The following is a 72,089-nucleotide window of genomic DNA, read 5'->3' as shown; positions in this document are numbered from 1 at the left end:
CACGGCCGACCTGATGGCGGCGCTGTGCGGCCCCAAGGACGACTCTGCGGTGAGGGAGGAGGCGGCCGTGCTGGCTGCGAGAGGGTAGTGGACAGAACGAGCACAGGGGGGCGGCAGTGAGACGCGGCGGCTCGGTGCGCGTGCGTGCAAAACGTGCACTCTGGGCGCGCCCAGAGCACGCGCACCAGGTGTTCGGCAAAATGCCTGTGCATGCTAGGAGGCTTGGGTGGGGCTGGGGCTTACCAGGTCTAGGCTAGGGTGTGCAAGAGGCTTAGTGGACATGGTGGTTAGGCAAAACAAGTAGGTACAGAATGCAAACTAACTTTCATGCCAAATCTGGCCATGCACACAAAGTGTTTGACAAAATGCTAGAGGCATCTAGGCAATTCTTGGAGTGGCCGAAATCTCCAGATCCTAGTCTCTTTAGATGATAAATAAGGTTGCGAGGTTAGTTTGTCAAAACTAGAAACTTGCTAGTGCAAATATTTGAGAAAACCAAATCTGGTCAGAAGGGAAAGGATAAGGTTTCATGGACCAAAAATACTCCCATGGGGCCACTCTCCTGGACTTAAGGGTTTGGTAAGGTGTACTACAAGCAGGAGAAAGCTCATGGTCACTAGAGCACAAATAATTAGGGATGCAGTAGAAAACACCCAACTGGGCCAGAATGAAAAAGAGGTTGTTTCACTCAAATTTTTCAAAGGACATAACTGGATTTTTGCATAAAGTTGAATAATATACTCCTATTAACATCCCATAATTTTGGTGGGAGTTTTAAAGAAATATTTAAATAGGTTGTAGTGCAAAATTGCCCACTGGACCAGATTTGAAAACTTGGTGTAGAGCTCAAAATCTCCAATGAACAGAAGATATTTTTGCATAAAAGTGATTTAAAAATATCACATGACATCTCCAAATTTTGGTTGGAATTTTAAATAAAATTATCAAATGGTTGTAGTTCAAATAGAGCTCCAAAACTAATGAAAAGTCATTTTAAGGAATAAAGTTCAGAGAGCAATAATTATGCAAATAAATCCACTGCTAATAAAAAAAGTTTTATTAGAGAGGGTAAATAAGTCCAATAATGATTGAAAAGTTTTCCCTTGGGGTAAAAACTCCATAATAAAAAAGAAAAGAATGGCTCTGAAATCAAAAGGAAATCCAGAAAAATAAAAGTTTAAGTTTCCTGGCAAAATTTTAATTAATAAAACAAGGTTAAAATTTTGGGGTGTCACAAGTTCCTATGTCTAATGATAGAGCCTCTACTCAAGTAACTTTGGGATCTGAACCCAAAGAACCAGTTGTGGCTGAGAAAAAGAGGAAATCGAGGGTCAAGAAGACCATTGCCAGAGTTGTTGGGAAGCCCTCCATGATGAGATATGATGATGAAGAGGAAGAGGATGCTGCACCAGCACCCAAAGCTCAGAAACTCATGGGAGATGCAATCAGATCAGGGGTTGCTCCATCTAAGCCCAAAGCTGCTCCCAAGGCTGCTGCTCCAGCTCAAAAGCCTAAACCCAAGAGGAACACGAGAAGTATTCCAGCTGCAGAAAAGAACAAGGCCCCAGTGCCTGAGACTGCTAATGAAGAAGATGATGAAGCCCAAGTGCTAAGGAAGCTCAAGCCTAAGATCCCAGACCATAGTGATGCCCATCCAGCAGTTGAAGATATGCACATCAGAAAGGATGCTGGACTGAGATTGTGGAGACAGTCTGATCCATATGCTGTCAGGAGGAGAACTACTGTTGACTACAGGTTTCACTCTAAGGAACAACAAGACTTTTACGAGACAATTTTGCTTGACAAGAAGCCTATTGTCTGTGACATGAGATGGATTGACTGGGAGTACATCAAGGAGAATGAAGATCACTATCCAGGTGTATATGACAGCTTCAAAGCATGTGGAGTTGATACATTTGTTGGCCAGAAGCTCACCAAGTGGAATGATGAGCTGATCATGCAATTTTACTCCACTGCCCACTTCTACCCAGACGGGAAGATCATCTGGATGTCAGAAGGTACTAGGTACCAATCCTCTGTGGAAGAATAGGCTCAGTTGATCAATGCCCCAGAAGAAAATGAAGATGACTTGGATGTTTATGCTGAGAAGAAGAAAGACCATAACACTATGGCTAGCATGTACAGAGAGATCCCAGATGATGCTTTGGAGACTCATAAGTTTGGATCTGTCCACTTCTTGTTGTCTGGTTTGCCTACCATCAACTGGATTCTAAGGCACACATTGCTACCCAAGTCAAGTGATCACAAGATGATCAGAGGACATGCTATAAATTTGCTACATTTGTTTGATGTGCCTCAAAAGTTCAAGGTGATGAGTCTGATTGTGGAAACAATCAAGAGGACTCCAGCTGATCAGAAGAGATCTTGTGGGTATGCCCCACAAATTCAGGAGCTCATCAACTCCAAGATGGGCACAGGCAAATATCTATTGGATAAGGAGCACCTGCCCATCTACCCTGAATTTGAAGACAACACTGTTGTCATGAATGAGAATGAACCATCATCAGCTCAAGCACATGAGAATAGAGAGAAGGCAAGGGCAGAGAAAGATGCAAAGATGCCAACAGCTGAAGAAGCATCTCAGGTATTCTTGAAGAGCAAAAAGATCAGTTTGGATATCTAATTGCCTCCACCTTGAGGATTGAGAAGGGCTTGGCCACCCTGACTCAAAACCAGGAAAGTTTGGAGAGGATCATTGAGCAGAAATTCTATGATCTTGGTGTCAAGGTAACTGAGATCCAGTCAGTAGTTGAGCAACTTCAGGAGGAAGTGGAGGAGAAGAAGGGAAAGTCTACTACCAATGTTTTTGCTAGAGTGCCCAAAGGATAGAGATCTACTGCAATGCCAGTCACAGATACTAGAGCTACAGCATCTGCACCAGCTGCTACAGCTTCAGTACCACCATCTCCAGCAGCCACTCCACCAGCTCCAACCACATCTACCGACGGTTTCATCCTTGGAGTCATCTCTACGCCACCTCATGAAGACCAAGCCTGAGAGTCGTTTAGCACTATGCATTCTTTGAACTTTTTGGTAACTTATTGCCAAAGGGGGAGAAAATGTATAGATCCTAGGCTTCGAGAGAGAGTGTTGCTTTTTATTTCTCTTGTTTTGGTTGAACTTCTTGATTGTGTGCTTGTGAGCTACTTGTTTACTTATTTGATCATGTGTTTGATCATATGCTACCCTTAATTCTTGTTGGATGATATTATCTCTTATATCCTGATATGGTCATTCACTTGCTTGGTGATGAGTGCATGCTTTTAACTTCTATCATTTTGAGCACTCCACCAAGATGTATGTGACATGAAAGAGTAACCCATGATCCTAACACATTGTGCATTTGTAGTCCAAAGCAAATTTTGAAATAATGCACAAATTTAGGGGGAGCTCTTGCTTATCACATACTTCTCAAAGCGACGATGTTTTTCAATCTTGTTATCATTTGTCGAAGCTTTGATCTATATGTTGTCATCAATTACCAAAAAGGGGGAGACTGAAAGTGCAACTATCCCTGGGTGGTTTTGGTAATTCCTAACAGCATATAGCTCACTGAGCTAATGCTATTTCAAGATAAATATTTTAGGAAAGCTCAATGTTTGGCATGGCATGGATGAGAAACGTGGATCCCTCAAAATGCTAAGGACAAAAGGATTGGCTCAAGCTCAAAGCACAAGACTCTACATTTTTCATTTTAGTGATCCAAGATCACATTGAGTCCATAGGAAAAGCCAATACTATCAAGAGGGGATGAGGTGTTGCTAAATGAGTTTCTTGCTCAAAGTGCTTAGTGATATGCTCCAAAGCCCTCAACTACTTTCTCACATCCACATATGTCCCAAACCAAAAGTCAAACTCGTCCTCACCGAAACCTTCTATCCGGCGCCACCGAGTTCAGTTGGCATAGCCACTGCCACAAACCCTAGTCTTTTCGGTCTCACCGATAGGGATCTCAGTCTCACCGAGATGGGATTGTAATCTCTCTATTTCCCTTCGTAACGTTTTGGTCAAACCAAGACGAGCGATCGGTCCCATCGAGATTGCAATGCAAACTCTCTGTTTCCCTTTTGTAATGTTTCGGTCCAACCGAGATGAGCGAATCGGTCCCACCGAGTTTGCCTGACCAACTCTCTGTTTGTCTATTACCAAAATCGCTCTCACCGAGTTTGTGTAATTGGTCTCACCGAGATTACGTTATTCCCTAACCCTAACGATATCGGTCCCACCGAGTTAACATGTTGGTCCCACCGAAATGCCTAATGGTCACATTATGAACTAAATCGATCTGACCGAGTTTCACGATTCGGTCCCACCGAGTTTGGTGAATTGTGTGTAACTGCTAGATTTTGTGTGGAGGCTATATATACCCCTCCACCCACTCTTCATTCATGGAGAGAGCCATCAGAACATGCCTACACTTCCAACATACATTTTCTGAGAGAGAACCACCTACACTTGTGTTGAGGTCAAGATATTCCATTCCTACCACATAAATCTTGATCTCTAGCCTTCCCCAAGTTGCTTTCCACTCAGATCTTCTTTCCACCAAATTCAAATCCTATGAGAGAGAGTTGAGTGTTGGGGAGACTATCATTTGAAGCACAAGAGCAAGCAGTTCATCATCAACACACCATTTGTTACTTCTTGGAGAGTGGTGTCTCCTAGATTGGCTAGGTGCCACTTGGGAACCTCTGTCAAGATTGTGGAGTTGAACCAAGGAGTTTGTAAGGGCAAGGAGATCACCTACTTCGTGAAGATCTACCCCAAGTGAGGCAAGTCCTTCATGGGCGACGACCATGGTGGGATAGACAGGGTTGCTTCTTCGTGGACCCTTCGTGGGTGGAGCCCTCTGTGGACTCGCGCAACCGTTACCCTTCGTGGGTTGAAGTCTCCATCAACGTGGATGTACGATAGCACCACCTATCGGAACCACGGATAAAAAATCTCCGTGTCAACATTGCGCTTGCTTCCTCAAACTCCTCCCTTTGCCTTCATATGCAATTGTTTTACATTCCACTGCTTACTCTTAGAATTGCATGTGTAGGCTGATTGCTTGACTTGTGCTAAGTTGCTAAAATCTGTCAAGAACTAAAATTGGGAAAAGGCTAGATTTTTATTTGGTCAAGTAGTCTAATCACCCCCCCCCCCTCTAGACATACTTTTGATCCTACAGATGGAATCAAGAAAAACTGAAATTGTAAATAAAACTAATATGACCGCCAAGATTGGGATGCACACTATTGTGTTATTCATAGCAAACTAACCAAAAAAATGTAGATAATATAGTGATTGCTCACACGTCCGATAGAAGCATGAAAAAATTAACCAAAATTCTTAGATAGTTAGTGATCAATTACAAGTAGGATAAAAGCATAACATGAATAAGAGAATCAATATTAGAGGAGTCAATATGTAGGTAAAATGAGTTTATGTTGCCGGTTGGGAGGGGGGCGAATCTTGTAGTCTTCCTCGCATGTTGGCTTCTTTGGAAACCGATATGATGCTACATTACGGTGGACCAGAGAAGTTGGGTTCTGATCTTAGTGTACCTGATTGGGGACAACGATAATGTTGGGAGCTCACTTGTGCATGTGGTGGATATTGTCGTGGTCTTAGTGAAACTCACGACCTTAGTGGGAATAGGAGGTTCATGGCGTAGAGAACCAGGGCGGCATGGCAGTGCGTGCTTGGCTATAGGGATTATTCATGGGGCAGGCGAGATGGGGAAGATGGTCGGGCGGGTTTGGGTAGGTAAACTTAATGCAGGATAACTAACAAGGGATCATCGCTGGAACGTGGCGGCATAACTGGTGGCCTAGTTTGGAAACAATGCGATGGATTTTGGAAGCAATATGACCCGTGAGATAAAAAATGCATCGACTCCCATTCATACATACTTCTTTTGGATCAACGTGTGCGCGCGAGGGGGGGGGGAGTCCCTCCACCTGAATATATTTCTCAAGTTGCGACATAGTACATGGCTGCTTACAATGGTAAAACACAGAATCACTTGTATCTAGAAGAGAGGTGTACCTGCCACAAGGAGACAATCACCTTTTCACAAGGCCTAGGGATGCGGTGAGACCAAAGATTAATGTCATCTACAATTTTCCTAATAGTCGTGTTATAACTTATAAACTCTCCTCGAAATGTCGTGCCATTCCTTGCATCCCAAATCTTCTAGAGAATAGTGAACATTATGAAAGGCCATACTTTTTAGTCCAGACCGGTTGGAGTGATGCAGTCCCAGAGGCACGTGATAAAGGTACGTGGGTTGACCCCTAGTTCTTGCCATATCCTTGCTGAGAGGGGCAAGAGAGGAAAATATGTTTCAAGTCTTCAACATCATAGTTGCAGCATGATAAGTCAACATTATTGATGATGTTCTTGAAGGCAAGGTTAGCATTGACTTTAGCCTGTTCGTGATTAGTAACCATGCAAAGATCCAAACTTTGTTAGGAGCTATGTTGTGCCAAATAGATATGTAAAATGGGTATTCATTGTGTCCTTGAAAGAGAAGATCATATGTCGTTTTGTGGAGAAATTCTTCCCACGAATGAGAAAGCATGATTCTCGCTCCGTAGGCGGCAAGAAATCCTGCAACATAGATGATAACATAACAAACTCTTGCGAGGCTGAAAAGGTTGGGCGGTTTCGTAGATTATATTGTAGACCAAATCGTAAGATATTTTCTATCCTGACCAAAGGAGCAATTGAGTGTGAGGAAAGGTAGGGAAATGCTATATATAGTGGTTTGGGAGTAGCCAAGTGTCATACCAAAAATAAGTCAAAGATCCATTATTGCTGAGTGCAAAGGAAATTTTTTGTAGGTCGGGCATGTGATAGTTTATGGTTTTGTACAACATTTTTTGGTGGGATTTTGGAGCGAAGGCATCGTAGTATTGTAGATTAATACAGTCAAGACATGGTTTGGTGGAAGGGAGTAGGGCTTTGACAACAAATTTTATACACACATATCTATTCTCCTGATGTAAATATTTTAGATCCACACCACCCAATTTTTCCGGTTTACAAACGTTATTCCAAGCAACCAAGCATTGAGATCGAGTAGAAGTCTCTTCGGCGGCCCAAAGGGCCAGAAAGCATCTAAAGATTTAGGTACCTTTTTTGGAAATAGAAAGACTTTCATGAAATACATGGTGAGGGCATCTATGACAGAGGGAAGTAGAACTAAGTGATCACCTTTTGAAACTAATTTTGTGTGCCAACCAAGGAGATTTGTGGCGACGTTCTAGGATTGGAAGGACATGTTGGAGGGTAGCCGAGTAGGTGAAAGTGGCAGTCCTAAATAGACCTATGGCAAGGAGGAGATATTAGTTCCCAAGATAGGAGCAATGGCGGAAGATGTGCCTAGTGTGACGTTAATTGGTATTTTTTTGACAAATGTATTCTAAGTTTATAAGGTTTGAATTTGAAATATCTAATACACACTACACTTTGACACGGAGTGGGCATATTTTAAGATCATGGTTCTCGAACAACATGGAGGGGCCATCACCATGATGTATTTGATCTTTGATCTCTCGTGACACATTGGTGACTCTGGTAAAACATGTTGGTATAAGTGCACACTTTCTCATGGGGTGTAATGAAAACAACTTCAATGTTTCGAGGAAGCTAACTACAAAAAAGCTAAGCACATATGCATTGGGGACTTTAGTTGCTAAACTCTTTCATGCACTTAGCACTCCATCTGAGCACGTGTGCATTGGAAGGGGCCTAAAAAACCGGGCTCTTGCTTGTGGCAGTCGTGTTGTTCAAGATCAGAGAAATGTAAGAAGTAAAATAAGTGGTATCTTCATGGGAGCAAACTTCACTTGAGACTAACAAATGCAAAGTAAAAGTTACTAATCCAGTTTATGATAATACCTGTAGTTTTTCTAAATACTTATAATATTTATTAAATGTATGTAAGAAATTACATCTACACTTTATTGATCCGGGTGATACCCTAGCTAATAATTAAATAATATAATTTGGGACCATGATTGAGCAACACCATGGAAGGGTCAATATCAATAGAGGCAAAAGTCTAGTACTTTCTCCGTACTGGTATGTTACTCAGAGGGGCTGTTGCACATCGACCAAGTATCAACGAGAGTAACACAATTCATCGTTAACCAGGATATGTTATCATATGAATGGAAAAGTTATAGAAAAGGAGATGTCATATATCTCAAATACTGTAGGAAATGAGGGCCATTTGGTTCATAGGATAGGACTTCGCTCATTAGGTTCAAGTTATTATTTTAAAAATGTGAATAATAGAAACCAATATGTATAGCAATAATAATCATTCTGACAAACCAAAGTGCAGGATGATTACTAGGACAAGGACAACCATCCCTACAAACATGCACAAAATTATTTTGCTAGTATATACACTACTTAGAATTGAAGTTATAGCTGACCTCAAGTAGTATTCAACAAATTCTCTCGTTGCTAGCTTACCTTTGGGGTGTGATGCACGTGGATGTGGGAGGTTTCTGCGTCGGCTTACCAGCAAAAAACATGTACATGGGAAACTAGTAGCTGCATCACGATGTAACAAACCTCCCACATGATCATCCAGTGAAACCGCTGATAGACCTCAAGTAATCCACATAATAGATACAATCTACAAGTGTCAACCCTAGTATGCCTTGTGCCATTTCTTAAGCCGGATAGACAATAGGTATCATCCGCCTATATTCTCAACTACATTAATTGGTAAAACTCTCGGATGTATTGACTGGCATTCTTGCTACACCAACAATGAGCACACCAAACCATAGAAATATCATCCTATGCCATCAATATCGTGTGCACTTGAGATGCTCAATCGACTATCTTGAGAGGTGACAATGCACACCTTCTCAATGATGATCAGTTTGTTCGTAATCGCAAAACAACATAGCTACTCCTGTAGGAGTTGCTGGATTCCCCAAAGAGGAAAGGTGATGTAGCACGACAACAAATAGTATTTCCCTCAGTTAAGAACCAATGTTTACCCAGTAGGGGGCACCAATCTAACAACGTTAGCAGTACCCAGACACAATTTTTTTCTTACACCCAATAGTAGAAGGAGGTTGTCAATCCACTTGGTCTTGCTAGTTACAAGGTTAAAAGCAAATAGTGATAGGGCAAAGCGGCAAGAAATTAAAAGAGAAAATTGTAGGAGTTTTTATATTGATGAAAAATAGAACCCGGGGCCATATGTTCACTAGTGGCATCTCTATCGAAAGCATGTAGTGGCATGGTAGACAAACTACTGTTGAGCAATTGACAGAATGACACAAATTATAACTATGATCATTAATGGCATAATCTCACATAGGCGTTATGTCAGTGATAAGTAGAACGTAATCCAATTGCATCTACTAATATTACTCCATCCCAAGACCGCTATCAATCATGCATCTCAAAGTATTAAGTTCACAAGAAATAGAGTAACACAATAAGGAAGATGACACAATGTAGACAGAAGAAAACCTAGCAATAAGACTTACCTCATCGTTTTTTCCTTAGTAGCAACAATACAATATGTTCCTTCATCTCTTTTGTCACTGGAAAAGATCACTACAAGATTGAAACCACTACTATGCACCGCTCCCTCTGAAGAACTACTCATCTTTCTTGGCCAAAGAAGAAACATAGATCGGAAAGCATACATAGCTATAAAATAACACATAAAAGAGGCTTCAAAAGAATCAATACAAATCAATGAACAATCTGATCATGAATCCACAATTCAATGGATCCCAATAAACACACCACACGAATGACATCGGATTGATCTCCAGAGAGATAATCATATTGAAGATCATGATCATGATAGAGAGAGAGAGCCATCTAGCTACTACTATGGACCCATAGGTTCGAAAAGAAATACTCACACATCATCACGGAGGGTTGGAGGCAACAAGGTTGATGAAGATGGCCTCCCTCATGATCCATCCCTTCGGTAGAGTGCGAGAACAAGGCTCTAGATGGGATCACTCAAAACAAAAGGCTTGTAGCGGTGATAAAATTGTTTCGGATTTTGTTCCAAGGGTTTCAAAATATATGTGAATTTATAGGCAAATATTAGGACAAGCGGCCCCGACGTGCCCTACCCCCCCCCCCCCCAGGGCGTGCCTCCTGGCTTGTGGCCTCCCCATGGGTCTTCTAGCCTCCCCCCAAAGCATCTAGAGTCTCTTATGTTCCAGAAAAAATCATCAAATAGTTTCACTGTGTTTGGACCTTTGTAGGTATCGATTATTTGTAAAACTAAAAACATGCAAAAAAAATCAGAACTGGCATTGGGCACTAAATTAATAGGTTAGTCTAGAAAAAATAATATAAAATAATATAGAAAGCATACAAAAGTGAGATACATTAGCATTTTACAATAAAAATTAGAGATACATTGAAGACATATCAAACATTTTCCTCTTTGAGAGCTTCATCGACACATTGAGCTGAAACTTGAAGTGTTTGTATTGCATGGGTACTACATAAGGATGTATATGATCTCTCCTAACATGATGGTATCTCTGGATAACATTTTGGTAGAAGTGGACACCTTCTGAGGCAATTTCATGAACAACAACTTATATGTTTCATGGTAACAATTAAACCCCATGTTGTTGCCATCAGAGCAATCATAGCTTGCGCTATGGCATGTAGTGATAAAAGAAGTAAGGGCAGCTGAAAGAAGTGTTTCCTACTTGCAAGGTAACTTCAAGTGAAAATAAGAAGTAGAAGTTAGTCCACTTAATGATGGTACAAATATCTTTTTGTAAATAGAAGTAGCAATGCATGTGCATGTCATCTCTTTCTCGATCTATTTTGCAAGGGTATGTAAGAAAAACCATATCTACATTTCACTTATCGATTGTCACCTTCATGATCATGGTTTGAGCAAGAACAAGGATGAGCTAGCATCACAAGGCGCAAAAAACTAGCATTGTATGAAGTTTTGTTGCAAACTTGATCACATCAAACTAGTATTATGTAGATGTAAAGAGGTGGTGGTGGTGAATGGGGGGGGGGGGGGGCATTGCCCCCCTTGACAATAATGAAGCTTCATAATGACTGAGGAGAGCGACGCGAGGCACCATAGACGCCTTGAGCTCTTTCATGGCGTCATCGAAAGGGGCCGAGTGCACCGACAAAAAAGATCGGACCTCATCTTGCAAGTAGCCGGGTTTGACACTAAGCAACACCGACATGGACTTGATGGAGTCGTAATAGTTAGAAATGAAGTCGAAGATTTCGTGGAGGTATGAGTGTATTTCATTATCGTTGAGTGTGTGGAAGGCTGACAACTCACCAAAGGCGGTAATGGGTTAGCGTCTGAGTTGCCTATGAACGGGACTGATGATGAAGCATGGTTGTTGGCGATCGACAGGAGGAAGAAATGGAGCTAGCGCGTTACTAGCCAGATTTGTTTGGTACTCAACACAAATTCCTCTCGATTATATTATGAACTATAGAGTACCCCGTCCACGCCAAAATTAAAGTATAGTATATTCATGGGTGGCCAGAGCTGGATCAATGGGTTGAGCCAAGGTCGACGGGGATATGGGCCAAGGAAAATAATACATTCTGTGCAGTTGTGAGAATAGGGAAAGGGGTTTTCGTTTTAGGAAATCGCAATATACTCAAGTTTAACAAAAAATATATAATGACTTCTATGATTTTATAAATTACCGTGGGTTGGTTTTGAATACTATAGATGTATACAATGTTGCCTACTGCATTTAGTGGATAATTTACTATGCGTGAACATGTAGGAAATTTCTTTAATGAATAATACTGCAAATAAAAGATAGCCATGTAGCATGCTACTGGTCACGAACTCAATATCAAGTTCATAAATTTATCTTGTCTAGACCAAATAACACTTTTTGCACCTTTAAAAATTGCCGTGACACTTCTTAATTGATGTAAAGCATTTTTCAAATTTCAACACCCCTACTTTCACATTTGTTAGGCCTTTTGACGCTACTTATGTCACATTTCACTGCCTATGTTTATATTGGCAAAGAGACAAGTATTACCACAAAAAGCAAAAAACTAGGGGTTAATGATTGGCATTTTCAAAAAATAGGGCAAGCAGTGTCAGAATAAGTGTTTTAGCTGGTAAAAATATCATTTAGTCTTTTCCATACTTAACGAGGGAATTTCTAGAGTGTCTATAATCATGGCAATAATAATTAAAAAGATAATTTCTAGCATGGCCGCAAGTCTTATGACACTAGTTTCCATTCGTTATGTTCTCTTACTTTTTTTGTTTCTATTTTGAAATATTCTAAATACATACGGTTTGAAAATCAACTGACAAATTATTTTAAAAATATTAACTGCCCATTGATTTTTTAGTGCAATATAAAAAGTTTTTGCGCATATTTTTAAAATAACCGCATCATTCAAAAAACAATGTTCACGTTTCCAAAAATATTCATAAAATTTCCAAAAATATATATTAAATGATGTAAATAGATTTTCTCATATTTGGAACTTTTTGGCATTAAAAAAGTTATTTGTGAAGTTTCCAAAAGCTTCACACGTTTTTGAAAACATGTCCATGACACTTCACAGAAAGTTAATATAATCTAAAAAATGTTAGCTTGTACAAGAAAATGTTTTATACTATTCAATAAAATTTCGTGTTATTTAAAAAATATTCACGGGTTCAAAAAATAAGTTCATGTCATTTATAAAATGTTGAAATATAATTAAAAAATGTTTTTTTAGTATAAAGAAAATGTTTCATACCATTAAAAACTCATATTTGTAAGAAAATTTCAAAAATGTAGTTGAAAAATGTTCATCATGCATTTGGAAAAAGTTCAACATGTATCAAAAAATGTACCAGTGTATGACTTGTTTTGGAAAAAACATACATATATTAAAAAAGAAGAAAGAAAATAAAGAGATAAAAGGAGACAAGAAAAGTTCCTGAACTGGTCAATACGGATCTATAGAACCTTACCAAAACCGGTTTGAAGTGACGTCCCACTAACACGTGAACGCTACTAGCGTTGGGGGCGAGGCCATGCTATATCTCGTGTTGTGAACCCTGGCGCTCATAGGTTGTTATCAGCAAATCCTTTAGCATGGCGCAACGAGTAGCACCATGCTAATAGGCCAGCAACGAGTAGCACCATGCTAATAGCCGGCTCAAAAGGGGCTCTGCTTTGTCTTGCGTCATGCGATACAAAGCTAGGTCTCGTTGAAGCACCATGCTAATAGGCCAGCCCAGTGCGCAGGAGGTCATTGCCTTGTTTTTCTTTCTTTCTTATTCATGATTTCTATTTTTACTTTTTGATTTAATTTCGTACTTTTGTTTACACTTCCAAATATTCTAAACATATATATTACAAAAATACAATTTATATAATGTTTTAAATTTTATAATAATATATTTCCAAAATGTTAAGTGAGTATAGAAAAAATGTTGACCATGTATACAATCTTTTTTATAAAACATATTCAATCTATGCAAAAAAAGTTGATCATGTATTTAAAAAATGTGAATCAAGTATTTGAAAAATAGTGTTAAACAAGTATTCAAAACATGTTAATGAAGTATTTGAAATAAGTTAAAATGTGTATTAAAAAATGTTGACCATGTACACAAAAAAGTTAGTCTTTTATTGTACTCACTCCGTCCTAAAATACTTGTCATCAAAATAAACAAAAAGGGATGTATCTAGAACTAAAATACATCTAGATACATCCCTTTTTATTTATTTTGATGACAAGTATTTCCTGACGGAGGGAGTACTAAGTAAAATGTTATACATGTATTTAAAAAAATTCAAGCAAACAATTGAAAAATGCTAAATGTGTATATATAAAATGTTGACTTTGCATGAAAAAAATATTAATCTTGTATTGTATTCCAAAAATGCTGAACAAGTATTTGAAATTTTTTAGTCAAGCATTTGAAAAATGCTAAATGTGCATAGAAAGAATGTTGATCTCGTATGCAAAAATGTTAGTGTCGTATTTTATTCAAAAAATGTTAAACTTGTTTTAAAAATGTTAATAGAATATTTGATAATATTAAATGTCTAAATACAAAGTGTTGACCATCTATAAATATGGGAATCTTGTAATTGATCAAGAATTTTAATTTTTTTAAATGTGTGTTGAAAAATGTTTACCAGGTATTAAAAAATGTTGATATTGTATTTGAAATATGTTAAACAATTATTAGATATATACCAAAAATACGAATAGAAAAACAATGAGAACCGAGAGAAAGAACTCGATGAGAAACGCTAAGGAAACAAAGAAAACCATAGAAAAAAGGAAAAAGGCCAATGAAAACTGTTAAAAAACAAAGGAAACTGATGTAAAAATAGTGAAAAACCAGAAAGAAACAAAGGAAATTGAAGAACAAAATAAAATAAAAGAGAAACCCAATAAAATGAGACAAAAGAAACAGCAAAAACCTGTGAAAAAATAAAGAAGAAGAAAAGAACCAAAAGATCCAGTGGAGAAAACTGGCTCTCTTACCACGTACATAATAGTAGCTTAGTTGCTAGGAGCCGTGCGCAAACTCCAGGAGACCTGGGATCGGTCCCTGGTGTCTACCTTTTTTCCTATTTTCTCTCTTTTATGTGTCCTATAACGAGTCGACCTGTTAATGTGAACGCTTCAGCGAGAGCTTGTTCCATCTCGCGTGAAGCAAGATATAGCTTTCGCGGCCCAAAAGGAGGATTCCTTCAGGAGACATACTTTGACTGGGCCATGGTTGGGTTAAACTGTTGCGGAACATCTTAAATCATAAACCGATACAAATGGCGTCTACCCGGTTTAGAGAAAAGCCATATTTTGTTGGAGAAACTATTTGTAAGACTTTTAGTATACAATAGTTTTCGTTGTAGGATTAAAACATATAGTTTATCTATCGTCTATTTTCCAGGTAATTTCAAATAAAAAATTATATTGATTCCGACCTGATGTTTTTTTTCTGCATGGCAACTATGAGATGCATTTAATTATTCATGAAAGTTCATGTGTTTTTCTATGGAGAAGCTAAACTACTTCCGATACATACTCATGTGTTCTCAGTTCTTGTAGGACTCCACATGCCACATAATCCATATCTTATAATATTCTCATTCATGCATTTTTAGAATCACATAAACCAAAGAGTACCTTATAATATTCTCATTCATGCATTTATCCAAATGTCCTACTTTGCATATGATTCGAAACAAATATTTTCTTTCTTTCTGCTGGACCTCATAATTTTGTGTTTGTTTCTTTGTTTGTGTAACAATTGTGACATCCACCTAGTCTTTAGAAAAGTTTATACATTTTCTTAGATTCGGCTGAACAATTTTATATCTACAATTCACATTTTTTTTATTACATGTGCCAACATGCCATGATATCTAAATCTAAGCATCATATAGATTTGCATGATTCTAAATGGGTAGAAATAGGAAATAGAAATAGATGTGCATAAAAACAGATAACTAGAAAACACATGAATTTTATAAACTTGAGTGTCTAAGTCACGGGAATATGAAAACCACAATGTTCTTAATAAAAACTCTTATTAGTATTTTATTGCGCTACCAATGAGATTTGTCTCATTCTTCTTGCATTGGATTTCAAGTGTAATGTAAAATTCTGTGTTTTGCCTATGAAACTGGGACAAAAGGAAAAACTTTAGCATTGACCATTTGCTCTAGTTTTTGAACTAAATGATGAATATTTCGTGTTCTAGCTCGAACTTATTGCTCCAATTTCTTGTTCCGTGTTCTTAAGAACCTCAAAGCAAAGAACAAAAAATAGGGCTCCTCGATTCGTAGGAATTTCACAGGCTATATAGAGTTTGGATCTTTTGGATTTTGTATATTGGTTCATCTGATTTATAGAATTGACATCCTTACAATTTTCTGTGCGTATTCATTTTGCACTCTGTTTGGAGGAAAATTCCCACTCACTCTAACATTCGCTACGATAACTTTGTTTACCTTTTAATGTAAAAAAAACTGTGTTTAGCTTTATCATGTGGTGTAAGAAAATTTAAATGCAAATCACATATTTTTGTATAATCCCATATTATTGTGGCTCAAGAGGACATGGTTAAATGATGTGTTATTTTGATTCACATATCTTCAGAATTTCGTGAGCTAAAAGTGCCCCTTAAACCATGATGAGAAAGAAAAGAAGAAATCCCCCAAAACTCCATGCTTATAGTGGAGGGGAAACCCTTCCGAGTCACCAAACATATGAGATAATCGACAAGTGGTGACCGAGTTGGAACACGCTACAATGGCACAACTGACAAGCGGCTCCTACGACACACTTGCGCTTTGTAATAGCGCATGGATCATCAAATACAGAACACGTCGCATGCGCTTATGAATAGTACACCAGAGGTGATCAAGTGGATATATGATGCAGTGCCACCAGAAGGAGAGTTGCAAATGGATGTACCATTTGAAGGTTAGCGTTCTGGTCGATATGAACGTCTATGGTAAATTCTGTTATACTATCGACGAACTCACCTTTTTGATGGAGCTACAATCCCTGAGCGGATTAACTACATACCTAAAAGAGCCTTGAGGTGGACAATATGGTTTTGTGTATTATGATGACGTAGAGCGCGGGATCAACCTCTTTTAAAAAAAATGTCGATGGGACGATGGCAGATAACATTTCTTGTTCGATACAACCCCCTAAACACATTGACGGGCCGGATATGATCATACCCCTTCTTAAGACAGGGTAGGATGGTCATTTTAAAAAATATGTTGCCCCGACCGTACACAGCCGCGAGCAGTAAACTGGGCCGGCCAACAGCGAACGATTTCTATAGTGGTTTTGTAGTGAAAAGGTGGAAAATCTTGAAATAAATTGCATGCGGTGGGAATAGAACACAAGACATTCCACAATCACAAAATGAGCCAGCTACCATGACTAATTAACAACGTAGAGTTTTAGGAACTATGACAAGCGGCATATTAGTACATTTTTTTTGAAATTTGGACATGATTTTCTTTAAATGCGAACATTTTTCATAATTGTAAACAAAATTTTGAAAATGCAAACAAATTTACCGAAATGGGGAACACATTTTTAAACTCTGAACAAATTTAAAAAATGAGATTTTTTAATTCTACTTTTTTTCTTCTGAAAACACAATTTTTTTGAATGTCTGAACTATTTGAATATTCGGTCATTTTCTGATTTTTCGAATTTTTTGGAAAAATACGAATAAATAAATAAATATGTTGTATTTTTTGAACGTCGCAGTTTTGAAACAGAAAAAAGAAACAAAAAAACGATTCATGAATCTTCTTAAACGTTCCCAAACCGGTAAATTTAATGGCCCATGTTTAGTCGTATTGGTTGGGTCTCTGCGAAACAACAACTGTTTGACGTCAAATAGAGTTGTCCCCCAACGGGCGCCCGATTGGATCGCTGTCGTCGCCCGCCTAAACAGTTTGTTTTTCTAGTTTTTCTTTCTTTCTTTTTTTTCGTTAATCCAATACTTTTCATTTTTGAACTTATTATAATTTTTGAAACTTGTTCAAAAATTTGAAAATGTTTAGAATACCCTAAAATGTTTCTTTTCAAAAAAATTCAAAATTTAAACAACATTCTGGAATTTCAAATATGTTCATGTTTTTGAATATTTTGTTCACAAATTTAAGTTATGTTTTGTTTCCAAAAAAATTGATAATTTTTGAAAATAGCAAGTTGTTTCCAATTCGTGCTCAAAATTTTCGTCAATTGTTGGGAATTTGTTACCAATTTTGGAAAGCTGTTCAAACTTGTAAAATTTTCATACATAATTTGAAATTTCAAAATTGTTGACAAATTTCAAGAAATGATTAGTGCATAACAAAATCATGTGAGGCATTCAAATTAGGAAAAACAGAAGCATTCAAATTAGGAAAAACTACATGCTCACGGATGCACTCGTCTGGTCTAGTCTTGCGCACTTCTCTACATCATGCCAGGTTTGAATGACATCCGACACTGCTCGTATGTGGTGACGCGTCCGACCATTTATTGGCCCTTTCACTGAGAAAACTAAAAAAATGCAAAATCTGTCGAAAATTCAAAATACTTGGTATGGTGTGTTGAATTGGCCATATAAGCTCATGGAATAAATTTGGGTCATGTGACGGATGCCTAAAAAAACATGGTCTCAAACGGACCCTTCTTGCCTACCCGAACACTTTGGAACAAGTTCAAGGCCTAAAAAAATTCACAATTTGGAAAAAAAATTCATGAATTTGGGATTTTTTTCATAAAACTTGCTAAATTTCATGACATATGAAAAAGTTCAGCAATTTGTAAAAAAGTTCATGTAATTTGATTTTTTTGCAAATCTGAAAAAAGTTCACGAGCTAAAATTCATGCATTTGAAAAAAGTTCACGGCTAACATATTTATGAATTTGAAAAAAGTTCGCCGGTTGGAAAAAGTTCAAGGATTCAGAAAAAAGTTCACGACATTTGAAAAGAGTTCACAAAATTTGAGAAAAGTTCAATAATTTGAAAAAAGGTCACGAACTAAAAGTGCATGCATTTCTAGAAAGTTCACGGCTAATAAATTCATGAATTTAAAAATGTTTCACGAATTTGGAAAATAGTTCATGAGAATTGAAAAATGTTCACGACATTTGGAAAAGTTCACCTAATTTGATAAAAGTTCATGAATTTGAGAAACAATAATATTCACGAGCTAAATGTTCATGCATTCTAAAAATAGGTCGTGGCTCAAATATCATGAATTCGCGAAAAAAGGTCATGGATTTGAAATATCTTCTTGAATTCAGAAAAAAGTTCATGGATTTAAGATAAGTTCACGAATCTGGAAAAGTTCATGAAAATTGCAAAACGTTCACAAAATGTGTGAATTAGGAAAATAAATTAAAAAAAATAAAAAGAAACGAAAAAACCTGGAAAAGCCCGGCCAAACAGTAAAAAAATAACAGGCTGTGAATGCGTTGCTTTTTTTTCCTATCATTATACACTGACAACACAAAAAGGAAATATGGAAGGCAGTGGACACAACTAGTAAGCTGGATGAGTTGGTTAGTTCCACGTTTAAACTAAACCAACACGGAGGTAGTTCGAGTCCCCTTTTTTTTGAAATTTAAAAGAACGAGAAAAAGTAAGTGGGCCGAGCCCATGAAGGTGAGGGTGTGTGCGCCAGGTGGAAATGGGCCAGCCCAGTCGGTCGGCCTGTGATATTTGAAAGGTTCATATTGCCCTTCATATATTTAAATGGGGGGGAGGGGGCTACTTGACAAATATTTAACGGAATAGATAAATTCCGAACGTTCGATTTTTAAGCATGTCATCCCGAACTTTTTTCATGACAACTTTAGTTAAGGTGATTTGACAAACATGGCAGTTTTTGATAAAAAAACCGAAATGGAACAAAATTGCCATGTGTTAACAACTAAAGTTGCCACCTCGCAGCAATTAAAGTTGCCATCAAAAAATGTTTGGGATGACATGCTTAAATTCTGAACGTTCGGGACTTATTGAGGTACATATTTAATTATAGACAAAGAAAAAAAAGATAAACCCAACTACGCGTGTTCTGCGGTTGATCAACCTGCCGACACATGCATGTTCGTGCGTATGTGATGATTAACGTTTACATGTTCATTTTCCTAGACGGCGGAAAAAGAATTCAGATCAATGCAGAATATACACACATTTTTTAATATGGTCGATCACCATGTTAGAAAAAAACATGGTCGATCACCTAGCCCCGATAGTTCCTTCCAACAGAAAACCCTCGCACACAAAAAACAAAAGAATAGGTTGACCATCTTATATAAATCGAATAGTGTACATCCAGAATTTCAGACAATCTTGATCGAGCAATGCACACAATCATCTTTATTATATTATTCAACAAAGATTGACAAAAATAAATACATAAATAAACTGAAAGCCATCTTCCTAATAATCTATGTCGCTACCCCTAATAGCTAATTGATGATGTGAACTGGCCACGCATCAACACACATCATATAATCCGGCGGCCTCACCAAGCCGTCCCATGGCGAGTCGAGATCATCAACCGGTCTAGCAGATCCTTATCGCGCACCGCATGCGTACACTTCAGAATCCGTTGCTGCCATTTTCCGTCATCCCAATGTTAGGAGCAATCCATGCATTGGACTTGCCAGGCCTTACTGATGTCAAAGCAACCACGACGCCATACCGTGCCACCGCCCGCGCTCTCCATGAAGCCGCATCCATCACTGCGACTCCTCTGCACCATGCTGCCGAGACCCGCCGTTGTCGACCCGGTATATATGACGCCACTCCACCTCCAACCCAACACATGCCCCAATCAATTCCTCCGCCGGCAACACCACTATCCAAGCTCCCCCAACAACATGACACTCCTCGATAAAAGGCATCAAGGACTCCACAGATGACGCCTCCAAGGGGGTAGTGATGTAGAGGACAATACCACCACCCAATCCGCATGGCCCGATCTAAGGTTTTCACCAGGAGTCATAAGACATGAGGTCAGTATGTGCGACATATCGACGACGACACCTCAAAGGAGGAAGCCGGCATTCGTGGACGTCATTCCCGCTGGCACTAACAAGCTCAATGCTTGGTTTTCTCCCAGATTTGTGCAACCCACCTCCACTATATTCTAGGCAACCGGGATTCCGATAGAAGACACTGCCAGCCAACCAGCACCACCGAGCACACAATTGGGAGGAACCGAGTTGAACAGAGGGACTGAGGAGGCCCGCATCGTCGCTCACCAAATCTCGTATAAAGGAGGAACACCACCAGCTTCCGCCATCCTCCGCCGCTCGAATCAAGTTCAACAGGAAACCCCACCGCCACCTTAAAGATCAAGGCGCCCAGACGCTGAACCTCCGAAAACCGCTCACTGCTCCACCATCACGCGCATGGACACGGGAAAATGAAGCCATGCCACCCTGCTCCTACGTGCCGCCCATAGACAACAGTTGATGCTCCTGTGGACGAGATCCGGGAGGATGAAACTGCCGACCAAGGACCACACCGAACCGCTGTCCCCGGCGCCGTTCGAACTTTGCCGGTGGGTGCCTTAGGCAGCGCCGAGGGTAGGTGGCGGCGGGGTTATGTTTGCGCCCCCGAGTCACCAGAGCAGGCGGCACACAGGGGGGGTACCATTTCGATCAATCGTTCTTTTTAAGCCCTCTCGATAAAGAGGTTCAGTCCAATCAAGATTCAGTGCAATGAGAAGTAATTGCTGAAAACCACCACTTATGAGATTAGGGTAACCGATTGGTACCACTTTTGAGACAACTCACAATACATCACCATTTTCGAGGCTAATTAGTAATAAAAAGCACTGATGCTCGTTTGAGATCGTGAAGGCAATGCATCCCAGTTGTTAGGCTGAGTTGGCCAGCCAATGAGAACAGGCGGATGAGGGACCCATGTGTTAGCCTCACATCTCCCCACTTTTTTTCTTCCTCCTCCTCGTCTCTCTCTCCGTATCCCATGCCACTGCATGCTCGTCTAGACTATCGACGGTCGCCATATTGCTCGTGCTCACAACATCGAGGTCCCACGAGGTCGTGCTATAGATGGCCAGGGTGGGTCATGGTAGGTCCGTTCACGAGATGATGATGTCGGGTGCTATCGAGGCATGCATGACCTGCAATCCCCACACCTCCCCTCACGCTCCCGCACCCCCATACCTCGCCTCACGCTCCCACAACCCCCACACCCCACTGCGTCCATCACCTGCCCTAACCGCTCACCACAATGGCTCGACACGTAAAACCATTAGAGAGGGAAGTATGAGGAGATCGCGGAGGAAGACATGACTAGTGCCATGAAGGAGAAGTCGGAGGCACTACTGAGGCCTACTCCTCCTAGCTTTGCACACACGCGTGCGCCTGCTCGATATGCCGTGGACGCTGATTGATGCATCTCCGATGTATCTATAATTTTTGTTTGTTTCATGCTATTAGCATACCACTTTTACATATTGTTTGACAACAATCTATATTTTTTTATTTGTACTAACCTATTAACCCAGTACCAAAGGCCAGTTCCTATTTTATAAGGTTTTTTGGGGGGGTTTAGGTAAAAAATTACGGAGCTGCAATGCCCTGAATTTCTTTTGTCAGAATTATCAAGTTTTTGGCACAAGAATCAATGCAAGATGAGGCCCATGGGCCCCATAAGGGTAGGCCGCACGGGTACCCCATGGCCGCGCCATGAGGGCTTGTGGGGGATCTGTAAGTCGGATGGAGCTCTCCTTAGGATGCAAGAAAGGTATATTTTTTATGAAAATATCATGTTAAAATTTCACCCCAATCAGAGTTAAGAAACTCCGGTTATTTAAGAAATGGTGTTCGTCTAGAAAATAGTACCAAAACAGAGAAGAAAAGCTAGAGAAGAAGAGGAGGAGAGATCCAATCTAGAGGGGCTAGAGGGGGGAGTGTTGGAAATATGCCCTAGAGGCAATAATAAAAGGATTATTATTATATTTCTTTGTTCATGATAGTTGTCTTTTATTCATGCTATAATTGTATTATCCGGAAATCGTAATACACGTGTGAATACTTAGACCACGACATGTCCCTAGTGAGCCTCTAGTTGACTAGCTCGTTGATCAACAGATAGTCATGTTTTCCTGACTATGGACAATGGATGTTGTTGATAACGGGATCACATCATTAGGAGAATGATGTGATGGACAAGACCCAATCCTAAGCATAGCACAAGATCGTGTAGTTCGTTTTGCTAGAGCTTTTCCTATGTCAAGTATCTCTTCCTTAGACCATGAGATCGTGTAACTCCCGGATACTGTAGGAGTGCTTTGGGTGTACCAAACGTCACAACGTAACTGGGTGACTATAAAGGTACACTACAGGTATCTCCGAAAGTGTCTGTTGGGTTGACACGGATCGAGACTGGGATTTGTCACTCCGCATAACGGAGAGGTATCACTGGGCCCACTTGGTAGTGCATCATCATAATGAGCTCAAAGTGACCAAGTGTCTGGTCATAGGATCATGCATTATGGTACGAGTAAAGTGACTTGCCGGCAACGAGATTGAACAAGGTATTGGGATACAGACGATCGAATCTCGGGCAAGTAACATACCGTCTGACAAAGGGAATAGTATACGGGGTTGCTTGAATCCTCGACATCGTGGTTCATCCGATGAGATCATCGAGGAGTATGTGGGAGCCAACATGGGTATCCACATCCCGCTGTTTGTTATTGACCGGAGAGCCGTCTCGGTCATGTCTGCATGTCTCTCGAACCCGTAGGGTCTACACACTTAAGGTTCGGTGACGCTAGGGTTGTATGAATATGAGTATGCAGCAGACCGAATGTTGTTCGGAGTCCCGGATGAGATCCCGGACGTCACGAGGAGTTCCGAAATGGTCTGGAGGTAAAGATTTGTATATAGGAAGTGTTGTTTTGGCCATCGGGAAAGTTTTGGGGTTACCCGGTATTGTACCGGGACCACCGGAAGGGTCCCGGGGGTCCACCGGGTGGGGCCACCTATCCCGGAGGGCCCCGTGGGCTGAAGTGGGAGGGGAACCAGCCCCTAGTGGGCTGGTGCGCCCCCCCTTGGGCCCCCCCTGCGCCTAGGGTTGGAAACCCTAGGGTTGGGGGGCGCACCACTTGCCTTGGGGGGCACTCCACCCCCCTGGCCGCCGCCCCTTGGGAGATTCCCATCTCCAGGGCCGGCGCCCCCCCAGGGGGCCTATATAAAGGAGGGGGGGAGGGAGGGCAGCCGCACCCTGAGTCTTGGCGCCTCCCTCCCCCTGCTACACCACTTCCTCCTCCCGTAGTTGCTTGGCGAAGCCCTGCCGGAGTCCTGCTGCATCCACCACCACGCCGTCGTGCTGCTGGATCTTCATCAACCTCTCCTTCCCCCTTGTTAGATCAAGACGGAGGAGACGTCACGCTGACCGTACGTGTGTTTAACGGGGAGGTGCCATCCGTTCGGCGCTAGGATCTCCGGTGATAGGATCACGACGAGAACGACTACCTCAACCCCGTTCTCTTGAACGCTTCCGCACGCGATCTACAAGGGTATGTAGATGCATCTCTCTCTCTCGTTGCTAGATGAACTCATAGATGGATCTTGGTGAACGTAGGAAATTTTTTATTTTATGCAACGTTCCCTAACAGTGGCATCATGAGCTAGGTCTATGTGTAGTTCTCTATTGCACGAGTAGAACACAAATCTGTTGTGGGCGTAGATCTTGTCAACTTGCTTGCCACTACTAGTCTTTTCTTGCTTCAGCGGTATTGTGGGATGAAGCGGCCCAGACCGACCTTACACGTACGCTTACGTGAGACAGGTTCCACCGACTGACATGCACTAGTTGCATAAGGTGGCTAGCGGGTGTCTGTCTCTCCTACTTTAGTTGGAGCGGATTCGATGAAAAGGGTCCTTATGAAGGGTAAATAGAAGTTGACAAAATCACGTTGTGGTTATTCGTAGGTAAGAAAACGTTCTTGCTAGAACCCAATTGCAGCCACGTAAAAGATGCAACAACAATTAGAGGACGTCTAACTTGTTTTTGCAGCAATTGTCATGTGATGTGATATGGCCAGAAGTTGTGATGAATGATGAATGATATATTGTGATGTATGAGATCATGTTCTTGTAATAGGAATCACGACTTGCATGTCGATGAGTATGACAACCGACAGGAGCCATAGGAGTTGTCTTAATTATTGTATGACTTGCGTGTCAGTGATTTAATGCCATGTAATTACTTTACTTTATTGCTAAGCCGTTAGCTATAGTAGTAGAAGTAATAGTTGGCGAGCAACTTCATGGAGGCACGATGATGGAGATCATGATGATGGAGATCATGATGATGGAGATCATGGTGTCATGCCGGTGACGAAGATGATCATGGAGCCCCGAAGATGGAGATCGAAGGAGCTATATGATATTGGCCATATCATGTCACTACTTTATATAATTGCATGTGATGTTTATTATGTTTTATGCATCTTGTTTACTTAGAACGGTGGTAGTAAATAAGATGATCCCTTATAAAAATTTCAAGAAAGTGTTCCCCTTAACTGTGCACCATTGCTAAAGTTCGTCGTTTCAAAGCACCACGTGATGATCGGGTGTGATAGATCCTTACGTTCACATACAACGGGTGTAAGACAGTTTTGCACATGTAAAACACTTAGGGTTAACTTGACGAGCCTAGCATGTACAGACATGGCCTCGGAACACAAGAGACCGAAAGGTCGAACATGAGTCGTATGGAAGATACGATCAACATGGAGATGTTCACCGATGATGACTAGTCCGTCTCACGTGATGATCGGACACGGCCTAGTCGACTCGGATCCTGTAACACTTAGATGACTAGAGGGATGTCAATCTGAGTGGGAGTTCATTAAATAATTTGATTAGATGAACTTAATTATCATGAACTTAGTCTAAAATCTTTGCAAAATATGTCTTGTACATCAAATGGCCAACTCTCATGTCAACATGAACTTCAACGCGTTCCTAGAGAAAACCAAGCTGAAAGATGATGGCAGCAACTATTCGGACTGGGTCCGGAACCTGAGGATCATCCTCATAGCAGCCAAGAAAGCATATGTCCTAGAAGGACCGCTAGGTGAAGCACCCATCCCAGAGAACCAAGACGTTATGAATGCTTGGCAGTCACGTGCTGATGATTACTCCCTCGTTCAGTGCGGCATGCTTTACAGCTTAGAACCGGGGCTCCAAAAGCATTTTGAGCAACACGGAGCATATGAGATGTTCGAGGAGCCGAAAATGATTTTTCAAGCTCATGCCCGGGTCGAGAGATATGAAGTCTCCGACAAATTCCATAGTTGTAAGATGGAGGAAAACAGTTCTGTCAGTGAGAACATACTCAAAATGTCTGGGTTGCACAACCGCCTGTCCCAGCTGGAGATCAACCTCCCGGATGAGGCGGTCATTGACAGAATCCTTCAGTCGCTCCCACCGAGCTACAAGAGCTTTGTGATGAACTACAATATGCAGGGGATGGTGAAGACCATTCCTAAAGTATTTTCAATGCTGAAGTCAGCAGAGGTTGAAATCAAGAAAGAACATCAAGTGTTGATGGTCAATAAGACCACTAAGTTCAAGAAGGGCAAGGGTAAGAAGAACTTCAAGAAGGACGGCAAAGATGTTGCCGCGCCCGGTAAGCCAGTTGCCGGGAAGAAGTCAAAGAATGGACCCAAGCCTGAGACTGAGTGCTTTTATTGCAAAGGGAAGGGTCACTAGAAGCGGAACTGCCCCAAATACTTAGTGGACAAGAAGGCCAGCAACACTAAATGTATATGTGATATACATGTAATTGATGTGTACCTTACCAGTACTCGTAGTAACTCCTGGGTATTTGATACCGGTGCCGTTGCTCACATTTATAACTCACAACAGGAGCTGCGGAATAAGCGGAGACTGGCGAAGGACGAGGTGACGATGCGCGTCGGGAATGGTTCCAAGGTCGATGTGATCGCCGTTGGCACGCTACCTCTACATTTACCCACGGGATTAGTTATGAACCTCAATAATTGTTATTTAGTGCCAAGTTTGAGCATGAACATTGTATCTGGATCTCGTTTAATACGAGATGGCTACTCATTTAAATCCGAGAATAATGGTTGTTCTATTTATATGAGAGATGTGTTTTATGGTCATGCCCCGATGGTCAATGGTTTATTCTTAATGAATCTCGAACGTAATGTTACACATATTCATAGTGTGAATACCAAAAGATGTAAAGTTGATAACGATAGTCCCACATACTTGTGGCACTGCCGCCTTGGTCACATTGGTGTCAAGCGCATGAAGAAGCTCCATGCTGATGGACTTTTAGAGTCTCTCGATTATGAATCATTTGACACATGCGAACCATGCCTCATGGGAAAAATGACCAAGACTCCGTTCTCCGGAACAATGGAGCGAGCAACCAACTCATTGGAAATCATACATACTGATGTGTCTGGTCCAATGAGCATTGAGGCTCGCGGAGGATATCGTTATGTTCTCACTCTCACTGATGACTTAAGTAGATATGGGTATGTCTACTTGATGAAACACAAGTCTGAGACCTTTGAAAAGTTCAAGGAATTTCAGAATGAAGTAGAGAATCAACATGACCGAAAGATAAAATTCTTACGATCGGATCGTGGAGGAGAATATTTAAGTCACGAATTTGGTACACACTTAAGGAAATGTGGAATCGTTTCACAACTCACGCCGCCTGGAACACCTCAGCGTAATGGTGTGTCCGAACGTCGTAATCGCACTCTATTAGATATGGTGCGATCTATGATGTCTCTTACCGATTTACCGCTATCATTTTGGGGATACGCTCTAGAGACAGCTACATTCACTTTAAATAGGGCACTGTCTAAATCCGTTGAGACGACACCGTATGAATTATGGTTTGGGAAGAAACCTAAGCTATCGTTTCTAAAAGTTTGGGGATGCGATGCTTATGTCAAGAAACTTCAACCTGAAAAGCTTGAACCCAAGTCGGAAAAATGCGTCTTCATAGGATACCCTAAGGAAACCATTGGGTATACCTTCTACCTTAGATCCGAAGGCAAGATCTTTGTTGCCAAGAACGGATCCTTTCTGGAAAAAGAGTTTCTCTAGAAAGGAGTAAGTGGGAGGAAAGTAGAACTCGATGAAGTACTACCTCTTGAACCGGAAAGTAGTGCAGCTCAGGAAAATGTTCCTGTGGTGCCTACACCGACTGGAGAGGAAATTAATGATGATGATCAAGGTACTTCGGATCAAGTTGCTACTGAACTTCGTAGGTCCACGAGGACACGTTCCACACCAGAGTGGTATGGCAACCCTGTCCTGGAAATCATGTTGTTAGACAACGGTAAACCTTCGAACTATGAAGAAGCGATGGCAGGCCCAGATTCCAACAAATGGCTAGAAGCCATGCAATCCGAGATAGAATCCATGTATGAAAACAAAGTATGGACTTTGACTGACTTGCCCGATGATCGGCGAGCGATAGAAAACAAATGGATCTTTAAGAAGAAGACGGACGCGGATGGTAATGTCACCATCTATAAATCTCGACTTGTTGCTAAGGGTTATCGACAAGTTCAAGGGGTTGACTACGATGAGACTTTCTCTCCTGTAGCGAAGCTTAAGTCCGTCCGAATCATGTTAGCAATTGCCGCATACTATGATTATGAGATATGGCAGATGGACGTCAAAACGGCATTCCTTAACGGTTATCTTAAGGAAGAGCTGTATATGATGCAGCCGGAAGGTTTTGTCGATCCTAAGAATGCTAACAAAGTATGCAAGCTCCAGCGATCCATTTATGGGCTGGTGCAAGCATCTCGGAGTTGGAACATTCGCTTTGATGAGATGATCAAAGCGTTTGGGTTTATGTAGACTTATGGAGAAGCCTGCGTTTACAAGAAAGTGAGTGGGAGCTCTGTAGCATTTCTCATATTATATGTAGATGACATACTTTTGATGGGAAATGATATAGAATTCTTGGACAACATTCACTACTGGAATCTGGCACTTTGCCATCTGCCATCCACTAGCAGATGGCAAAGAATTGACTGATGGCAACCATGTTCTTTGTCGTCTGTCAGTTCTTTGCCATCTGTTTTTTATAAGCAGATGGCAAAGACGTTCTTTGCCATCAGCTGGCAGATGGCAAAGACCTGGCTGATGGCAAATTCCCTGTTTCCAGTAGTGATTAAGGCCTACTTGAATAAGTGTTTTTCAATGAAGGACCTTGGAGAAGCTGCTTACATATTAGGCATCAAGATCTATAGGGATAGATCGAGACGCCTCATAGGTCTTTCACAAAGCACATACCTTGATAAGATTTTGAAGAAGTTCAAAATGGATCAGTCCAAGAAAGGGTTCTTGCCTGTATTGCAAGGTGTGAGATTGAGCTCGGCTCAATGCCCGACCACGACAAAAGATAAAGAAGAGATGAGTGTCATCCCCTATGCCTCAGCCATAGGATCTATTATGTATGCCATGCTGTGTACCAGACCAGATGTAAACCTTGCCGTAAGTTTGGTGGGTAGGTACCAAAGTAATCCCGGCAAGGAACACTGGACAACGGTCAAGAATATCCTAAAGTACCTGAAAAGGACAAAGGACATGTTTCTCGTTTATGGAGGTGACGAAGAGCTCGTCGTAAAGGGTTACGTCGACGCTAGCTTTGACACAGATCTGGATGACTCTAAGTCACAAACCGGATATGTGTATATGTTGAATCGTGGAGCAGTAAGCTGGTGCAGTTGCAAGTAGAGCGTCGTGGCGGGATCTACATGTGAAGCGGAGTACATGGCAGCCTCGGAGGCAGCGCATGAAGCAATATGGATGAAGGAGTTCATCACCAACCTAGGAGTCATACCCAATGCGTCGGGGCCAATCACTCTCTTCTGTGACAAACACTGGAGCTATTGCCCTTGCCAAGGAGCCCAGGTTTCACAAGAAGACCAGGCACATCAAGCGTCGTTTCAACTCCATCCATGAAAATGTTCAAGATGGAGACATAGATATTTGCAAAGTACACACGGATCTGAATGTCGCAGATCCGTTAACTAAACCTCTTCCGCGAGCAAAACATGATCAACACCAGAACTCTATGGGTGTTCGATACATCACAATGTAACTAGATTATTGACTCTAATGCAAGTGGGAGACTATTGGAAATATGCCCTAGAGGCAATAATAAAAGGATTATTATTATATTTCTTTGTTCATGATAGTTGTCTTTTATTCATGCTATAATTGTATTATCCGGAAATCATAATACACGTGTGAATAGTTAGACCACGACATGTCCCTAGTGAGCCTCTAGTTGACTAGCTCGTTGATCAACAGATAGTCATGGTTTCCTGACTATGGACAATGGATGTCGATGATAACGGGATCACATCATTAGGAGAATGATGTGATGGACAAGACCCAATCCTAAGCATAGCACAAGATCGTGTAGTTCGTTTTGCTAGAGCTTTTCCTATGTCAAGTATCTCTTCCTTAGACCATGAGATCGTGTAACTCCCGGATACCGTAGGAGTGCTTTGGGTGTACCAAACGTCACAACTTAACTGGATGACTATAAAGGTACACTACATGTATCTCCAAAAGTGTCTGTTGGGTTGACACGGATAGAGACTGGGATTTGTCACTCCGCATAACGGAGAGGTATCACTGGGCCCACTCGGTAGTGCATCATCATAATGAGCTCAAAGTGACCAAGTGTCTGGTCACGGGATCATGCATTACGGTACGAGTAAAGTGACTTGCTGGCAACGAGATTGAACGAGGTATTGGGATACCGACGATCGAATCTCGGACAAGTAACATACCGTCTGACAAAGGGAATAGTATACGGGGTTGCTTGAATCCTCGACATCGTGATTCATCCGATGAGATCATCGAGGAGTATGTGGGAGCCAATATGGGTATCCAGATCCCGCTGTTGGTTATTGACCAGAGAGCCGTCTCGGTCATGTCTGCATGTCTCCCGAACCCGTAGGGTCTACACACTTAAGGTTCGGTGACGCTAGGGTTGTATGAATATGAGTATGCAGCAGATCAAATGTTGTTCGGAGTCCCGTATGAGATCCCGGACGTCACGAGGAGTTCCGGAATGGTCCGGAGGTAAAGAATTGTATATAGGAAGTGCTGTTTCGGCCATCGGGAAAGTTTCGGGGTCACCCGGTATTGTACCGGGACCACCGGAAGGGTCCCGGGGGTCCATCGGGTGGGAACACCTATCCCGGAGGGCCCCGTGCGCTGAAGTGGGAGGTGAACCAGCCCCTAGTGGGCTGGTGCGCCCCCCCTTGCCCCCCCCCCGCGCCTAGGGTTGGAAACCCTAGGGTGGGGGCGCATCACTTGCCTTGGGGGGCACTCCACCCCCCCTGGCCGCCGCCCCTTGGGAGATTCCCATCTCCAGGGCCGGCGCCCCCCAGGGGGCTTATATAAAGGAGGGGGGAGGGAGGGCAGCCGCACCCTGAGTCTTGGCGCCTCCCTCCCCCTGCTACACCACTTCCTCCTCCCGCAGTTGCTTGGCGAAGCCCTGCCGGAGCCCTGCTGCATCCACCACCACACCGTCATGCTGCTGGATCTTCATCAACCTCTCCTTCCCCCTTGCTGGATCAAGACGGAGGAGACGTCACGCTGACCGTACGTGTGTTGAACGCGGAGGTGCCATCCGTTCGGCGCTAGGATCTCTAGTGATAGGATCACGACGAGAACGACTACCTCAACCCCGTTCTCTTGAACGCTTCCGCACACGATCTACAAGGGTATGTAGATGCATCTCTCTCTCTCGTTGCTAGATGAACTCATAGATGGATCTTGGTGAACATAGGAAATTTTTTATTTTATGCAACGTTCCCCAACAGGGAGGACCCTTCTCCCATCTAGGGGGAAGGCCAAGCAAGGGGAAGAAGGAGGAGGCCTCTCCCCCCTCTCTCCCGGTTGCACCGGAGCACCGCTGGGGGAACCATCGTCACGACGACCATCTCCATCAACACCGCTGTCTTCCTCAACACCTCAATCACCTTCCTCCCTATATAATCAACGGTCCACTCTCCCGCAACCCGTTATAATCCCTTACTTGAACATGGTCTTTGGTGCTATGAATTATTATCCAATGATTTGTGTCATTGTATTGTGTTTGAGTAGATCACTTTTGTCCTATGGATTGATTGGTGATCATGATTGCTTTGATTTTCATGTTTTATTTTGTTGTTGTACTTTGGTGCCCATTATATATATGATCGTACACTATACCTATTATAATATAGAGTGTTGCAATATGTGATTAATTTGCTTATGATGAGTTGCGGGAGTGATAGAAGCCTAAACACTAGTTGGTGAGTTGTTGCATATGGGATGAAGGGGGACCAAGTTTATCTTAATGATATGATTGGGTTTAGCTTAACAGCCTCGTTAGTAGTTGCAGATGCTTGCTAATAGTTCCAATCATAAGTGCATAAAATCTGGAGTAAGGGATGACATGCTAGCAGAGGCCTCTCCCACACATGAGACAACAATGGCGATGATCAGTCTTGCTATCAATTGACTAGGAGCAATTCACACATCCTACCACCACTTTTCCACACTCGCTATATTTAATTTATTGTTCTTTTTTAAAATAACACTTAACTTTTATTTTCACATTCTTTATTATCTTGCAAACCTATCCTATTACACACATAGAGTAGTTTTATTTCTTGTTCTAGGAAAGAAACATTAAGTGTGTGTAGAGTTATATCGGTGGTCGATAGAACTTGAGGGAATAGTAATTCTACATTTGCCTTCCCATTGAGTTTTACACTCTTATTTATTGAAAAGGCTACAACCGATTTCCTACACTTGTGGGTTATCACCGACCACGACCTTATCAAGGTCGATGACGATGGTCTGCCAGACGCCTGACATACCTCGTTCCCCCGTCCTCCAATGCTTCCGCTTAATTGGGGTCAATCAAGCACAACACAATAATAGGGCCCTAATACTTCCACTTTGCATCATTATTTTTTATTATAATTTATCTTATTTCAGTGATATATTTCACATTATGGTGCAATTCTAATGTTTCTCTCTTAAAATGCAAGTTATAGAAAGGGAGGGAGATTATCGGCAGCTGAAATTCTAGACCTAAAATAGTAACAGAAGAGAAAGCAATTCTCCAGAGCTAAAAATGGAGCGTGAATTTTTGGAGAATTATTTCGAAATACATGAAGGATATTGAAACGAAGAAGTACCAGAGAGGGCACCAACCACCCACATGGACAGGTGGCGCGACCTACCCCCCTGGCCATGCCCCTTCTCCATGTGGACCCCTGGAGGTTCTTCTCCCGATGCCCTTTCGCCATAAAAACCTATTTACACTAGAAAAAATGACATAATTTGTTTGTGACTTCCCGACGCCGCCTGCAAGACAAAATTTGGGTGGAGCATTTTTGCTCTCCGACGGAGCGATTTTGTCGGGAAATTTTTCCTCTGGGAGAGGGAAATCGAAGCCTTCTTCACCATCAACGCTCCATTCATCATGAGGATCATCATCTCCGTCAACATCTTCATCAGCACCATCTCATCTCCAAATCCTAGTTCATCTCTTGTGCTCAATCTTTGTATCAATCCTCGGATTGGTACCCGGGGGTGCTAGTAGTGTTGATTATATCTTGTAGTTGATGCTTGTTGGTTTAATTGGTGGAAGATTATTATCTTCAGATTGCTAATCTTATATTTGTAACCACAAATCATTATCAATATGATGAGTTGTGAGTAGTTCCATTAGTTCTTGAGGACATGAGATAAATCTTGTTACTCATGTGAAGTTGATGATCGTTCAATGTTTTGATATTATGTTATATTGTTCTTCCTCTAGTGTCATGTGAACGTCAATTACATGACATTCGCCATCTTTGGTCCTTGGGGAATGCATTGCGAAATTAGTTTGTGGGTCATGGTTTGCGGGAGTGATAGAAACCTAAACCCTGATTTGTGAATTATTTCATAAGGGGCTATTTTGGATCCAACTCTTTAATGCTATGGTTAGATTTGTCTTAATTACCTCTTGTAGCCGCAGATGCTTGCACAGAGAGTATAATTATAAGTAGGTATTTGTTCAAGTTAGGACAGTACCTTAGCTTCGGTTTACCCACATAACACTTATCAAGGTCGATGAATCATGGTGAATGTAACTTGGCGATATTCCCATGGGTCCTTGTGAGCGTTTTAATCCCTATAAGAAGTATCACCGGCTTGTCTTTAGCACAATTAAGGATTGGACCACTTGCTGCATCTTGTTGCCTTGTTACTTGTTACCTTATTATAAATTATCTTGCTATCAAACTATCTATCAAAACTATCTTACCGTATTTGCAGTGAAATCCTTGCTGAAAACTGCCTATCAATTCCTTCTGCTCCTTGTTGGGTTTGATGCTCTTATTTATGAAAAGGACTATGATTGATCCACTATACTTGTGGGTCATCAGGCCCTCCTTGTCGAAAATGCATCGGCGAGGCTACACACTCTGGCTCGTGCATGTCTTCCTGGCCGCATATTTCTTGACCGACGAGGCCACTCTGTACCCGATGACATGGCTGCGCCCTGTGACATCATCACAACTATGCCTTCTTCCGCACCAAACCCAGCCACCGCGCCAATCCCAGACTTCCGCATGGTGTTCGGCTCCTACAAGTTTGCCTGCTCCCGTGACGGCTATAAGGAGCAGAAGCCCACCTCAAGCCCAACAACACCGCCGCGAGGCTCTCCCGTGCCACCGCCATTGTACCCATGCTAGACAGCAGGATCGCCTGCAACGCCACAGGCTTGTCGCCACGCGCCCGGAAGCTGCTAGAGAAAATGCCCAATTGGAAGAAGATAAACATTCAGCCATTGACAAGTAGGACACACCTCTCATTTGTTACCTCAGCTGGTAAAAGTATTTTTGTTTGGTCTTTGTCACATCAGTCTAACAGGTGGGCCATACCTGACGGATTCGCTGTTTTCACGAGCTCAAACGGCCATCATTGCTTTGATTAGCCTAAGAAATAGTGGTTCGCCGTGAGTTATCTCAAGAGCGGCACCAATCTGTTATCCTGACCTCAACTGTAATGATTTTGATTAACTACCTCGTCCAGTGATAAAGAGCGGAGAAAAGAATAACATGATAAACACAAAGTACTACGCTCGACCGGCACTAAACGTTGGTGACGTATGATTAATGCGCACATGTTTATTTTCTTTGTTTGTCGGCCAAAAGAAGAATATTCAGACATGAACATTGAATAGTTGGTGTATGTTCAAGGGTCGACCAACGGTGTTCCTTCCAATGGAAAACGACATATACTCCCTCCGTTCCAAAATAGATGACCCAACTTTATACTAAAGTTAGTACAAAGTTGAGTCATCTATTTTGAAACGGAGGGAGTATATAACAAAATAGTAGTATGAAGAACCATCGTCGATCTAAAAAACACATCATTTTTTTTTTGCGGAATAAAAACACATCATTTTTGGGACGGAGGGAGTATGAAGAACCATAGTCGATCCAAAAAAGACATCGTCTATCAGAGCTTCATATAAAAAATTGAGAAGTATGTTGTATATTATACCAACATCCAGAGAACCTGTTGCTTGCAAATTTTTTCTCTAATAGTAATAAATAAACCGGCCGCCAAGGCCAGGCATGCATTGTATTACTGGTTCAACTCATCTCAAAATATACAGTTTCTTCATGGACGTACGCCGATAGCCAGCGACCATTCGTCAACCATGATGTGGCATTTGCGATCGTTCTGGCCGCTAGTTTCTGCAATGGGAGATGGCAAATTGCAAAACTGCTATGGCAGTTTGTTTAAATCGCGGGAGTTTCAGTTGTACAGTAAAAAACTGCCACCGTCCGACGGCTCTGGCGGCGAACGTTCACCATAGCTTATTCCGTTCTTTAATTATATCACCATTGGCACTGTGCTACGTACCGTTGAACCCAGCGATGATTGATCAATTAATCGATGAGACCAAGCGGCAGCAGGTGTTAGTTGGAATCCAATCCACATAAACAACGTGAGATCACCGGCAAGAAGCCGCCGTCCATGCAACCGCGTCGTGAACCCCCGGTGCCATTTGCCTATAAGAATAAGAAGCAAACCCACTCCAGCTGCATCTTCCATTGCTTCCTGCCCATCCTTCCATCACTTTCTTCTTCTGCTCGAGAGATCACACGCTCGGTTTATTCGTTAGCAGGTTCGTTCGGTGAAATCGATGTCGTCCGCCGCCTCATTGCAGTCGACGATGCGGCCGGCAGCACCAGGACTTGGGCGCCAGCTGCACGGGTCGCCGTCGCCGCCCTGCCACGGTCCGGTGCTGCGACCGAGGAGTCCGCGGGCGGTGCCGATGGCGACGGTGCGCTGCGGCGCGTTCCGCCGGGACCACTACGGGGGCGCGCTGGCGGACGAGGGCATGGCGGTGCTCCGGCGGAGGATCCGCGAGGCGCGGATGGCCGAGACCAACTACGAGGCGCCGCCGGGGTGGGCGGCCTGGGAGAAGCGCTACTACCGGGCGTATGTCTCCGATGTGTCCACGCTCGCCGGCGCTCTGCAGTTGCTGGCCATGGACACCAGGCCGGGCGTCGCGGCTGCTGTTGCCGCGCTGGTGCTCGCCGGATTGCCGGTGTCCGCCGTCTTCGCGCTGCACCTCCTCGGGCAGGCGGCGGGATCCGTTTTGCACCTTGTTTCTTGACGGACTAGCATTCATTCGCCGGCAGTGTGTGCTGTCTGTGTCTATAGATAATTAGATACACAGTTTTTAGAAAAGGAATTAGATACACAGTGCAATGGAGATATGTAATTCTTTTGGTTTTAGCCGGAGTATATATGAAGAGCAATACGTATTTTTCTTTTCTTGTTGCACTGTGGTTTCAGCGATCCAATAAAGTCAACGAGATAACTTGTCAAGTTGGTGGCTTCAAAGTCCTAAAAAAAAAATAGTTGGTGGCTTCAACGACCCAAACTCAATTATTTTTAGAAAGGACGCGATTGGCCGGCTTTACAAATGAAGCACTTAAATTTTACAACACCTTGGAGACGGTCGACCCAAAGTCTAATGGCTTGTGAAATGTGATAATAACACCAGTTACACCATAAGATTGCCTTGTGTCATTTCGGGGTTGAAGATCAAGAACCTATTAGAACTTAGAAGATGAACCTAACCCGCGTCACTCCGCTTGTACGTGCAACTCACGGGAAACCTAATGCGCTACGAGCCGGCACGGGGAGGGCTCGCGGTTAACGCGCAGTGTGGTTGGCTGGTGGTGATCGTTCAAACGACTACTCATCATCACACACAATGGTAACCTGGGCTGCACGCGCTCGGGTGTAGGGCGGCAGGAAGATATTAAGTGATAACAAGGCTTAGGTGTTACCATGATACGGGCTGCCGAGAGCCGTTGGATCTCAGATCTGATGGCTACCGAAAGCTCTTGAACATTTTGTAAAAAAATCATCTGAGAGTCTTGAAATTGCGCACATGTACAATCGCTCTTTAGATGCCGTGAAATCTTAGATCCAACTGCCAAGAAGTCCGTATCACGGTATCACCTGAAATTTTCCCATAGGGCGGCGCCACAATCCGCGTTGGGCCTGCTCGTCAATGCTTGGTCCCATGTGTGTGGGCAGCTCCCCGGTGGTTGATCTGGTCTGCATGCCTGGATACGTGCAAGGTCTCGGGTTGCACAAATGTGGGCGACACTAGGCGACAACCCGCAGTCCATGGACATCGGTGAGTGCGGTCCACAATGGAGGTGGTGATCCTGTCGTAGGATCAGGAGCGAAGGCTCCCAATCGGCTAGGGCTTGGTTCGTGCGCAAAGAGGTTTTGAATGGTTTGAGTATCTACTGATGAACTTCGAGCAAATAAAAGTAGGACGGTGCATCAAACCCTTATATATGAGAGGGGTATTTCACTCTTTCCCCAGGATTCCCTGCCCCTTCACGTGCAGATTCCTGACAACATCACCACATCAATATAATGGTACTATAATCAACTGATTTAATTATCTAATTAATTTATCTTTTCCATAGCCACACATTTTCACTTTTACATTAGATATATTTGAAAAACCTAACCATAAGCCTTTAGAAAGACATATTTCAGATATTTCAAAAATTTAATTCCAACCATTTCAAAACACGGATTTTAATTCTTCAATCACATATTTCACTTATTTTAAAAACAATTTCACTTATTATAAAAAAACTAATTTCACTCGTTTCAACAATTTAATTTCAACATTTTGTAAAAATGATTTAAATCTTCTAAAATTATATTTCAATTATTTTAAAAAAGAATTTCACTCATTTCAAAAACCCTATTTCAAAATTTTCTAAGTGATTTTAGTGAAATTAATTTTTTTAAATAGTGATTTTTCCAAGACCGATTTCAGGCATTAAAAGAAACTGATTTCAACAATTTCTATTTGTTATAAAGTGATTTTAGTGATTCCAAATTCATATTTCAGAAAAGATTGAGACCGATTAGATCAGAGTGACATAAGTTTTTTAAAAACTTTATAAAGTAATCTCGGCGATTCCAGTTTCATATTTCACAAACATCAGTGAAACTGGGTATTTCAACAAAGTGAACAGTTTCACAAATTCAAATTATTTCACATGGTACCAAAAGAAAAATGATTTCAAAACTGGTTATTTCAACTATTTCATAGATTGAAATACCAACTTCACCAATTGTAATAGGTTATTTCAATTATTTCATAGGTTGAAGTACCAATTCACAAATTGTAATAACCAGTTCCATAGATTGACATAACATTTTCACACACTGCAAAACAAATTCCACCACATTCAGTTTCACAAATTGTAATCACATATTCCACATGTCATAAGCATCACTTTATGTTATTTTCATCAATTTCACAAATTTCACTGAATCACGCATTCACAAGTCACAAATTTCACAAATAACACGCCACTCAAATGAGTTTCACATATATTGCACATATCAGTCCCACACATCACCAAAATGAGTTTCCTCAAATATCATCTTCACAAATACAAATCTCATGGACCATTTAATCAATTCCACATACCATAATCCACAAATCTCCCAAGCCACGGAGGTTACGTATGTTTTACATGACAGATCGAAAAAGGATGAAAAGTGCTTAACAATCTTTGAACAATTATGTACTATGTGGATATGATTGAGGGTGGTGGTGCATGTCGATTTTCCTTCATCGGAGAGCTGTGGTCTGTGGAGATCCCGGGGAAGAGTCAGTGACAGTGCTCGGCGCTGGAGTAATCGTCCATGTGGATCTAGTGTCTCCCCATGAAAGAGAGTTGGATGTGGGAGAGAGACAACGACATGGATGGGTGGATATTTCTCTCTCATGGGGATCCATCTCGTATTGTTGTTCATGTAGACCTCCTATTCTAGAAACAAAGGCGGAAATGAAATTGCGTGGGGTCCACCCGCACCAATCTAGATGCACTCATGGACAATGGATTTCTCATTGCTACGTACCCCTTCCATTATATTTACTTATTTCTTGGTTCGTGGTGTGGGAGGATGATAGAGCGGCGGATCCTAGAAGATGAGGTTGGGGTGTGGACTGGGCAACAACCTCAATGTTTCTTGTTATTAGATGCAAGTGTTTGTAAAAAATCACATCTACATTTTTCTGATCATAAAAGTCTTAGCAAATATATTTTGAGGCCATGGTTGAGCAACAACAAGGAGGGGCCAACATCAAAACATGCACACATTTAGTATCCTAGAAAGATTGTTCGGAAACTCGATTGGGGGGGCTTACCTTTGGGTGTGTTGGTCGTGAATGTGGGCAGTTGCTATATTGACTCACTGGAAAAAAAAACTTGTGCAAGTGCAAGTTGTAGCTGCATCACGGCATTGCAAGTATCACACATGGTCACCTAGTGAAATTGTTGATAGACCTCAAGTCCTCGAGACAATAGACAAAATTTGCACGTGTAAACCTTGGTATGCAGTGCGCCAGACCATAGGCCATGTAGACAGTTGGTATGATCCTCAATCTCCTCAATTGCAGTGGCGAAATCTCGGACGCATGGATCGCATGTTTGTTGAACAAGTAATAAGTGCACCCTAATATTTTGTGCACATGAGATGCCTGATTAATATCTTGTCATAAAGTTTAAGATTGCACACCCTGTCAATGATGATCACTTATTTATGTGCCCACAGACAACTATGCCTCTTGGAGAGTACGCATGTGCTGTGAGCCGGAAGTGTTCGGATCACCTCGGCACAACACTAGGGCGTATGTGATCTCTCCTGCCACCATGGTGTCTGTGGCGAATATTCTGGTGGAAGTCAGCTTTTGAAGCAATGTCATGGACGTCAACTTCAATATTTCATGTGCGCTGGGCTTTCTTCAACTTGAGGTTCAACTTATGATTGAAGTTGAGGCCGCTTCCCTTGTTACAGTATTTACAGAGGATACAATCCTCTGCAAACCAAAATTTCCATTCTAGTGTCTATTAAGTGTCATTTCTATTCCCATGTTTCAAGAATCCCGTGAATCAAAATTTCCCCTTAAACCTCCATACATATACCACGTACTTGCGGTTATATAACGTTGGGTGGATATCGTCTGGCTAAATGGCGCGTGAATTATACACACAACGCGTCGCACTTATTCACACCACGTGATCGATCATCGTCAGAGGTGATCAAGTGGATATGAGAGCTGCAAATGGATGACTCGATTGATAGCAGCTGGTCGATATAGACGTCTCTGCTTGCCGGTGCTATATATATATATATCCCCTGGTAGCATTAGACTTTCTGAGAGCTCGTTTTGGACCTAGGACTAATTGGTGGATGGACAATTAAATAACCTAGAAAAGAGCCTCAAGGTAGCTAGGCGTTGAGACGGTGACAGATAATCAGAGAAAGAAAAATGATAAACCCGCGGCCAGCACATGTTCTCGTAATGTATGCGATGATTAATTAATGTGCACGTGTCTATTAATATCTTCGCCCGCTGAAAAAAGAATTCAAGCCGATCCAGAATGCATAGCATCTTCCTTGCAACAGAAAACATGTTAGGTATATATAGACGTCTCTGATGTGTTATCCTATTATGGTAGGTAGAAGCATTATACTCTCCCTCTGTATCAAAATGCAAGATGTTTCTGATTTTGCATAGGGCATAAAAAACGTCTTGGTACATTTTGTTACAAAGAGAGTACTTTGCAATGCACGGATGAATGAACTAATTGGCCTTTTTCTAGTAGGATACTTGGATGAATTATGATTTAATTAAATTCAAGGCACTATTGTACTTGTAGCCATTGTAGGACACTTGGATGAACTATCATTTAATTATACTCGAAGTACTCTCTACCTCTGTCCTGGTTTATTAGTCTCACTCCTATTTAGGGTCACATTTTGACCATGATTTTAATTAATAAAGTATAAGTTACACATAGCAAAATTAATATTGTCAAAAACTATGTTCAAATACGAATTCAATGATATATTTTCCTGTGACATGTATTAACATTTCGTTAGTTAAATCTATGGTCAAAATTTGATATAAAAGACGAAGAGACCAATAAACTACAACAGAGAAAATGACAGAGTAGTTGGACCCAAGTGCTATTGGTGACGTATGCGATGATTATGATCATCTGCGCATGTTTTCTTAGTCGACGAAATTTAGAATTCGGTTCGTTGCAAGAAAAATTCGTGTATTTAGCATGCCCTGGCCAGCTGCGTTCCTTCCATCAGAAAGAGATAAAGCAAAAAGAAATCAATCTTACTCTATATAAAGTCAGGAACTCATTGTGGAAGACCAGCGTCCTAGATCATACAAAATTAATTTATTAAGTATATATACCCATCCAGAGAACATGTTGCTTGGACTTTTTTCTTAAAATTATTAGCCCGCCGCCCAGTGCCCATGCTACCGAGGCACTACCAGTTCAACTCATATCAAAATGATATATACTCTTTTAAATTATCGAGGCCCTACCAGTTCAACTCAACGATGATTGATCAATTAATCGATGAAACTGAGAGGCGGTAGGCAGGCAGGTGTTAGTTGGAATCCTTCGTGGTTGCCGTGTTGTTGCTTAAGGAGCTAGCTAGGTGATTACCGCTCCATCCATCGTCAGCTGGACCCTAACCACAATTAACAACGAGATTCCAAATCACCGGCCAAAACCCGCCAAGGATAACCGTCCATGAAACCGCGTGAACTCTCTCCACCACTACCTATAAGAGGCAACACACACTCGATCGAGCCGCATCTCCCGCCATTATTCAGCATTCACCTCCATTGCTTCCTGCTCCTAGCTCCCTCCGTCGCTTTCTTGCTGTCTCATCTTCTTGTCTCAGCCGATTCGATTCCATCGATGTCGTCTGCCCTCTCGTTACCGGCGACGGTGCGGCCGGCATCCACCGGGCCTGGGCGCCAGCTTTACGGGTCGCCGCAGCGCCACGGTCCGGTGCTCCGACCGAGGAGGCCGCAGGCCGTTCCGTGCCACGGTCTGCTGGCGCTGCAGCGGAGGACGAGGCGCTGCGGCGCTTCCGGGCAGGACCACTACGGGGGCGCGCTGGTGGACGAGGGCATGGCGGTGCTCCGGCGGAGGATCCGGGAGGCGCGGATGGCGGAGACAAACTACGAGGCGCCGGCGGGATGGGCGGACTGGGAGAAGCGCTACTACCCGGCCTACGTCTCCGACGTGTCCGCGCTCGCCGGAGCACTGCAGCTGCTGGCCATGGGCACCAAGCCTGGCGTCGCTGCGGCCGTTGCCGCCATGCTGCTCGCCGGAGTACCGATCTCCGCTCTAGCAGTCCTGCACCTCCTCGGCCAGGCGGCGGGATCCATTCTGCACCATGTGTCTTGATTGATTCATCATTCATTCGTACGCAGTGTGTGCTCTATGTGTCTCTATAGTTTCTATACTACTATATAGTGTGCGAATTTTGAATGTTTGAATTCAGGCATTGAAATGCGTTTCTGGCCGTTCATTGGGCTCCATCTGACGGTTTATAACACATGGATTCGCTGCTACAGTGCCATTCAGTGTTATCTGGGTCGTTCCAGAAATATCGATCGATTAGCGCCGAGCAGGGAAACAGTCACGGTGCTCGCATGGCCTGGAGTTGTACAAATTGTTTTATAATATTACTACCTATGCTGACACCCGTAGAGCTACATGGCCTGTGTGGTCAGATAAACAAATCTGGCAGGAGGTGAAAAAGTAGACGAGTAAAATGTAAACAAATAAAACCAGGTGCAGCGCCCACATTCGTACTTCCTTTTTAGCGTGCACATACGATACATGGCCTCAGTGCCGCATTCTGGGTGGAAGGTTGTAATAAATACTACAGTGAGACATAGCAATAGGTAGGGTAGGCATTACCTAAACCTAGCTATATATGTGTACCCGCTTTTTCAAAATATATTTTAAATATGTTTGAAAGTGACAAAAAGTACAAAACAAAATTTCATGCGTATATTTTCACAAAATATGTGCGGAAAACAAAATTCTATGAATAATTGCCTTTTTATTTGGCCTCTGTACAAAAGATCAATTTTAGTGCTTCTATATAGCGTTTCACAACATATTTTTTTGTCTTTTTTGCACGTGCAAAAAAAGTTGTTTAATTCTTCCGTGGACCTTTCTATTCGCATGTGGAACATGGTGGGAGATTAATGCGTGCAGCTTTTTTCAGATTTTTTTGTCATTTACAAATGTGTTTTTCAAAGTGAATTCATATGTACTTTTTTTAGAATGTGTTTTTCGAAGTGAACTAATATGTATTTTTCAGAATTTTTTGTCATTCAGAAATATATTTCTTGAAGAGGGCTCATCTATTTAATTTCCGCAATAGGTACCCCAATTTTTGTGCAAATTACCTATTCATGTGATAGTGATTGCGTAAGAACATGAGAGGCCTTCTTATGCTAATTCCGAGTACATGCACATGAACATTTGTTTCATTTCTCGGTCATTTTCATGACTTATTTTCGCCAAAATCACTCTACAACGTAAAAGACGCGCATAGCGCGTGCATGCATACTAGTATACATAGACAATGGAAAGGAGATACCTATTTGTCTTTTCTTTTTTTGCAGTGTGTGGTACCACTTTTTTTTAGACGATGTTTGACGCATTATTGGCCCCTACGATGCTGGGCTGGAGGACACGAGTGGGCTGAACCCGAGGTACCATGGCTTTCAGGCACTACGAGCAATATATATATCGGAAATAGCTAGTTAGAGGGTATTCCTCACAAACGTCACTACACCTTCTATGATTGTGACAAGTGACATACTGCATGTGCGTCATTTGTGGCAATTTAGGAATTTTGTTCATTTTCGTAGGTTCATTTTAAACGTTTAATCTGTTGAACCATGTGTTCAAATCATGAACCTTTTTCACTATTTAGTTTCTCGTGTCGTGATCTTCGAAACTATATCTCATATTTTCTCCAAAAAAAAACTATATCTGATGTTAATAAGTTTTGATGACTTTTTTTACAACAGAAAAAAAGAAATTAGAAAAAAAAGAAAACTTTTTTTCTTACGAAAAACTGAAGAAAAGAAATACATAAAACAAAAGCCATTGTGCTTATCACTTTTTTTAGGAAGCACAGACTGTGCTTCTCACGGAAGTATAGATTGTGCCTTTTCATCTTTGGGAAACACATTACTAGGGGAATTGGTTCAGATATATTTTAATTTTTTAAGCTAAAGATATATTTTAATTGATAATATCTTATGGAATATGGATGTTTAAATCAATAATATGTAGACAAAATTGAAAATACATGCAAGTCATTGTATTGTACTCTCTCCGTCCCATAATATAAGAGTGTTTTTTACGCTAGTGTAGTGTCAAAAACGCTCTTATATTATGGAATGGAGGGAGTATTATTTTATAGGTGTAAACTATTTATTGAATATACCAAATATAATACTGGGGTGCATGCTGAGTTGTGGAGGTCATCCCTCATTTTTTTCCTTTAGTGGCTACTGTGGTTGTGCCAGAGAGAGACATGTGACGGGCGTTGGGGTCAAACTCAGATGATTCTTCGATCTTCTTTGTATTTCTACTTCTTGGCTGGTGATCAATGTGCAAAGGCTAAAGTCATGCCTTTTTATTTCAGTTTTGGCAGGTCGGTATGTACGTGACTTGTATTATAATCACTATGAAAAAAAAACAGATGAAATAAGGCCAATCGTTCCTGGCCTGTTGGGCCATTATTTTCAGGTTGTCTATCTGTGGTTGCAATACGTCATTAGACCTCTAAGGTCATTTCTTGCCCGCTGTGAAACTTAACACGTCCTTGCCTCTGGCATGGCGCTATTGGACCGGCCCAACACTGTAGTTGTCGTGCGAGTTTTATTTCTATATGTTTTCCTTTTTATGGGGTTTGCACTGTTTGCATAGGTTTTCTTCTGTTTATTTTTGGTTCCTTAGTTTTATTTTTCTTTGATTTCCATGGTTTCTCCTTTTTTTCAACACATGTCTACTTTTTTCATGCATATTGTACACTTTCCATAAAAATATGGAACATTTTCTATACACATTTCATATATTTCAAATTCATCATTTATATTATTTCAAATATATGTTTGGATGTCTACACATATTGTACATTTTTTGTATACATCAGAATCTTTATTTATGTACATATTTTTGGACATTTTTATTAATAGGTGTTAAACATTTTTCCAATATTTATTGAAACATTTTTCTGAATAGTAAGATGTTTTTATAGCTAAAAAACAATTTCGTAAATTTTACAAGTTTTTTTTTAAATCATGGACATATTATTTGAAACATGTGAATATTTTTAAATTTCAACATGCATTTTTTAATGGTATGTTTTTTAGTTCCACTAAAAATTCTTACATTGTGTAAGCATTTTTTTAAATGCCACGTACAATTTTTTTTAAGTGCGTGAACATTATTTTCAACTGGACGATGAGCTCGGAGCAGATTGGGAGTGGAAGGCGAGCTAGGAGCGTATTGGGAGTGGTGGCACGGATGGGAGGGAGAGGGTGAAAATAGGAGTGGTTAGGGTTGAGGATCGCCGTTTGGCTTAAATAGACGGATTTGGCCCCTCAGCCGGCGTGCTGGAGCGGTAGCATGAATGCGTCCTCACCGGACTGATGGGTTTCGATGTGTCACGGTGGGCCTGCGATACGTTTCAAATTTATGTATAAATTTTTATTGTTTCATGCCATATTTATATTAAATTAGCATACTTTTGGCATCAATTTAAAATTATTTTTTATTATTTTTCTGAACTAATCTTTTAATCCATTGTCAGTGCCAGCTACTATTTTATGTTGTTTTTGGATATGGCGGAGCGGCAGGTGTTGTGAGTTGGAGGCGTAGGCATGAGAGATGGTGTGTCCGGTCGTCGCTAGGAGTGCGTCGATGGGTGCGACAGGAGCGGAGGGCCATTGGTGAATGGTACGTGAGGTCGAGTGAGGAGCGACATGCAATGGGAGAGAGCCGGGCAGGCGCGGGGCACCAGCGCAGGTTTATGGGTGGCGGAGTTAGAATGGGGAGACGGTGCACTTGGAGGTCTTTTTCACCTTACTGGAGGCAGTTTAATTTGAAGGTGGAGCTACGGTGGTGGGAGAGGCGTGACGCATGATTTTTTGGCTAATGTGTTTTTATAAGGCATAATTAAGGTGCAATAATTCCCACTTCAGGTGTTGTGAAGGTGATTAAAATTAATTAGTAATATGTGGATGTGTGACCGAGATCCAATGTTTCTGCCTCAACTCACTCGTTTAATAGTAGTGGAGATGAAGAAAAGTGGGTTAAACAGGTGCATTGGAGATAGACTACATGCTAGCTCACAATAACAGTTTAACCAATACTGATTTCCACACAAAATGGGTATATAAATGTATCACTAAATGGCTAATAGTCAATGGAGAGAGGGAAGTGTATGAAGTAGCAGTTTTAGGGAATCCAACTTTCCACATAATCTCTTGAGTCTTAATTTTTTTTTATGGAGAGTCTTAATTACTTTTAAGGGCTGCCTTTTCGACATGAATGTTTCTAAGAAAAAGAAAAGGTGACCATCAGAAAAGAAAATAAATCCCTTGACTATAAGCAGGCACCAGAATTTTCCTTATTTCTCAATGGATTGAGCAATAGTCACACCTGGAAGGCTGGAAAGCCTAGAGATGGGCTTAAGAGGGTGACAACAAATTGTTTTTCATAACTTTGCCAATATTACTTAGCCAAAATGTTTACAATGATCTTGAACCGCCCACATCGCACATGACGGAACAACAGACCCAAATAACGGCGCAATAGCCTTTATGCAAACCATACTGTTCTCCGAAAACTGCATTATAGTATGATTGTTCTTAATTCATTCTTCTTTTGAATAATTTCTGTTTTTGCATTTGTTTTACTTTGTTGAGTTCTTTTAATTTATGTTATCATTTATTACTAAAAAAATAAAAATAATGGATCTGAAAAAGAAATTCAATCCCTTGGCTATTTGCCTACCGCAGGATTTTTCTTATTTCTTGCTCGATTGAGGAATAATAGTCACACAGAAAAGCCTAGAGCCGAGTTTAAGATAGTGACCACAAATTGCCTTTTCATTAACCCGACCAATATTGCTTAGCCATAATATTTACAGTGGCCTTGAATCACCCACGTTGCGGGACTGGACAACCCCATATAACAAACCATCAGCTTTTACATTGAAACCATACAGTCACTGAAGATAGTGACAACAAGTTAAGTAGACACGGCCTTGCATATAAGCCAGCCAAAAATGCCTAGAGTCGTTGCCACTTAGTTTTGAGATTCCTATTGGAAAATGAGCGTAATCGTAACCAAGTCTAGGCCGTTGCTGGTCCGCCCGTCGACGGAGCAGTCGACGCCGACGACGCCCCACCACATCAAAGTCTCCTCCTTCGACAAGGCTCTCGCCTTCTCCGCGTTCTCGTCGTTCCACGTCTTCGACGGCGCCATCCACGAGCCCGCCGAGACCATAAAGAGGGCGCTGTCTCGAGCTCTGGACCACTTCCGGCTCATCGCCGGCCGCGTCGTCGTGGGAGACGACGACGGCGAGCTCAGCATCGCATGCACCGGCGAGGGCGTGGAGTTCGTGGCCACGACGGCCAACTGCGCCTTGGTGGACGTCAAGCTCTTCGACCCGCCGTTCGCGGCGCTGCTTAAAGACCTCGCCGTCGAATACCCGGAGGCCAGCTGCCGCGTGACCGACCCCTTGCTGCTCATGCAGGTGACCGAGTTCTCCTGCGGCGCGTTCGTCCTCGGTGTCACGTGGAACCACGTCGTCGCCGACGGCACGGGGATCGCGCTGCTCCTGCGGGCAGTGGGCGAGCTCGCGCGCGGGTTGGCTCGGCCGTCCGTCTCCCTGGTCACCTGCGCCGACGAGCTCATGCCGGACTTCCCGCCGTTGGCCGCCGCTATAGTGAAGACCATGCTTGGCCAGCTGGAGCCAAAGGATTACCCCTACCTCGACATCACCGTGCCGATGAGCACCATCGGCCGCATCAAAGCCAAAATCGGCGACGAGCTAGGCGCGCCGTGCACCGTATTCGAGGCGGCCACGGCTGTCCTGTGGCAGTGTCGCTCACGCGCCATCATGCCCGACGGCGACCCGGACAGCGCGGCGCCTCTCGTCTTCGCGGCGAACGCGCGCAGGCACGTCGGCGCCGGGGACGGCTACTACAGCAACTGCGTCACGACGCACGTAGTCGCCCCGCCACCGACGATCCGTGAGGCGGCAGAGGGGGACATGAAAGACCTCGTTAAGCTGATCAGGGGCGGGAAGGAGCAGGTACCTGGCACCCTGGCCGGAGAAGAAGTAGAAGGCGTGCCAGGCCTGGAGACGCTGTTCGGGTACAGCGCGCTGTTCGTGACGAGCTGGCGGAACCTGGGCTTCGAGGCGACGGACTTTGGCGGCGGGACGCCGGCGAGGGTGATGGGCCACGTGGGGCCGCGGTCGGTGCCGGCCTGTGTGGCGTGCCTGCCGTGCAGGGACAAGGACGGGGCAAACATGCTGTCGCGCTTCGTCAAGGAGGAGCACCGCGCCGCCTTCCTTGCCGAGCTGGCCAAGTTCACCTGACCGCCGTGCAAAGCTAGTTCTCGATCGAAGTTGCATTTTATACATTGAGTTTGTAATGAAGAGAATATTTATTGTAGTATGTGAGCACATTCACGTATTAGTCAGGTCAGGCATCTGAAAAAAAAACTTTTGCGTCAACCAAAATTTTGGGCCGTCGGATGGTGATCCAGTGACCACTATGTATGTTCAACCGCCAGCCCGCCCGATCGACCACAGTGTCACTTGCCGTCGCGGCCGGCAACCGCCTCGCCACTTCTGACCGATGATACCACACCAAAGTTCACATGCACGGCCGAACTCACGTTGAGCTCAATGGGGCAAGTGCAACATCAAGGTGTACCATTGCAAAGGTTACTCCCACCTTCTTTGATGTGCTTCATCGTAATCTGTTAGTTTTTTCTCTTTTTTGTTGATTAGTTTCTCCTAAATGGTTTATCTATTGAACCATGTGTGCAAACCATGAACCATTTTCACCGTCGGATTACCCGCGTCGAGATCTTTAAAATTAGATTCCATGTTAATAGGTTTCAATGTTTTTTTCAAAAAAAACTAGGAAAAGCCTGAAACGAAAAACGAAAGCCGTAAAACAAAAGCCGAGAAAACAAAAAAAGATAAAAAAAACAAAGTCAGTAAAAACTAGAAGCATAGTTGTGCTTTTTACTTTTTTTCAGAAGCATGCTGTGCTTTTCTATTTTTGGGTAGCGCAATTGTGCCTCTACTGGATGCACAAGTTATGCTTTTCCATTTTCGGGAAGCCCAAATTTGCCTCTCATGGAAGAACGATTGTGCCTCCTTTTCCTTTTCAAGAAGACAATTGTGCTTCTCGTGGAAGAGTAGTTGTGCTTCGTTTGCAAAATATAGTTGTTAGACTGTAGAGTGTGTATATTGTATTGCGATGATAGGATTTAAAAACTATTTACAAGCATTGATATTGTTGCTTTGTTATCTCACAGTGAAAGAGCACACTCCTATTTTCTTTCCTGGTCATTTTCATTAGGATTTTTCTTATAACATTTCTTGATGCGCAGGACCTTGTGCATATCAAAATCTCAGTTGTCCAATCATAGAAACATATCGACATAGTAATGTATAAACTCTCCAATAGTAGCTCACCACCATAGAAACATAACGTTCCAATAATAACTGTCTAATTCTTATATGAAATCATATTACTTCAAAAAGTCATAACAAATATGTAGATATTGCTTCATGCCAATTTGACCACAAAGTAAAAAGGCTTCTCTTTTCATATACTTGCATTACTCTCGGCAATACAACATTAAAATTAACGGTCGCGGCAACGCGCGCCATCAATGATGTACTGATTCATTGCCCTTTGTTTTTGAAAATATAGGGTTTCATTTTTAGACTTTTCAAATTGTTCCAAACTTTCAAGGCGCCTTGATGATGAAATGGTAGACACACGAGACTCAAAATCTCGTGCTAAAGAGCATGGAGGTTTGAGTCCTCTTCAAGGCATAATATGGAGAATGTTCATTGGTAAGGCAGCGGGTTTTGGTCTCGTTACTCGGAGGTTTGAATCCTTCCATCCCAGATTGTTTCTGATGAAACAAAAGGTGAAATCATATAGTACTCCGTACGAGACCAAAAAACACAAATGACACGTGGGTTCTATATATAGATAGAGAAACAATAAGAAAATTATGATTTGCAAAAGGACACAAGAATTGTGTGCAATGGCATTGTACAACAATTTAATTTGGAAAAGGGATGTAGTGCAGCTTGGTAGCACGTTTGTTTTTTTGAGTTTCTATTTCTTCATTTGAAATCTGGGCTCTGCTTTTTTCGACTTTTTTTGGCTTTATTCATTATTTATTTCATTTCGATTTTTTCCTCTTTCTCTATCCATATCCTCTAGGTACAACTTCTCGGTCAATTATTTTGACGGGTATCATTTTCCTCATTTGAGAGTCTACACCTTTCTTCCACTCCATCCCTAAGACTAACTAAGAGGGATCAAAAACTGCTAATTCGTATAAAGCCATTGAGCCAGCCCAACCAGACTTGAATCGGACTGAACCGATTGTTTGTCAGGCTATTGCTCTCCTATTCTCTTGAATCTATGAAGTAAGCCAATCCAAATACAAAATAAGAAAAGGAACATAAATAGTTAATGGATTTTATAGGAAAAATATCCTATTTTAATGAGTCGCCCGTGGAGATATTGCTAGCACACAAAAATTTAATGGTATTTCATAACTAATGGATTGAGTAGCACCTCGTAGACCACCTGAAGAAGAATATTTATTATTTGATCTCATCCTTTATAATATAATGAATTGTTTTTCTTTGTTCAGTAATAATTTATTCTTGGAATAGAACAGTTGTTACTTGTTATAGAATTCAATTAATAAATGGAAAGATTTGGGTATTAGTTCATGCGCAATTTTGCATGAATAATAATCGGGGAAGGAAATAATGAAAAGAAAATCTAGTGCAAGGAGATTCCCTAAAATCATGCTTAGAATAGCTAAGATTTCTAGATGAAGATGCCATTCGTTTGATGAGAAGTAAAAAGGAACATCGAGAATTTGCGTGGCTGAAGGCTACTTTCGCGGTAACAGAAAGAAACACAACGGCTGGAGTGGGGGAGTCAGAGTCAAAAAGAGGTCCTTGGATTATTTACAAGCGGTATTCACGCTCTTATTTTTGCAACATTAGCCGCAACCTATATAGGTGAATCCATGGAGGGTCACAATTGAATTAACTAGTTTTGGAAATAGTACTTTTTGCAGCAATGAAGATCTTTATATTGGAGATTTTTTTTCTATCATCTTTTCTACATTGTCCTTCAATAGTGGGTTGATTACATCTACAACCCAAATGGAAACCAAGCTTTTCGTGATTCAAAAACATGGAATCTCGTCCCAATCATCATTTTTCAGAACTTTTCAGGTAAGTTCTTTGGCTTGGACATGACATTCAGTTCCGAAAAAAATTATGTCGAAAAGAAAAAATTATAGATCAAATGTCACATTCCGTAAAAATTTACGATACATGTATAGGATGCACTCAATGTGTACGAGCTAGTCCAATGGATGTATTAGAAATGATACCCTAGGATGGTTGTAAAGCTAAGCAAATTGCTTCCGAGCCGAGAATCGAAGATTGTGTGGGTTATAAGAGATGTGAATCTGCCTGCCCGACAGATTTTTTAAGTGGATTTCTTTGGAAAATAAAAGACCTAGTGACAGATTAATACAATTCCCGGTATGAGTGTATGCAATAACAACATAACAGCTCAGTGAACATCGGACACCAAGTATTACCGTGTACTAAATATTCCCGAACACTCTTTTACAACCAATTGGGCAAACACAAAATCACAGCTAGCTATATATCCCTCACGTCACGAGTCACAACAAATGTTCACATATATTTGTAAAAAAATGTTTATATTTATTTGGAAAAATAAATGAAGACCATAGATACGTAATGTCACGGCTCGATAGTCGATAGTGAACTCAGTTCATCATCTCACTGCTCGTCTTCCTAATGAGCTCCCAAGCGCTCAAAATGTGCCTCTCCTCCTGAAGTGACGATCCCACAGCGAAGCGCAGCACGAGCCTGCCACCTACCACTGTGTGCGTAAGGTACGCCTTGCCGGTCTTGTTCACGTTTGCCATGAGCAAACGGTTCACCTCGTCGGCGGCCCTAACTCCAGTCGTCTTGATCCTGAAGCAGACCAAAGCAAAGTTTCTCGGCACGACGATCTCGAACCGATCATCAGCATGGACCAAGTCCTCAAACATCTTGGCCAGGGTGACGTCTCTGCGGATGTGCTCCTGGAGATTGGCGGTGCCGTAGGTGCGCATGACCATCCAAAGTTTGAGGCCACGGAAGCGGCGTCCGACTCCAACCTGCATGTCCTTGAGGTCAGTGACGTCGCCGGACACGCTGGCATCGTTCTTGAGGTACTCGGGGTCAGTCTTCAGCGACTGGCTGAGGCGGCGCGCATCACGCACGTAGAGGCAGGTGCAGTCCAGGCACGTGAGCAGCCACTTGTGCGGGCTCATGCTAATGGAGTCCACGCGCTCGACGCCGTTGAGGTGGTGCCGAAATTCCGGGCAAATGCACGCGCTGTCGGCGTAGGCGGCGTCGACATGGACCCACACATTGAACATAGCCGCGACTTTGGCGACGTCGCCTATGGGGTCGACGGCATTGGAGGACGTGGTGCCAACCGTGGCGCAAACGTAGGTGGGCACGAGGCCGGCCATGGCGTCAGCCTGCATGGCCGCGAGTAGCTTCACCGGGTCGACGCCGTAGTCAGTCTCTGGCCCGGTGGGAATGGAGCGGAAATTTGCAGGGTCGAAGCCCGCCAGCCGACACGCCTTGAAGAACGTAGAGTGGGTCTGATCAGAGGCGTAGACGGCCAGGTCTGGAATCCTGGCCCCACTCCGGCGCATTGCTATGTCACGAGCAGCGGCAAGTGTGACGAGCATGGCCTCGCTCGTCGTCCCTAGAATGACGCTGCCGCCCGTCCCTCGGGAAGCACCGGTGCGGTTCATGAAGCTCCTTGGAAGCCGCAGAAGCTGCGCGAGCCAGTCGAGCGCGAGCACCTCCATCTCCGTAGCAGCGGGAGCCGCCTGCCACGTGAACCCGACGGTGTTCATTGCAGAGGCGATGAGGTCTCCGGCGATAGCAGCCGCGCTATTGGTCGCCGGAAAAAACGCAAAGAAGTTCGGGCTGGCCCAGTGTGTCATGCCGGGCACCACAGATGCCCTGAGCTCTTTCATGGCGATGTCGAAAGGGGCTGGGTGCACCGGCGGAGACGCTCCGAGCTCGTCCCGCAGGTAGCCAGGTTTGACGCTGGGCAGCACCGGCATGGACTCGACGGACTTGTAGTAGTCGGAAATGAAGTCGACGGCCTTGTGGAGGTAGGATCGTACGTCATCGTCGTTGAGTGGGTGGAAGGGTGGCAGCTCATCAAAGGCGGTGACGAGGCCGCTTCTTGCAGGAATGCTGCCCATTTGTGGATGGTACCAATGAGATGGGTGCCTTGATTGGTACTAACACCAACACGTACCTCTCTATTATAGAGTAGTACAACTAGTAAGGACCAAGGACTCCATACATACCCTGTGACCTCACAGCAAAAGCAACACATGAGCGGAACTGTAAACAAGGCACCCATCTCATTGGTACCATCCACATATTTAAATTTTGTTCATGTCCCAGGTTGGCACCTAATTTTGTTCATCCCATTGGTACCATCCACAAATTTAAATTTTGTACAGGCTAACATGAACCATGAGCCAGAGCCAGCAAACACAATTAACCTAACATCTCCGAAATTATCTTCCTAATTTTGGACCCACTATCTCCAAAAGCCAAGCCCCAAAAGGCCATAACACGTTAGCTAGATTTTGACGGAGACCCAAAAGCCATGATCCAACACCGTGTCCCTTCCTTGACGAAGCTACCAAGGAACAGTGCAAAAAAGTACACAATGTTCGACGCAGCTAGCTAGATCCAAAGCTCTTCTTTGAGAAAAAAACAAGAAAAACTAGTTGGATGCCTCGTATATGAAGGGGTTGCTTGGTTGGGAGCCACCTTCTGCCAAGGTAATATATTGGCAAGTTTAAAAGGTATGGACTCCATTTGTTTGGTGCCAAATTATTGACACTGCTTACAATGTTTGAAAATTCGCAGGGGCACACGTACACATGCATACGGCAATCCATTTGCTTAGAAATTAATGCACTAGTTTATTTCATCAGCCCTTAATCGTTGCACTGGGTTCAATGCATGCCAGCTTTTGGCAGAGTTGCATGAGCCACCCGCCCCACCTCTCATGCCTTTTCATATCATCTCAAAATTTGAATCAATTTTATCTTTTGAACTGAAAGTCTAAATTAAGTTTTATTTGCATACTGTGTTCGTTGGAACGAGTACTTTTGAACAATATCAATTTTGAATACATTTAGACACCATTTCTACAATTTTACCAAGATTCAAATATTAAAACTTGATAGTCGTGATGTTAAGTTCTACAAAGTTTCACCATATTTTTACCAAGTTTCATTTTCTTTTGGGGGTTTATGGTTTAGGGTTAGAGCTTGGGGCTTAGGTTTCGGTAGTTAGGGCTTAGGGTTTAGGATTTAAGTTTTAGGTTTTGAAACTTACCGAATTTATAATTTGTTCTATTAAGTTTTAGTACTCCCTTGTATCAAAATATAAGACGTTTTTTGATACAGTATCAATACCCGTCTTATATTTTGATACGGAAGGAGTAGTTGAAACTTGCTGAAGTTTTTGAAACAAATCAAAATGTATTCAAAAGTGGGCTTGTTTCAAAGCCCTTTTTACAAGGAAAACGAAGATGCAAATGAAATATAAAATGGTATTTCAATTCAAAAGGTATAATAGATTCAAATAATTTACAATCGAAAGGAAAAGCATGAGAGGTGAGGTGGGTAGGGCATGCACCTTCTGCCAAAATTTATATCAAAAGCTGCATGTATGTCATAATTAAGCTCTAGTCACGAAACCACTTTCCTAATCTTGGCCTAAGGCTGCTCATAGTGGGGAGTAACTTAGACTAATAACATGCATATGTTATTAGTGTATGTTACTACCTCTATAGTGCATTGTACTCCCTCCGTCCGAAAATATTTGTCATTGAAATGGATGTATCTAGATGTATTTTAGTTCTAGATACATCCATTTTCATCCATTTTAATGACAAGTAATTCCGGACGGAGGGAGTATCATATATTAGTATCATAGGTGGTCTCATTTATTGCCATGCATGACACATAATAGCATCACATTTATTATGTTACGGTATCTACCTATGTTACTACGTATAACCATCTCTCTCTTCTTTAATTGCCTGCCACATAAGCATGTTTGCGAGTCCCAAGCGCATGATATACTACTTATGTTACCCCCACTATGGCTAGCCTAATCATGTGGCTGCATGCATGCATGCTCCCCGTGTCTTCCCTACAATGTTGGCAAGGCAATACCCTTCAGTTTTAAGTAGTCAAGCAAATGCATTTTTGTTTGTCTTAAAAATTTTTGTCTCATTACTCTCAATAATATTTTCGCTTGGAGTCATGTTGGTGTAGCTAAATTTCACTTCAATCCAACCAGGCCCAAACTCAGATGAGGTAGAATGTCTTGTCAGCCCCTACTTGGTCTAATGGGTATGCAAGGCATTTCAGATCCACTGCTAACCTAAATGTGATGAATTTATGTATTCTGCCATGTCCCATATGTCGCGTCATGCAAAAATTGGCGTGTAAATCATATCGTTGTCTGAAAATTGTACGTTCTTGCATATTGTGGAACTGTGAATTGTTTTATTTGTTGTTATTCTTTATCCCATTATCTTTCTTCTTTTAGGGTAATATCAATGCCATTATTTTATTTTATTTAGAATAATTTGGGTTTCTATGTGTGTGCAAATTTATGTAAATATTTTTTTATTAAGAAACAATGTTTGGTCCCAAAAAATGTTTGACTATTGGTTGGCCCAAGAATTTTGCTATTTCTCAATGGATTGAGCAATAGTCACCGAAGAGTCACACTCAGAAGGCCCTGAGCGGAGCTTAAGGTGGTGAAAACAAATTGTTTCCTTGATGACCCAACCCTATATTACTTATCCAAATTGTGTTCTTGACAACAAATCGTCAAGAACCTGCCATGGAGCTTTGCTACACGTACGTGGTGTTACATGGATGAGGGGATTACATGATGTTATGGCAGCTTTTAATTGGTCGGTCCACCCCTATTGAATTCAGGGAGGGGATGTTTGGAAGTTTTGAAGGAACCTATAGAATCCCCATAAAAGCCTATACGTCTAGCATTTTTGCCAGCCATGTCAATTCAATAATCCTAGACCTACAAAGAATCTATAAGCATTTAGATAACTTTCTAAACTATAATTCTTTCCTCCAGGTCGCAGGTAAGGTGAGCCCCAAATAACAAACCATCAACTTTTACATACATTGAAGATTGTGCCAACAAATTGGGTGTAGGGGGGCAGTAGTATCCCAGCGCATCAGACGTCCCCGTCGACTACGATGCGTCTGTGACGACTTCGTCAATCTCAAGATGCTATGCCAGTTCAACCTCTCGGATGTGCTCATAGGGATAGAGTGTGCATGCATGCGTCCATATGGGTGAGTGTATGAGCGACTTCGATTGTGTTTTGTTAAAAAAAGTTAGTTTAGCTATACGTCAGTCGACTGAAAAATCTGATTTGGTCAGCTAATTTTCCTTAGAAGAAAGGAGGCGCTGGAGAGAAGGAAGAAAGAGCCGCACCGGGGGCTCGCCGGAGAGGCTACCCAATTATCTATTTTAGGGTTTCGGGTGGGGGTGGTAGTGCACTTAGCCGGAGAAAAACCCAAACACGGGTGGGCTTAGAGGGATGGCCGGGGGCGACGAAAGACTGGCGGTGGGGGTGGTTCCGGAAAGGGCGGCGAGGCGAGGCGGCGCTCCCGCGCCGCCGGCCGTGGGTGGTGGTGGCCGGCGGTTCCGCCAATGAAACACTGGGAGGAGGAAGAAGAAGAAGGGCCACTGGTTGTGATCTTCATCCAACGTCTAGAATCAATCGACTGACCCAATTTCAGAAAACAGAGCCTAACCCAAAAAAAAGTAGACAATGCCTTGTATATAAGCCGGGCCAAAATGCCCAGAGGAGGCGTTACCACTTAGCTGAGAACTTGTGAGATTCCTGTTGGAAATGAGGGTAATCGTGACCAAGTCAAGGCCGTTGCTGGTCCGCCCGTCGACGGAGCAGTCCACGCCGGCGACAGCCGACCACGTCAAAGTCTCCTCCTTCGACAAGCCTCTCGCCTTCTCCTCCTCCTCATCGTTCCACGTCTTCGACCGCGCCATCCACGAGCCCGCCGAGACCATCAAGCGGGCGCTGTCCCGCGCTCTGGACCACTTCCGCCTCATTGCCGGCCGCGTCGTCGTGGGAGACGACGACGACGGCGATCTCTGCATCGCATGCACCGGCGAGGGCGTCGAGTTCGTGGCCGCAACCGCCAGCTGCGCCTTGGTGAACGTCAAGCTCTTCGACCCGCCGTTCGCGGCGCTGCTTAAAGACCTCGCCGTCGAATACCCGGAGGCCAGCTGCCGCGTGGCCGATCCCTTGCTGCTCATGCAGGTGACCGAGTTCTCCTGCGGCGCGTTCGTCCTCGGTGTCACGTGGAACCACGTCGTCGCCGACGGCACCGGGATCGCGCTGCTCCTACGGGCTGTGGGCGAGCTCGCGCGCGGGCTGGATCGGCCATCCATCCCCCCAGTCACCTGCGCTGACCAGCTCCTGCCGGATCTCCCGCCGCTGGCCGCCGCTATAGAGAGTACCATGGTTGGCCAGCTGAAGCCCAAGGAGTACGCCAACCTCGACATCACCGTGCCGACGAGCACCATCGACCGCATCAAAGCCGAGCTCGGCGACGAGCTAGGCGCGCCGTGCACCGTATTCGAGGCGGTCACGGCGGTCATGTGGCAGTGCCGCTCCCGCGTCATCATGCCGCACGACGACCCGGGCACCCCGGCGCCGCTCGTGTTCGCGGCCGACGCGCGCAGGGCCGTCGGCGCCGCGGAGGGCTACTACAGCAACTGCGTCACCACCCAGGTAGTCGCGCCGCCTCCGACGATCCGCGAGGTGGCAGAGGGGGGCATCAAAGACGTGGTTAAGCTGATCAGGAGCAGCAAGGAGCAGATGCCGGCCACCTTCACCGGAGAAGGAGAAGAAAGCGTGCCAGTGCCACTGCCATGCGTGGAGACGCTGTTCGGGCACAACGCTCTGTTCGTGACGAGCTGGCGGAACCTGGGCTTCGAGGCGACGGACTTTGGCGGCGGGACGCCGGCGCGGGTGATGTGCCACCCGGGGCCGGAGGCGGTGCCGGCCTGCGTGGTGTGCCTGCCGTGCAGGGGCAAGGGCGGGGCCAACGTCCTGTCCCGCTTTCTCAAGGAGGAGCACGGCGGCGCCTTCCTTGCCGAGCTGGCCAAGTTCACCTGACCGCTCGCGTGCCTTGCATCGATCGGTGCGAAGCTAGCTGCATGCTTGGGAGCTGTACTGTTTGGTCCTAGTGGGGTACTCTACTCTACTAGTAAAAAAACAAAAAAGTAGCTTTAAGTTTGCACAGGAAATGCAGAGAATATTTGATTGTATCACTCGAAATTGCATTTAAGAGTTTCTTTTGTAGTTTCCCTATAATCAATTTATTTAAAGAATGTTATAGGCCTTTGTTTCCATTTCTTTCTTAGAAACACGTGTAACTTTATTCATACTCGCAACAGTTAAAGGTACAATAATTTTAACCTAAGATCCAAGGAAATACAAAGTAACACCTACGACTAAGAATTACAATGAAATCTCTAGTAAACTCCTTCTTCGCGGTATCATCTCTGTTCGAACTCCAAAGACATCGGTAAAGAGGCTGCAATTAGACTGGAGCAACGATGTTGTCACTTTCTCACCGGCGCGAATATTACCAATATTGCTTTTTGAAAACACCTTGAGTCACCCATCTAAAAAGATGGAAAGCCTTGATCAATGAACGTATTTGTCCGGGGATGATCCACTAGAAGTACAGGTCGTCGAATCACAATATCTTCACCATGATGCCGATGAAAGATTTAACCTCCACAAAGAATCAAAGCAACAAAAAAAGATGGATGTACAATTGGAGGAAGAAGACGAGTAGTATGTTCTTTTAATGTAATTTTACTATTCACTGGTTGTTCTACGTCCAGTTGTTGATCATTTATACCGGCCTTTGTTTTCCTTGATATTAATTGGGTCTAAGATGCCCTATGGGTGTCTTTGTTAAAAAAAGTAGCAACCACATTGCTAAAGGTGCCCCCCCCCCCCTCTCTCAAAGGTTGTTTCTATAAAAACAACAAGATTGTAGTGCATTTGGGGATGTCGTTTTGGCTCGGGTGCATTTGCTCCTACATGAACAGGAAAATAAAAAATAGTAAAAAAATAAAAAAACTAATTTTTTTTGTAGATGTTTGTGTTAGTATCAGAATCATGCTTGACAATTTTCATGCGAAACAGAGTAGCAGTGCTTTATTGGTGAAAAAACCAAATTTAGATGCAACATTTGGGGCTGACATTTGGTGTTTAATTTGTTTTATTCACAGTCCAAAATGCTTAACCTATTTTCCTAAAAAAAATGCAGGTAGCATTTGGATGTGACTATGAACACATCAAAATTTTGTTTGGATTTTTTTGACGTTCAAAAAAATCATTTTCCGCACGAGGAACACGTGCACCTGGTGACGGTGTCCTGGACTAAGGGGCGCTAACCACGACGACCCCCCAATCATGGGCCGGGCCGGGGACCCCCGAACAATCTACGAGTTGTCCATGTTTACGATGCCCCAGGGCGTACTCAAGTTGGAATCCTCCGAAGACTTGGCGCATACTCCAAGACACGTTTTAATCATCGGCATGTTTATCCCAAATGTAACCCTACCCCCCCCCCCTCCTGGGTGCCTATATAAGCAGGGGGTGTAGACCACGGGGTCAGATTCATTCACATACGATATCGAGGTAGATCATCTTGTACTTTGTACTCCAAGCAAAATCAATACAATAGAAGCATGGCGTAGGGTTTACCTCTTCGAGAGGGCCTGGACCTGGGTAAAATCCTATGTCCCTCTTTGTCCTGTTACCATTTAGCCAAGATCACCGGCTCAGGACCCCCCTACCTGAGAATTAGTATTACTAATAATTACCACTTCAGCATATGTCAAACATTTGTTAGGTAATATCGCAATCTAGTTAGGTTCTAGACTAGACAATGCAATAGATTTTTGTACTTAAGAATGTAATCATTTGATTGAGTAATACAAAGCCTCTTTCACCAAAAAAAATGTTGTGTCCTCCATGGTGATATATAAATTTTTTTGTTTTTTGTATATGCATTTATGCGAATTTAGAACAAATAACATGAATCATATAATGCTCATTTCATTAGCTATCGGTAACTACCGTAGGATACATGAACATTTTACTGCGATCTCTAGGATAAAATAAAAAAAATCTTGTGCTCTCTTTTCAAGATCTAGCTTATTACCCTCCCAAAAAAGTTCTAGATTATGATTTAAAAAATAACGTGATTTTGAATATCTAATATGTGATCCATTCGTCTTAAAATGTAGCGTGTATTAACTGTTTTTAAATTTAGTCATTGTAAAGTTTGATCAAGTTTATATAAAAACGTATCAATACATAGAATACCGAACTAAAACCATTAAATATATTTTCATATGTAAGTATATATTTAATATGGGAGACGCTATGCGTCCGCCAGGTGATCCGTATGAAACATCCGCCACCTCGACGGTCGTCCGATGTACGCACGCGCAACCGTCCGAAATACTTTTGGCACGCGGCTAGCTCGCCTCCCCCGACCCATTAATTCCTGAAACAACTGTCGAGTTGCAGAAACAAGCGTGTCGGCCAGTGGATCTTTTAGAAAGATTTGCCACCTCGCGAGCCATTCGATGCGTGAGGCGAGTTGTTCTATCCTCCTCACTAATTTCCTGCAACGATGCTCTTGTTGCAAGATCTGATCTTCTCTGATTTCCTGTAACAAGATCTTTGTTGCGAAACCTCATCTTCTAAAATTTTCTGCAACAAGACCCATGTTGCAAAACCTCTTCTTCTTTAGTTTTCTGCAACAAGACCCTTAGAAAAATTGCAACAACATCTCCCGCCGCGTCTAATTTTTTGAACAACATTTTCATGCGTCTAATTTTCTGCAACATCTTTCACGCGTCTAATTTTCTGCACATCTTTCACGCGTCTAATTTTCTGCAACAAGATCCTTCTTGCAAAAATTGCAACAACATCTTCCATTGCACCTAATTTTCTGCAACAAGACCCTTGTTGCAAAAAGTAAAACAACATCTCCGCCACATCTAATTTTCTGCAACAGGACCTATGTTGCAAAATTTGCAATAGCGTTCCCGGCCGCTCGCGTACTTGCACAGTCTGCCACCATTCCTGTAACAACACCATTGTTGCAGAGATAAGATTGCGCTACCTGTCGGCGTTGTCGCCGCTAGGTGGCTGGCGGGTATTGGAGCTCCGGCAGTTGTGTGGGGCCGTGCCATGGCCGACGGCGGAGTGAACCGGGCGGGCTGCATCTAGGAGGGCGAAGGTCAGAATGGGTGTGGTAGGGCGAGGTGGACGGGGATGTAGCAGCCTGTGGTGGTGGTGGTGGCGCGCTTCCGCGCTGGCTTAGCCATGACTGCGGCTGGACCAGCATGCGGACGATGACGAAGGGAGAAGACGGGTGGGGTGGGGATAAGATGCGTGAGATTTTTCTGGAAACATGGCAACGTGTTGTGTGAGCCCAAGGACACGTGTCAACTGCTGCAGGTGGCGGACTTCTTCCCAAAAATCAGCCGGTAGATCATCATCGTTTCCCATTCAATATTGTAGTTATAGATAGTTTTCTAAATAAATTTGGATGTGTTTTGTGAACTTCAAAATAATTAAAAAAAGGTTAATAAAAATCAAAGCATGGACGGAAGCATAAATAAAAATGTTTAAAAAGCATGGTGTTAGTGTCTAGCACACTCATGGCAACGTGTTGTGTGAGCCCTAGGACACGTGTCAACTGCTGCAGGTGGCGGACTTCTTCCGAGAAATCAGCCGATAGATCATCATCGTTTCCCATTTAATATTGTAGTTATAGATAGTTTTCTAAATAAATTTGGATGTGTTTTGTGAACTTAAAAATAATTAAAAAAAGGTTAATAAAAATCAAAGCATGGACGGAAGCATAAATTAAAATGTTAAAAAAGCATGGTGCTAATGTCTAGCACATAGTGCGTCCCACGGTGATACATATAATGATTTTCGGCCGTATGCGTCAGCTTCGGCCCGCCCACGGTTTTTGATCAATGCAGGGACGCGTTTTGCATTGATGCAGCCACGGGCGTACAACCAAGAGGCAATCTCGCTGATATGGCCTTTTTTTATCTCAGCTGACGGCCGTGTATCTACCGTGGGGCGCGAAGCAAAAGCAGGCAATCCAGTTTATAAGCTGAGGGCTTGGTTCCTAATTTACCGGTATGGTACTAATCGCTAAACATTTTTCTAGGGCACTAATCGCTAAAGGTTTTTTTTTTTTTTGAGTATCACTAATCGCTAAAGGTAAGCGGGCGGCGTCGTCCAACGAGAGCACCGGTTGGCCCCTATCTTGCTTGATGGGCTGAAATGGGCCGTAAGAATGCATTGGGCCGGACCGAGGATCCTCATGGGTGGTTCGGGCAGCAAGGCCGGGCAGCCAGAGCCACCGCACGAACAGAGGATCCTCGTCATCGGCTGGGATTCTCTCGATGGGAGAAGCTCTACTGCCCGGCCTACTCCGGTGAGTCTGCCCCTAGCCGGCGCACTGCAGTTGCTGCCCATGGGCCGGCCTTGCCATCGCCATCGTCACCCTGGAGCTCGGCGGTGTGCCGGTCTTCGGCGTCGCTGCGCTGCACCTCGGGCAGCGACAGGATCCGTTTGTTGATTGGTTCACGGGCAATGCGTGCGCAGATACGCAGAGTGAATAACAATGCCCTGGTTTCGGCGACGCAAAGTCATCGAACCAAAAAAAAAAACAGCTTGTCAATTTGCAGAATAAGAGGAGGTGTCGACAGTATGAATTATTTTGGGAACGAGCGTCAGAATTACCAGAGATCATCGAACAAGCATGGAACGCAGCTGGGGAGAAGGATGACCTCGGTGCGATCCAGAGTTGTCTCGGTTCGGTCATGAAATCTCTTCATGCATGGAGCAACCGACGCTTCGGGAATATTTTGCGCAAGCTTGCAGAGCTGCGCGCTGAACCTGATCGTCTTCTTGGCAGTGGTGCAGACAAATCTGAGGTACGGAAGGACAATGATCAGCTTAATGAGTTACTGTATAAAGAGGAAATGTTATGGCTCCAGAGATCTCGCATAAAGTGGATCAAAGAAGGGAACTGGAATACGATTTTTTTTCATCAAAAAGATGTTTGGCGGGCAAAGAAAAATAAGATGACCAACTTAAAGGATGCGAGTGAAAGGTGGGTGACGTCTCAGGAAGAACTGGAGGCTTTGGCCATAAGCTATTTTCAGGATTTGTTCACAAGGGACCCCAACCTTAATCCTGAGGAAATTGTCCAGCTTTTTTAGCACAAAGTCACACCTGATATGAATGAGGATTTGTGTAGGGACTTTTCAGAGAAGGAGATAGCTGATGCCCTCTTTGAGATTGGACCGTTGAAAGCACCAGGTACCGATGGTTTTCCAGCTAAATTTTACCAGCGCAATTGGGGTATCTTGAAGGACAAAGTTGTACCAGCCGTTCTGCAATTTTTTGCCACTGGCTGCATGCCTGCGAATGTGAATCATACAGCAATTCTCCTGATTCCCAAAGTGGACCAGCCTACTACACTTAAAGAATTCCGTCCAATTAGTCTATCTACTGTTTTGTATAAGGTGATTGCAAAGTGTCTTGCAAATAGACTGAAACCCCTTCTTGGAGACATTATTTCTGTGAATCAAAGCGCGTTCGTGCCCGGCAGATTGATCACAGATAATGCATTTGTGGCCTTCGAGTGTTTCCATTTTATTGAGCAGAATAGTAATCCTCAGAAGAATTTTTGTGCCTACAAGATCGACTTGTCGAAGGCATACGACCGTGTGGATTGGGAATTCTTGGATAAGGCGATGAAAGGCTTAGGTTTCACTCACCGATGGGATCAGTTGGATCATGTCATGTGTATCCTCGGTGAGCTACTCGGTGAAATTAAACGGAACCTTGCTGGATTCGTCACCCCTACCCGTGGCCTACGACAAGGCGATCCCCTTTCGCCATTCCTGTTCCTGCTTGTAGCAGGTGGCCTCTCAGCGAAGGAGATCACTGATGGCAATATCACTCCCCTTAAGGTGTGTCGTGGTGCCCCGGGCATATGTCACATGTTGTTCGCCGATGACACTTTGCTCTTTTTTAAGGCAGATGCAGTACAAGCAAATAGGATGCAGCAGGTCATTAATACTTATGTCCAAGGTACAGGACAACTTGTGAACTTTGATAAGTGCTCACTTATGTTTGGTAAATCTTGCCATGTTGAGGTCCGGGAGGAGATTAAATCTGTTCTTCAAGTGTCAAGTCGAATTTGAGCCTAAATACCTTGGACTACCGACGCCGGAAGGGAGGATGCACCGAGGAAAATTTCAGGAGCTGCAAGCTAAAATGCTTAAGAGACTTGTGCTATGGGGCGAGTCCTCGCAGGGGGGGGGGGGGGGGGGGGAGGTGCTCGTGAAAGCGGTCGCCAAGCGGTACCCACGTTTGTAATGTGCGTTTTTAAGCTTCCTGATGGCTTATGTGAGGACTTAACAAAGATGATAAGAGACTTCTGGTGGGGGGGCAATTCAGGGACAACGCCGAACACATTGGGTGTCATGGGACATTATGCTTAAAGCCAAGTCACATGGTGGCATGGGATTCCGAGATATGAAAATTTTCAATCAAGCGTTGCTCGCTAAGCAGGCTTCGAGGCTTATTGAGAACCCTCAGAGTTTATGTGCGCAAGTACTGAAGGCGAAGTACTACCCCAACGGGCTCTTGGTGGACACCGTCTTCACCGGTAATGCATCCTCGACATGGCAAGCTATTGAATATGGGCTCGAGCTCCTTAAGAAAGGGATTATTTGGCGTATTGGTAGTGTACCTGGACTCGACCACGACACCGACAAGGATGACCCCATGGTGGCGTTCCCGGCCCTTTGGAGTGTACCTACGTTGGTGCCGGTTCCCTTGGCGTCGACCCTGCAATGACCGCAACCTCATGGGCTGTGTTTGCGCTGTTCCTCATCAATGGTAGCATCGACATCACTAAAGAGCAAGCAGATGAAATGGGTATTACTTCTCTGATCAGAAATTATCTACTTGTCAATTCAGGTTTGCCTTGGGATCCAGGGACTAGCAAGTTCAGTTTGTATTTTTACCAGTTTAGTGTTCTGCCAAGTTCAAGTTTAACTGCACTCAATGACTGGCTTGATTCTGATGTGGACAATGGTAGTGTTAGTAGTCAACCAGATGGAGAGACTGGTGTTAGTGCTGGCTGCCGAGCCGCATACATGCACGCGCTGGCCGGCTACATGCATGTGTGTTAAGAGCATCTCTAGCCGTTGAGCCCCCAGGAGGCATTTTTTCCGCCGCTTGGGGGGCTGCAGGCGAAAAATTAAGCCAGGGGGTGGATATTTATCCACTCGTTGCCCGTACCCAGCCACCACCACCACGCGAACCGCCTGGCTAGTGGATCGCGTACTCGGTGGCGATGAAGCGCGGCCACGGCTCCGGCAGGCTGGCCGGCGGCGGCGACGCGTTCCCTGACCCGCCACCATCCGGAAACCGCGAGGCTCCAAGTCAACAGTCCCACACTCCCACCCCACTCCACCGCCTCCTCCTCCTCCTGCTCCTCCTCGCCGCGGTCGCCTGCACGGGGCCGCCCGGCGTCGCGTCCAAGCCCGCGCAGGACCGCGCTGCTCGTGCTGCTGCACTGCGCGTGCTTTGGCAGGGTGGGCAACGGGGTGCCCGCCATGTACCTCGCGTATGTTGGAAATATGCCCTAGAGGCAATAATAAATTAGTTATTATTATTATATTTCCTTGTTCATGATAATCGTTTATTATCCATGCTATAATTGTATTGATAGGAAACTCAGATACATGTGTGGGTACATAGACAACACCATATCCCTAGTAAGCCTCTAGTTGACTAGCTCGTTGATCAATAGATGGTTACGGTTTCTTGACCATGGACATTGGATGTCGTTGATAACGGGATCACATCATTAGGAGAATGATGTGATGGACAAGACCAAATCCTAAGCCTAGCACAAAGATCGTGTAGTTCTATGTTAAAGATTTTCTAATGTCAGGTATCATTTCCTTAGACCATGAGATTGTGCAACTCCCGGATACCGTAGGAATACTTTGGGTGTACCAAACGTCACAATGTAACTGGGTGGCTATAAAGGTGCACTACGGGTATCTCCGAAAGTGTCTGTTGGGTTGGCACGAATCGAGACAGGGATTTGTCACTCCGTGTGACGGAGAGGTATCTCTGGGCCCACTCGGTAGGACATCATCATAATGTGCACAATGTGACCAAGGGGTTAATCATGGGATGATGTGTTACGGAACGAGTAAAGAGACTTGCCGGTAACGAGATTGAACAAGGTATCGGGATACCGACAATCGAATCTCGGGCAAGTACTATACCGCTAGACAAAGGGAATTGTATACGGGATTGATTGAATCCTTGACATCGTGGTTCATCCGATGAGATCATCGTGGAACATGTGGGAGCCAACATGGGTATCCAGATCCCGCTATTGGTTATTGACCGGAGAACGTCTCGGTCATGTCTGCATGGTTCCCGAACCCGTAGGGTCTACACACTTAAGGTTCGATGACGCTAGGGTTATAGGGAATAGATATACGTGGTTACCGAATGTTGTTTGGAGTCCCGGATGAGATCCCAAACGTCACGAGGAGTTCCGGAATGGTCCGGAGGTAAAGATTTATATATGGAAAGTCCTGCTTTGGTCACCGGAAAAGTTTTGGGTGCTATCCGTAATGTACCGGGACCACCGGGAGGGTCCCGGTGGTCCACCAAGTGGGGCCACCGGCCCCAGAGGGCTGCATGGGCCAAGTGTGGGAGGGGACCAGCCCCAGGTGGGCTGGTGCGCCTCCCGACCAGGGCCCAAGGCGCCTAGGGTTTGGGGAGGGGGCGCCTCCACCTTACTTGAGGGGCAAGTTTCCCCCTCTCCCCCTCCCTTGGCCGCACCCTAGATGGGATCTAGGGGCTGCCGCACCCCTTGGGGTGGGAACTCTAGAGGGGGCGCAGCCCCCTCCCTCTCCCCTATATATAGTTGAGGTCTTTTGGGCTGCCAACACATGATTTGATCTCCCTCTTGGCGCAGCCCTACCTCTCTCTTTCCTCATCTCTCGTAGTGCTTGGCGAAGCCCTGCTGGAGTACCACGCTCCTCCACCACCACCACACCGTTGTGCTGCTGCTGGACCGAGTCTTCCCAACCTCTCCCTCTCTCCTTGCTGGATCAAGGCGTGGGACACGTCACCGGGCTGCACGTGTGTTGAACGCGGAGGTGCCGTCCGTTCGGCACTAGGATCTTCGGTGATTTGGATCACGACGAGTACGACTCCTTCAACCCCGTTCTCTTGAACGCTTCCGCTTAGCGATCTACAAGGGTATGTAGATGCACTCTCCTCTCTCTCGTTGCTAGTCTCTCCATAGATAGATCTTGGTGACTCATAGGAAAATTTTGAATTTCTTCTACGTTCCCCAACAACGTACGTGGTGGCCAAAGGGGACACTGTGCCGGCAATCGTGAAGAGGTACCATACCACGGCCATCGACGTGATGAGCGGGCGCGGCTCCGGCAGCCTGGCCGGCGACGGCGACGACGCGTTCCTGGACAAGCTCGGGTGGCGAGGCAGAGGCCGGCGCGCGGCGAGGAGGCGGCCGCGACCAGCGGCGGTGAGGAGGCAGAGGCCGGTTGCCGCATCGAGCAACAGCGAGGTAAGCCGGCCGCGCCCGCGGGATCCGGCCGGAGAGGCGAGCTCGGGTGGCGCGTTGGAGCCCTGACAGTGGGCCTTTTGCGGGCAAAACTAATGCCGGCGCCCCCAGCTGCCCCCCGGTTTCCTGGGATTGCCTTGCGAGCGCCGGCCCTAGTTTTTGTTAAATCCGGTGCAAAACGAGCCTGTGGGAGTGCGACTGGGATATTTTTTAACGCCGGTGCTAAAAAAGGCTCCTGGGGGCGCGCGGCTGGAGATGCTCTAACACCGGCCGCCGAGCCGCATGCGTGCGTGCTCGCGCTAGGCACTGGAAACCAACTGGGCTGGGCATGCTTTGGGCCTTGGCCCGTCACAATTTATTTTTTGATTGGGCAGTAGAAAAAAAGCACAAAACAATTAGTGTTTTCTTTGTAACATATGCTCCGAGTAGGTCGATTGTAATTACATAATGTATGTTGCGTTGTGCCTGAAAAATAATACAACTCACTAAGTCGGCTCTTCCTATTATCATTAAATAAATAATACCACCTCGCCTCCTTAGAACCAAAACCATCAACTTATATATGTCCTGAAGTTACCAGTTATTGATAGACTCAATAAATCGGCTTGTGAATCAATAAGTAGAGAATGAGGATGCTGATGCAAGAAGAAGAGAATTGAGTCCCGCAAGGAATGAAGGAATATGTTGCCATATATGCGCTAATTAAGTGGTGAACAATTATAAAGATGGACGGAAGATTGCATTGATGAAACCGAAGAAACTCGCTGACATATCAGGGAGGTAACAATGTCTCCCGTTGCAACGCACGGACATTTGTGCTAGTATATCAAAAAAAATGGTGCTAATTTTTACATCAATAAATAGCAAAAAGGCATGAAGATGATTAAAAGCTCGAAGCATGAACCATCATGTCACTCTTTCTTGGTGCATGAAATAAAGGAGATTACGAGAGGGAACCGTAAAATTTCTATTACTAATAATTACCACTTCGGCATATTTCAAACATTTGTTAGGTAATACCGCAATCTTGTTAGGTTCTAGACTAGATAATGCAATAGATTTCTGTACTTTAGATTGTAATCATTTGATTGAGTAATAAAAATCCTCTTTTTCACGAAAAAGAATGGTGTGTGCTCCATGCTGATACATACAACTTTTTGTATATGCATTTATGCAAATTCGGAACAAATGACATGAATCACGTAATACTCATTTCATTAGCTATCGCTAACTTCCGTAGGATACATGAGCATTTTACTGTGATCTCTAGGATAAAATAAAAAATTCTTGTGGTCTCTTTTAAAGATCTAACTTATTACCCGCCAAAAAAAAATCTAGCTTATGATTAAAAAATGACGTGATTTCAAATAGCTAATATGTGATCCATCCGTCTTAAAATATAGCGTGTATTAACTTTTTTGAAATTTAGTCATTGTAAAGTTTGACCAAGTTTATATAAAAATGTTTCAATACCTAGAATAACAAACTAAAACCATTAAATATATTTTCGTATGTGTATATTTAATATTGTAGTTATAGATAGTTTTCTAAATAAATTCGGACGTGTTTTGTAATAAACTTAATAATATGAATAAAAATCAAAGCATATACGTAGGACGGAAGCATTGGTGCTAGTGTCTAGCACACAGCGTCCCACGGTGGCCGTATGCATCAGCTTCGGTCCATGGTTTCTGATCAATGCAGGGACGCGTTTTGCATTGATGCAGCCACGGACCTACAACCGAGAGGCAATCTCGCTGATGTGGCCTATATTTTTTTCTCAGCTGACGGCCGTGTATCGACCGTGGGGCGCGTAGCAAAGGCAGTAAGTCCAGCTTATAAGTTGAGGGCCTGGTTCCTAATTTACCAGTATGGTACTAATAATCGCTAAAGACCGTTGCTGGCGTCGTCGGATGACCACCTTTTTTGTTTTTTGAGGGAATCGTCGGATGACCACCGGTTGGCCCGTATCGTGCTGGGCTCAGTGGGCCGGACCAGGGGCGAGAGGCAGAAAGGCGAGGCAGCAGAGCCACCGGGATCCATCGTCACCAGTCCGGAACAGATCCTCGTCATCGGCTGGGATTCGCGATGACGACTGCCGGGCGTACTCCGGCGCGTCCGCCCCTCGCCGTCGCCATCGTCACCCTGGAGCTCGCCGGTGTGCCAGTCTTTGGGCATCGCTGCGCTTCACCTCCGGCAAGCGGCAGGATCCGTTTCTTGATTAGTTCACCGGCAATTTGTGTGCATATATACGTAGTAATGCAGAGTAAAAATAACAATGCCCTGGTTTCGGCGAAGCAAAGTCAGCAAACCTAACAAATTGCCCCCTTTTTTTAGCAAAGAAAGGAGAGAATAAAAAGATATCCCAATGGAAACATTTAGTCCTCCGTTCACAAATGCAAAAATTCATTGACAAAGAAGTGTATGTATGTACTCATGTTTCCAGGTTTTTTTTTCATAAACAGTTTGAATTGCTTACAAATATATGGTTACTCGTGTTTCCATTTAGTCCTCCGTTCACAAATATATGGCTGCTCATGGAAAAATTTGTACGGTATGACTATATCAGTTTTAACTAAAAAATGAGCATAACCATGATATTGTCATGTTAAAAAAGAAACAATTTTTTAAAAAATTGAACATTACATGCACACGTTTCTCCCGGAATTCGAGCATCATAAAGTACCAGGTTAAAATTTAGCCATTGTAAAGTTTGACCAAGTTTATATAAAAATATATCAATTCATAGAATACCGAACTAAAACCATTGAATATATTTTCGTACGTACATATTTAAAATTGTAGTTATAGATAGTATTCTAAATAAATTTGGATGTGTTTTGTAAACTTAAAAATATTTAAAAATATAAATAAAAATCAGAGCATATACGTAGGACGGGAGCATAAATAAAAAAAACTAGACAGCATTGTGCTAGTGTCTAGCACAGCGTCCCACGGCGATACATATGATTTGCGGCCGTATGCATCAGCTTCGGCCCATGGTTTCTGACCAATGCAGGGACGCGTTTTACATTGGTGCAGCCACGGGCGTACAACCGAGAGGCAGTCTCGCTGATCTGGCCTTTTTTTTTCTCAGCTGACGGCCGTGTATCTACCGTGGGGCGCGAGGCAAAATCAGGGAATCCAGTTTATAAGCTGAGGGCCTGGTTCCTAATTTACCGGTATGGTACTAATAATCGCTAATGATTTTTTTAGGGCACTAATCGCTAAAGGTAAGCGGGCGGCGTCGTCCGACGAGAGCACCGGTTGGCCCGTATCGTGCTGGGCTGAAATGGGCCGTAAGAATGCATTGGGCCGGACACAGGGCGAGAGGCAGGAAGGCCGGGCAGCAAGAGCCACCGGACGAGCAGAGGATCCGTCGTCGCCGGGCCGGAGGCAGATCCTCGTCATCGGCTGGGATTCTCGATGGGAGAAGCTCTACTGCCCGGCGTACTCCGGTGAGTCTGCCCCTAGCCAGCGCACTGCAGTTGCTGCCCATGGCCATGGGCCGGCCTCGCCGTCGCCTTTGTCACCTGCAACTCGCCGGTGTGCCGGTCTTCGGCGTCGCTGCGCTGCACCTCGGGCAGGCAGCAGGATTCGTTTGTCAATTGGTTCACGGGCAATGCATGTGCATATATGCAGAGTGAATAACAATGCCCTAGTTCGCAAAAAATAAAATAAAATAACAATGCCCTGGTTTCGGTGACGCAAAGTCAGCGAACGAAGAAAATAAACTGCTTGTCAAATTGCCCCCTTATTGAGCAAACGAGAGAAAGATATCCCAAGGATGCTTGCGAAGGTTATCAGGGGTGTGTCCCATCAGCC

The 72,089-nt window shown here is 43.6% G+C and overlaps 5 protein-coding genes across 5 annotated transcripts; 4 read left to right on the top strand and 1 right to left on the bottom strand.

Annotated features, from left to right (window-relative positions):
• The first annotated feature begins 35,717 nt into the window (after positions 1 to 35,717).
• Positions 35,718 to 36,413, top strand: LOC123064329 (uncharacterized). The gene has a single exon (XM_044487826.1). It carries the CDS (start codon positions 35,798 to 35,800, stop codon positions 36,272 to 36,274), a length of 477 nt encoding a protein of 158 aa, XP_044343761.1. The 5' UTR covers positions 35,718 to 35,797; the 3' UTR covers positions 36,275 to 36,413.
• A 5,437-nt stretch (positions 36,414 to 41,850) lies between these two features.
• LOC123064328 (uncharacterized) lies at positions 41,851 to 42,609 on the top strand. Its single transcript, XM_044487824.1, has one exon. It carries the CDS (start codon positions 41,946 to 41,948, stop codon positions 42,438 to 42,440), a length of 495 nt encoding a protein of 164 aa, XP_044343759.1. The 5' UTR covers positions 41,851 to 41,945; the 3' UTR covers positions 42,441 to 42,609.
• Positions 42,610 to 47,394: 4,785 nt separating this feature from the next.
• On the top strand, positions 47,395 to 48,759 carry LOC123064327 (acyl transferase 15). The gene has a single exon (XM_044487823.1). It carries the CDS (start codon positions 47,404 to 47,406, stop codon positions 48,676 to 48,678), a length of 1,275 nt encoding a protein of 424 aa, XP_044343758.1. The 5' UTR covers positions 47,395 to 47,403; the 3' UTR covers positions 48,679 to 48,759.
• Positions 48,760 to 52,163: 3,404 nt separating this feature from the next.
• Positions 52,164 to 53,672, bottom strand: LOC123067144 (tryptophan decarboxylase 1). The gene has a single exon (XM_044490066.1). The coding sequence runs from the start codon at positions 53,670 to 53,672 to the stop codon at positions 52,164 to 52,166; it is 1,509 nt and encodes a 502-aa protein (XP_044346001.1).
• A 3,722-nt stretch (positions 53,673 to 57,394) lies between these two features.
• LOC123064326 (acyl transferase 15) lies at positions 57,395 to 58,684 on the top strand. Its single transcript, XM_044487822.1, has one exon. The coding sequence runs from the start codon at positions 57,395 to 57,397 to the stop codon at positions 58,682 to 58,684; it is 1,290 nt and encodes a 429-aa protein (XP_044343757.1).
• The last annotated feature ends 13,405 nt before the right edge of the window (positions 58,685 to 72,089 follow it).

Source organism: Triticum aestivum, chromosome 3B, assembly GCF_018294505.1.
Source record: "Triticum aestivum cultivar Chinese Spring chromosome 3B, IWGSC CS RefSeq v2.1, whole genome shotgun sequence".
In the NCBI taxonomy this organism is placed as follows: Eukaryota; Viridiplantae; Streptophyta; class Magnoliopsida; order Poales; family Poaceae; genus Triticum; species Triticum aestivum.
This window is presented reverse-complemented; position numbering and strand designations above follow the sequence as displayed.

Excerpts from the sequence above, each read along its gene's own strand:
- LOC123064328 (XM_044487824.1), top strand. The coding sequence starts at position 41,946 with ATGTCGTCTGCCCTCTCGTTACCGGCGACGGTGCGGCCGGCATCCACC.
- LOC123064329 (XM_044487826.1), top strand. The coding sequence starts at position 35,798 with ATGTCGTCCGCCGCCTCATTGCAGTCGACGATGCGGCCGGCAGCACCA.
- LOC123064326 (XM_044487822.1), top strand. The coding sequence starts at position 57,395 with ATGAGGGTAATCGTGACCAAGTCAAGGCCGTTGCTGGTCCGCCCGTCG.
- LOC123064327 (XM_044487823.1), top strand. The coding sequence starts at position 47,404 with ATGAGCGTAATCGTAACCAAGTCTAGGCCGTTGCTGGTCCGCCCGTCG.
- LOC123067144 (XM_044490066.1), bottom strand. The coding sequence starts at position 53,672 with ATGGGCAGCATTCCTGCAAGAAGCGGCCTCGTCACCGCCTTTGATGAG.